This window comes from Oryx dammah, unplaced genomic scaffold (assembly GCF_014754425.2).
Source record: "Oryx dammah isolate SB20612 unplaced genomic scaffold, SCBI_Odam_1.1 HiC_scaffold_10, whole genome shotgun sequence".
Taxonomy (NCBI): Eukaryota; Metazoa; Chordata; class Mammalia; order Artiodactyla; family Bovidae; genus Oryx; species Oryx dammah.
In genome coordinates this window covers 17,019,611-17,090,633 of record NW_024070194.1, presented here as the reverse complement: position 1 = coordinate 17,090,633, position 71,023 = coordinate 17,019,611, and the positions used below count along the sequence as shown (strand labels likewise).

Genomic DNA, 71,023 nt, shown 5'->3' with positions numbered 1-71,023 from the left:
GTGGCCATCACAGTCTTTTCCTTTATAACGGCATTCACCTCGAAACCCACAAGTAGCAGCAGGCCCCAGCGGTCATTATTTCATTTGAAAAACTAATTGGAAGTTGAGAGAGCCCTCAGTCTTTGCTTTTGTGGGGACAGGCAGAGGAAAGAGATGAGCAGGTGGGTCTGGGGGATGGAGGGGGGTCGGGCTGGACACCATTCAGCAGCCGCCTCCTTTGTTCTGCTGCCCGGGCAGGTTCTCGGTGGCTAGCTCAGCTTGGTTGAAGTGGACTGCGGCCCTCAGAGGCCAGCCTTCTCCTCCGGAGGGGTCTTTTGTTCCCCATTGTGGGTATTGTCTGCTCCGTGGAGCCACCCGGGCTCCCTGCAGAGCCATTCCCACGCTTCACATTCTTTCTTGGAGGGTAAACTGGGGAGAGCAGGTGGTCTGAACGCTGTGAAACCCCAAGCTGGCTTTACGGTCCCGGTGTGGGAGATGGGCCCAGGGGTCCAGCACTGCGTGTATCAGGCCAGAAGAGGAAAGACAGATTGCTCACCTCCGAGTCCCCATCAACTCTAAGATGCTGTGAATATTTTCATGCTTTTAATCAAAACACACATCCCATCATCTAGACTTTTCACTTAAAAAAATTTTTATTTATTATTATTTTTAAATTTTATTTTTATTTATTTATTTTTTTGGCCGTGTGTGCCTTGGGGCATGCAGGATCCTAGTTCCCCGACCAAAGATGGAATCTGTGGCCCCTGCAATGAAAGCACAGATTCTTTAAAAAAAAAAATGTAGTTATTTAGTAGCGCTGAGTCTTAGTTGCGGGATGTGGGGTCTTAGTTGCAGGATGTGGGGCATATGAACTCTTGTTTGCAGCATGCCAGGATCTAGTTCTCTGATCAGGGATCAGACCCGGGCCCCCTGCATTGGAAGCATGGAGTCATTTGGTACAGTCCATCACTCTCTTCTTGAACTGCTTTCTGGAATTTCTCTCTTGTAGTTTTTCTGCTTTTTCTTTCTCAGTCTCCTTTGCTGGTTCCTCATCTTTCCTCCAGCCTTTAAATACGGAGTACCCTGGGGTAGTCCTTGCACTCTGCTATTCTGTTCTTCTTTCTTGGTGATCTAACTCACTCTCCTGACTTTATTTTTTTTTTAGGCTGCACCACACAGCTTATGAGATCTTAGTTCCCCAACTAGGGATTGAACCTGGGGCCCCAGCAGTGGAAGCACTGAGCCCTAACCATTGGACTTCCAGGGAATTCTCTTTTTTTTAAAAAGTTATTTTTATTTTTTTTAATTAAAAAATTAATTTTTAAAATTTAAATTAAATTTTAAAACAATTTTATTAAAGTGTAGTTGATTTACAATGTTGTGTTAATTTCTGCTGTACAGCAAATTGATTCCGTTATACATATATACTATTGTTCGTATTATTTTCCTTTTTTTTTAAACTTAGTATTATGTATTGAATTGTAGTCAATTAACAGTGTTGTGGTAGTTTCAGGTGAACAGCAAAGGGGCTCAGCCATACATGTACATGTATCCATTCTGCCCTAAACTCCCCATCCATCCAGGCTGTCACATAATTTTGAACAGAGTTCCATGTGCTGTATAGTAGGTTCTTGTTAAAAAATTTAAAAAACTTTTTTTTAATCTCTTGACTTTACAGACCACCTAAAAGGTGACAGCTATCCAGACCTCTCTCCTGGCTCCAGACCTGCACACCCAGGTGCCTACTCAGCCTCCCTACTGGGGCCTTTAAAGGGCATCTCAGACTCAACATGTCTAAACCCCAACTCCTAATTCTCCCCCCAACCTCCAAAGCTCCTAAATGGCAATTCCATACTTCCAGCTGCTCAGGCCTCAAACTTTGGAATTATTCTCAACTCCTCTCCAGTTCCCATACCTTATCTATCAGTTCTACCCTAAGAATGTGGCCAGCATTTGACTCTTTCTCAGAGTGGCAGTACATGCAAGTCGGATCATGTCATTCTTCTGCTTAAACTCTGCGGTGGCCCCCATCTCGCTGAGAGTGAGATCCTTTCAGTCCTTCCCATGGCCTCCAAGGACCTCCCCATGAGCTGGCCTCCCGCTCCCTCTTGGCCTCCCTTCCTCCACTCTCAGCCTCGCTGTGCCCTGGCTAGCCACACCAGCCTTCTGTGCCTCCTCCCTCCACACTCATGCCTAGGGGCCTTTGTGTTGGGTTTTCACTGTTTTGAGAATGTTCCTCACCCAGTCATCCTCCTCTGAGTCATTCTCCTCTAGCTGACTCTTGAGGGACTTTACTCAAATGTCCCTCATCAGAGAGGCCTTCCCTAACCACCCCACCACATACTCATTCATTATGGATAAATTATCCCCTCCAGTACTCCCATTGCCTTAATTTTTTGCTCCTTGCAATCACTACCATCTTACAAATTTTATATTTACTTGTTTTTTATTCTTTCCCCCATTAGAATATAAGCTCTATGCTAGACTTCCCCGGTGGTCCAGTGGTTAAGAATCCGCCCGGCAATGCAGGGTACACAGGTCTGACCCCCGGTTTGGGAAGATACCACATGCCTTGGAGCAACCAAGCTCATGTGGCCACAACCACACAAGCCTGTGCACACCCCGAGAGCCTGCGCTCTGTAACAAGAGAAGCCACTGTGATGAGAACCCACACACTGCAACCAAAGTAGCCCCCGCTCTTAGCAGCTAGGGAAAGACCGTGCAGCAGCGAAGACCCAGCACAGCCAAGAGGAAAGAAAGAAAGAACATAAGCTCTGTGTCAGCGGCTTTGGTTGCCTAGCACAGCACTTGGCACATAGTGGGATCTCTAGAAACGTTTGTTGAGTGAATAAAATGGCTCATAGGTGAGTGAGTCACCAGTGGAGGAAGGATGACTTGGCCCAGAGTGGTCGAATATGGCTAAGAGCCCAGTTCTGGGCTGGGTCCCCTAAAGTTGAATCCCAGCTCTCTCCTTGTTGGCAGTGACCACGGCAATTCACTTCACCCTTCTGTGCCTCGGTTCCTCGTCTGTGAAATGAGAATGACGCCAGTATCTCCTGTTAGGCTATGTAGGGAGTCTATGAGGTTCTACACGTGAAGCTGCCTGGCTGGCACTCTAGTGTTTGGTAAATGTTAGCTTTTAAAAAAATATATATATATATATATATCTTATAATACCACTTTGGGAAATGGAACTCTGTAAAACGTGAAAAAATTAGGCTGAAGATAAAAGAAAATTGAAATGCAGACCAGTATGGGGGAATTTTATTGTATTTATAAAGGAAAAACTAGGTCAGAAATTAAAAAGGATTAATGGATGCAGTTGTGTCTCAGCTGCAGGGAGCAGAAAATAGAGGCAGAATCTTCATCCTTGGGAATTCCTATTGCAAAAAAAAAGATAAAGCTTAGTCTGGGGGCACTGAAATCAAGGCAAGGTAGGACAGGGCACTTGGAATTAGGGTGACAGAGACTCCAGTGTTGAGACTGACCGACTCCCAAGATGACCTGTCTTAGCCCCAGCTCTCCCAGCCCACTCCTATTGAGAGCCTGGGCAGTCACTGGCCCTTGAAGAAGCCACTTCTAAGTCCCAAACAGGGTTAGATGAGGTCATTCTTTCCAGCACACACATTCACCACATCACTTACCATTTATCACAAATTAAATAATCCACTCTACAAGTACTTGTTTAATTTCTGTCTACTTCAGCGTGTTATGAATTCCATGAGAGCAGAGACCAAGACTGCACCGTCCACGGCTGTCCCCTCAGCCCAGAGCCTGGCCATATTTGGATGATTTTTTGTTTTTTAAGATTTGTTTTTATATGGACCATTTTAGAAGTCTTTACTGAATTTATTACAAGTTGCTTCTGTTTTATGTTTTCATTTTTTGGCCACAAGCTATACGGAATCTTATTTCCCAGACCAGGAATTGAACCCATGCCCTCTGCATTGGAAGGTGAAGTCTTAACCACTGGACCACCAGGGAAGTTCCTGGATGACTTTTAAGAGCTGGGAAGATGGAGAAATCTGCACTTGTTAATTTAGAGGACTGTTATATGGACATAAGGCGTGGTGGGTGTGAAAGGGTGCTAACTGCCAAATCCTTCTACTCTTAAGGTATTAATGTAAGAATTGTCCTGGTATTTGCAACAGTTGAGCTGGAGGGGGAACAGTTGCTGGAGCAACCTCTGGGGCCTTCCTGCTGCTCTAGGACTTTTCAGCTCTGTGAAGCTTTTAACCTGCAGGAACAAAGCCTGCATTCTTAGGATGTGGCCCTCCTTGGGGCCACTCTGCCCCACTGGGGCCTGGTGGGAGCCCTGAAGCAGGTGAATAGTCAGTCACCTAATCCCAGCGTGAGAGGCACGGGGCTAGGGTGGTATGGTGGGGGGAGGCATTATTCTTTAGGGACATTTATTTTTCTAAAAAATTCTATCCTCCAGGACCTTGGTGGTCACTGGAGCAAATCTGCTCCCCTCACAGAGGAGAGAACGGGGAAGATGATTTGCTGTGTGCAGACTTGGCTGCACGAGCAGACCTGAGGCTCAGGTGTCCATCCGGTCTCCGGAGCTAGTTCTCACCTCTGCTGTGCTCTGCCTGTCAGCCTGCTGCTGTTTGCATCTCCCCAGGACAATACTTGGCCAGATCTCTGAGCTCTTGTTGTCTAATCAGGCTGGGAAGAAGGCGAGGGGGCACGTGGAGAGCTCGGCTGGGAGCTGGATTTGCTTAATAGTTTGGGCTGGAGGTGTCTGGCAGAGTCACGCTGGGGCATGTTTGTGCTCACAGATCAAAACTCGGGCTCTAAAATACAGCACAGTTTCTGCAAACAGTCGTGTCGTTTTGAAGAAACGGAGTTCGTGTGAAGGGCTCTGGGGAAGAAAGGCAGGTCTTGGGCCTGCCTAGTCCCTGACTTGGGGCTAGCTACTTCTTTGCCTCAGTTTTCCTCTTCTGTAAAATGGGAAAACTCACTCCTGATCTTCCCTGACTCCTGCTAGGATTATGAGGGTCAGGGAGCTGGGGAGTGACTGTCATTCCCATCTCTCCCTCTCACAAGCACTGCTCACAGTCCTCTACCCAAGGGTGTTGGAGGGGCTGGTCTCCCTTTGATTTTACAGTTCGATGAACTTGGCAAGGGATCCAGGGCATGCATCTCAAACCAGGAGCATCAGAGTCCCTGGGACTCTCGTTCAAATTCAGATTCCTGGGTCCTACCCCAGGACTCATGAGTGAGGGACATTTCTGGACACAGACACTGAGGCTGGCCTCTGGCTACACACTGGAGATACAGGAGTGGATGAGAGCCAGTCTCCATCACACACGTCCCCCCTTCTTCTGGTTCTTGATGTTGGAGAGGAGGCGAGTCCTTTTCCTGGCTACCCTTGGGGACAGAAGCCTCTGCAGTCCCTCAATACACACATGTGCACACCTTCACAGTTGTGCACACACACATATTCCTACCTGCGCTCTTGCAGCAGGCTCACCAAGATGCTCTCCAATGCCATCTGCTGTTGGTCTGTCCACACGCTGTCCACCTGACGGCCAAGCCGTACCTTTGCTCCTTGTTCCTGGTTTCTCTCTCTGTTTGATTAGAAAAAGAGGAACAGCAGAAGTTGCTGTTTGAGTAGGAAGCGGAGGAGGCCTGGGAAAGGTCAGGGCAAAGGGAGCAGAGCTGGGGAGCATCCCTCGGCCCTATTGCAATATCTGGCATAGACTCTTGGACCCAGCTGAATTAGACTCAGCAACGTTTAAGCAGGCAGTGTGTATAGGAGTGAAGACTATAGGCTGTGAAGTACACATTTGCAAAATATCTTCCCACAGATGATTATTAAGTACAAAGGAGAAAATGTTAACAGAGGAGAAACCTGGCAGCCGTCGTGTTACACAAGTGATCAAAGTTACCATCACCAGTGGGACAAATAGACAACATGCGCCTCCCGACAGGATGCACCGAGAAGGACACAACATTACCTCTGTTGCATAATGTGAATCTATTCGTGAGGAAGCACCCGGCAAGCCCAATATGAGGGACATTCTATGAAGAACTGCCCTTTACTAATAAAAAATGTCTGTGTCATAAAGACTGAGGAACTGATCCAGACCAAAAGAAACTAAACGCCACCTGTGGCTGGATTGAGTCCTGGATGAGGAAGATCAGTCATTGTTACAGGGACTTCCCTGGTGGCCCAGTGGTTAAGAATCCGCCTTGCAACGTAGGTGACATGAGCTCAATCCCTGATGGGGGAACTAAGATCCTACATGCCGCAGAGCAGCTGAGCCCGAGCACCAGAGTTCCTAAGCCCGGGTGCCACAACCAGAGAGTCCACGTGGCACAATGAACGAGCCTGCGTGCTACACCTAAGACCTCATGCAGCCAAAAATATTTTAAAATTTTTATAAAGGACATTTTGGGACAACTAGTCAAATTTAAATATGGACTCTTAAGTGATAATTATACTGTGATTATATAAGAGAGTATCCTTTGATTAGCTATTAGGAGACACACAAAAGTACTTAAGGATAAAGGGTCATGATGATTATAATTCACTCTCAAATGGTTCAGCAAAACAATAATAATCATACCTGAGCTTGTGTACGTATGTCTAGACCTGTATCTAGGCATATATATATATATATATATATATATAGAGAGAGAGAGAGAGAGAGAGAGAGAGAGTGTGTGTGTGTGTGTGTGTGTGTGTATACATGCTCAGTCATGTCTGACTCTGCAACCCCATGGACTGTAGCCTGCCAGGCTCCTCTGTCCATGGGATTTTCCAGGCAAGAATAATGAAGTGGGTTGCCATTTCCTCCTCCAGGGAATCTTCCTGACCCGCGTCTTCTGCATTGCAGGCAGATTCTTTACCACTGAGTCGTCAGGGAAGCCCCAGATATGGAGTAAGCAAATATAGTAAAAAATATTAGGAATTGTTGACTCTTAGGGCAGGGCATGTTAAAGCCCTTTGTACTATTTCTGCAACTTCTCTGTAAGTTTGGAATTTTTTCAAAATGAAAATTAAAACATGTTCAGGCAGTGGAGTCAGGCTGATTGGATGCTAATTCTGCCACTCAGTGGTGTGTGTCATTTAGAAGCTATTAATGTAGCTTCTGTGTGATGAGGGTAAGAGGACACATCCTTTGTAAAGTTGTTGGAAAGAGCACATAAGAACCTGAGCATAATGGCTGACACTGCCGAGGGCTTGCTCTGCACTGTGCCAGGAGTATATTAATGAACCAGTGCAAAGTCTTTTTTCCCGGTAGAGTCAGTCAAGTGGTGACCACTGTCAGTGTTATTACTGGAGCCCAACTCAGGGACAAGCATCTATGCTCAATGATCATTTATTAGTTAAGGGTTAAGACGAGGTTCAACACTGGAGCCCTTCTGCCCTGGCAAGTCCAGAAGTGACAGCTGCTGTGCAAGCGAAGAAACCAGCCTTGGTTCCTCCAAATCGTGATGAACCGAGGGTGCAGGGAGAAGTCACGAGAACGCTGGCTCACCCCTGCTGCCTGTTCATGATATCCTGGAGTAGCTTGCGGGCAGACAGCTGGCTCAGAACCTTCCGGTAGCTGTTGGTGAAGATGGCATCTGCATACCGTGGGATCCTAGTAGAAGGAGTCAGAGGTCAAAGGGTGGGGTGGGAGGCCCAGGGGACTGTGCTCACTTGGTCTCTGTGAGGTCCTTCTGTCGCCTCTTGCCCTGCTCATCCCCAGAGAGGGCTGGAACCAGGGCTGGGTGGTGACCTCTCTGGGGCTCAGTCTCCCTCCCTCCCAGAAATGAGCAAGGGAGGCTGCCTGAGGAGCCAGCTGGGGACCAGCTCGATTCTGCATCCTCAAAGTGCCTCTCTTGCTTCTCTTGTCAGAACTGCTTACCTGAGAGGCTGGGAGGGCAGGGTACCATGGGAGCCGCTGCTGAGGGTGAGGGTCACGAGGAAGAACACCCAGAGCAGCATCCTTCACCCCTATGCTGGTACCTGGGAAATGACAGACAGGACGAAAAGGTCAGGCATAGCCACAGACACTGGGATGCCCTCTGCATCCAGCTCTGGCCCTTGGCCTAGCTCTGTGAGAGTTATGGTCCTTGTCTTTTGGAAGCTGTGGGGTAGGGAAGATGGAGCAGACTTGAAGTCTGACACACCTGGTTTCAAGTTCTGCCTCTGCCAGTCACAAACTCTGGCCTCATTTTCTCCATCTGTAAAATGGGCATGATAAGGCTATGCTGCTGACCTCACAGGGTTGAACACACAATGAAAGACAATGGTGAAACTACCACTTCCTATGGGGCATTCTACATGGGACTCAGGCCTCAGCAAGGAATAATATTATAATGTGTGTTAAATCACTTCAGTCGTGTCCGATATTTTGTGACCATATGGACTGTAGCCCACCAGGCTCCTCTGTCCGTGGGGATTCTTTAGGCAAGAAGACTGGAGTTGGGGAGGAGCAAACAGCTTCTCATATTTGCCTAAGTCTCCCCCTGCCCCAGTGTGGCACTGGCAGCATTAAGTGGGGCTGACAGCTCAGGCTCTGAGTTAGAAAAATCCGAGTTCACATCCAGGCTTGGTCATCACTAGCTGTGCATCCCAGGACTAGGGGCTTCTCCTTTCCAGACCTAGTTTCTCTATCCATAAAATGGACTTGATAACTGGACCTACTGCCTAGGGCCGTGTGAGCATGAACTGAGATGAGGCACCTGACGTGAGTGGTTGGCACGGGGGGTTTCTTCACGCACCTCTGCTCTGAGGACCTGCTCAGAGGGCAGGCTGTCTTGTTTTGTGTGGAGTTGGAGGGAAGGGAGAATGGCTGTGCCTCTTGCTCCAGAAATTTAGATTTTGCCCAAGAGTTTTAGCCCTGGAGGAGACCAGGGACCTCGGGAGCCAGGCGGCAGAACCATCTCGTGGATCATGTAACTGTCCTTAATGGGGGCCTGCTGACACCATGCTCGGCAATTAGGAAGAAGAGTCTACAGGGGACAGAGCTGCCTGTGCTAGGGCCATGCTCTGCTATCAACCTGGACCGCGGGGTGGAAACCGCTGGGCTCAGGGAGACTCAGTCACCTCAGGGTCAGGGCTTCCCATCTCCCAGGGGCATCCCTCTCAGCAGGATGTCCCCTCTAAGGGCATACGGACCCCTCCAGATGCTTGGCCAGCCCCAGAAAGGGCAAGAGACACCTCACGGCCCACCATCTCCCTGAGTGGCTCCATTTCCAGCAGGTCTTGCTCAGAAGGGATTTCCAGCAGGCAGGGCCAGCCTGGGAGGAATCCACTTCCATCCCTGGGCTCACTTCTCCTCTCAGGATATCACCCTCCTTCTCCCAGACACTGGGGTCTGGACTAAACCCGGGAGGCCTTGAGGTCCCAGGAAGCACCCCAGGGGACTGTTCACTGCTGCCTGAGACCCTTGCACCCCCAGAGCTGGAGGGAGCAGCCGTCCAGACCTCAGTAGTGAGCCCCTTCTTTGATGTGCTCCTCTCCATCCCCCTCCCCCCAACAGCCTATGGTCCAGTTTCAGCTCAAACACTGTGAGTGACAGGGAGCTGACTACCTGCAAGCCAGTGTGTCCTACTTCTAGGCAGCTTTTCCTGTTTGGAAGCTTTTCCCGGAGTGTCAAGTCCAAGTCCCCTTATCCTGCAAATACTTGTTAAGTTTTTGCCACTCTGGCAAGGATCAGGGCTAGAGAAAAGATGGGACCGTGGCCTCGCCTTTGACATCCACCGGCTCTGCCTCCCAGACCTTCTGTACCTTTAACCACACGATGAGCCCTTTAGATGCGTTTTGCACCTGATTTAGACCTTGGCTCCCCAGACCAAGGATCTTTAGCCTTCTGTCCTCAGCACACATTATCACACCCATCTCTCTTTTCCAGACCTGGTCCTCTGCTGGAGTCTCCTAAACAGGGAGATATTTCGGGGCAAAGGGGTCTCCTTGACATGACCACTACTTTTTCTGCCTCCCAGCTGCAGTCTGGGCTTTCTTGCCTTCTTTCCGGCTGCTCTTTCAATGACCTGAGCACATCCAGGCTCACAATCACCTCTCTCACCTCTCAGAAGCCCTTGGCATTCCACTCCCTCCAGGGCAAAGCCCAAATCCCTGTTTTTGGCGTAAGTGCCATCTCAGCCTCCCCAACCCTTGCCCCTTCTCCCAGGGCTGGCACAAGGGATTCCCAGCCCCTGGGCGCCCCTGGCCCTCACAGCCCACCCTCACACTCGCCCTCGGGAGCAGGTATCATGAGCTCTAGTTTTAGACAGCCAACGAAATGAACCCAGAGAAGGGCCTTTTTTCCATGGTCCTCCATCAAATTAGTTGCAGAGTGGGCACTTCAGAATGGGCCTCCCGCTCTGTGCGGCGGCCTCTCTGATACAATCCCCTATTCACAGGGCTCCCTATTCATGGGGACACTACAGAATTCATCCCCTGCACATGGAAAGCAGTTCTGAGAAGACCGAAAGTGTTTGCTCTTTGTTACCGAGTCTCTGGGGAGGAAACAAGGGGGACAAGCAGGAACACCTGCTTGGCTGGCCTGTCCCTGTGCACAGCAGGGGTTTGGGGAGCTGAAAATAACCTGAGATTGGCAGATTTGGGAGTCAAGTCACAGTAAAGCCAGTTACCCCAGGTCGTTTAGAGTGAAGCTGGGCAACCTCATAATCTGGTCAACCAAGAGGCACAACATTTGCCCAAAACCACATACCCCAGGGATGGGTCAAAACACCATTGTAACCTCTGACTAGTGAGAAGCTAATCCACGGGGTTACAAAATCCCACTGGACAAAGAGGGAAAATAACAAGAATCATCCAGTTTCTGGTATGATGAGGGTAGAGATTGTGCCGCTAGGAATAAAACAGTGGTTGTGGCAGACAGCTTCCACAGGGCCAGTCTAGGAAACTAGAATTCACTGAATTAAATCAAGCATGAGTCCAAGAACACCATCAACACTTCCTGGATGGCTCTGAAGGCATTTTAGGATTTATCAGCTGTCATTATGTTATCAGTTAGCTCTCCACCATGCTTACAAACTAATTCCATGATTAGATATATTTGAGGTCGTCTGGACTCAGGATAAATGGGCACTTAATCTACATTAGTTGGCACATTTTGCCAGACTTCATATCAGGAATGCTACAAGAATTCTGCAGACAAACAGAGGTAAGGTCTCAAGTACCAAACCAGCAAGGCCACTTTTGAACTTCTGGAAAAAAACACCATCTTTTACCTCTTTTAAATCTTCTGCTTTGTAATTTAAGAACCCTAAAGCACTGACGTCCTGATTCACTTTATAAACTGTTTCACTGCTAGTGTTCCAAGTCAAAGGAGATCTAAGTTATTCATGAAGAAGCATCTTGAATGGTCATTCAAAAGAACGACACCTCACCTTCTTCCAGAAAGGGTTCGAGGCGGCTTGTGATAAAAGATACAAATAATTTAGGATCATTGAAGTGTAGGTTGAGAGACAAATGTGGGGGTAATGGAGTACTCCAAGGGCAGATAATCGTGTCTAAAACCTAAAGTAAGGAGCGCAGCTACAATTGCGCAAGAAAGCAAAATGTTATCAATTTCCAGGCAATTATGTTGAATCGGTTCTGATTGATCAATGCGAGGTACTGATTTGCACAGCCACTTGGTTCCTTTCTGAAGAAAGAAAGTGTCAGTCGCTCAGTCGTGTCCAACTCTGTACAACCCCATGGACTGTAGCCCTCCAGGCTCCTCTGTCCATGGGGTTTTTCAGGTAAGAATACTGTAGTGGGTAGCCATTCCCTTCTCCAGGAGATCTTCCTGATCCAGGGATCAAACCTGGGTCTCCCACATTGCAGGCAGATTCTTCACCATCTGAGCCACCAGGGAAGATGTAGTCCATGGCAGAATCTCATGCTTGACAGGAGAATCTTGCCAGGTGACGCATTTGTCCTGGAAGCCCATTTGGCATACCCTTGAAAAAGCACAGAGACCTCATCTGCCCCTGACAGCCCACCTGGCACCTGTCTGCTGCCATTACCCCATGGACTGAGGGTCACGCATTTAAGACAACCTCAAAATGGTACCCACTGTACAAAGCATATTCCCAAGCCCCTAACAAGGGGCTTCAGATGTACTCACCAGTCCAGGGGCAGAGAGGATGGCAGTGGGCCTCTTGGACGTGGGGTCTCTGAGTTGGTGAGAAGCTCAATGTTCTCACCCTCATGCAGCCCAGCCCCCAGGGCCGCCCCCCGCTCCCCGCCCGCTCACCTCCGAGGTGGCAGGTCTCCCTCTGCACTGAGAGGTTGCTTCAGCTCCACGGGCCTCAGCGTCTGCTCCAGCGGCTGCGTGGTGCTCCCACCAATTATACCTTCATTTGCCTGGGCGTTGTTAGCGTCAGAGAGTCAATTACTCACAAGTCCGCCAAAGGATCATTTTTAGCATCACACTGACAAACCCTAATAGGGGAGAGAGGTTTTGCCCCTTGCAAGCGAAGATTCATATCGAACTTTATCTTGGAGAGAAAGGACAGAGCGAGAAGTTACATTATTCCCAGAGGAATCGTCTAATACTGCTCGTCTAATGATTGGAGTACTCCTAACAGTGAAACAGCCAAGGGTTAATTTACTCTCTAAGATTAAATGAGCCTTTTAAAAAGTTCACATAATCTTGTTTTGTCTGTGTGCAACTTTATTTCACTTGAGGACAGTCAACTTTACGGACGAAAGTGTTTTTTTCTCCCCTTAGTGAGGAGAGTTGTTTGCCATTTCCCTTGTCGCCCAATTATCAAAATATTCCTGTATTTGGCCTAACCTCTTGCGGTCATAGGCCGGTGTAGGCAGCTGGCCTGGGGAGCGTTGTTGTCTTGTGTCGAGGCGGCCAAAGTCGATAGCTGCCTCAGAGGGGTATGGAGTGAGAGGCAAGAAATGAGAAGTCTTGGGAGAATTGTACTTCTGGATTTCTCTAGCCGAAAGCTAAAAAATCCTCAAGAATGGCATGAACGCATGGGAGGCAGAAGCTGTGCTCTCCTACACGGCTGTTGTCGAGCAGTGGAAATAGCTCTGAGCTAAGCGTCCAGACACCTGCTGCCCTCCTGTGTCCGTCCATCACTGCCTCGGTGACCCTCTGCAGGTTACTGGTGCCCCCCAGGCCTCACTTTCTATACCATCAATTTCCTACTCGCATCCACAGCGAAAGAGCCAAGGACAGTAGTTTTCAAGCTTTTAAAAGAATTTAAACCAAGATCTTTCTTTGGAAATCTAGGGAAGTGCAGTATTTAAATCAGACTTTTTCAAACAGGGCTGATCTGGTTGAAGAGCAGGGAGTGGAGACTGCCTTTTAGGATACACTTCTACAGTTCACAGTTAGAATCTGTCATTTCTTTCTTAATTAGTTAATTGGCTATGTCTGGTCTTAATTGTGTCATGTGGGATCTTTCTTTGCAGCACACAGACTCTCTAGTCCTGGCATGCAGGGTTAGATGCTCAGTGGCATATGGGATCCTAGTTCTCTGACCAGGGATCGAACCCACGTCCCCTGGATTGCAAGGCGATTCCTACCCACTGGACCACCAGGGAAGTGCCAGAGCCAGTGGTTTCTGAAGGAACCTCTTAGCAGTGATACTTTGTGATCCTGCTTCTTAGCTTGCCCTGAACAAAGTTCTTGGCACAGCGCAAACATGCGATGTTCCCCAGAGAAGTGGGGACTGAGGGACCGTTCTCCTTGCAGGCCTGGACACAAAGCAGTCAGGTCAGGCCAGGTCCCCAGGGATTAAGGATGGACTGATGGGTCACAGCAGCAGGTGGCAGATGGAGGAGTTGCGAGCTCCTGGAGCAATGGGAGCTCACACAGTCAGGAGGTTATCTCAGCAAACATGAGGCGGGTACCATGGAGAGCTGGGCACCCTGAATGGTCACCAGACCAGTGTGCAGATACAGGACACGCAGAGTCGGCTGAAGAAACCATGGGGATCGAATTCAACCTCGGCGGAAGCTCTGTGACAGGGGCTGTGCTAAGGACTTTGTGCCTGATCTCAGTTTCCTCAACTGTAAAATGAGAATGATGAGGCTCAACTCATGAGGTTGTGGGGTGAGGATTACATGTGATAGTGGATAAGATACAGGCCTGGAATAGAATAAGTCTCATAAATGAGCTCTTACCACTACTATTTTTATTGCTGTTATAAACAAGGAAATGGGCACAGAGAGGGTGCCCACTTTCCAGCAGTCACACAGCAGGGCAGTGGCAGAGCCAGGACTCAAATATTTCTGACTTGCAAATTCATTGATCCATGATAAGCTAATATTCCATAGTCCACAAATTCTTTATTTAAGAGATCTTTGATTTATGTATATATTGAGAGACCCTTGGACTGCAAGGAGATCAAACCAGTCAATCCTAAAGGAAATCAGTCTTGAATATTTATTGGAAGGACTGATGCTGAAACTCCAATACTTTGGCCACCTGATGTGAAGAACTGACTCATTGGAAAAGACCCTGATGCTGCTGCTGCTAAGTTGCTTCAGTCATGTCTGACTCTGTGCGACCCCATAGACGGCAGCCCACCAGGCTCCCCTGTCCCTGGGATTCTCCAGGCAAGAACACTGGAGTGGGTTGCCATTTCCTTCTCCAATGCATGAAAGTGAAAAGTGAAAGGGAAGTCGCTCAGTCGTGTCTGACTCTTCGCGACCCCATGGACTGCAGCCCACCAGGCTCCTCCGTCCATGGGATTTCCCAGGCAAGAGTACTGGAGTGGGGTGCCATCACCTTCTCCAACCCTGATGCTGGGAAAGGTTGAAACTAGGAGGAGAAGGGGATGGTAGAGGATAGGATGGTTGGATGGCATCACTGACTTGATAGACATGAGTTTGAGCAAGCTCTAGGAGTTGGTGATGGACAGGGAAGCCTGGTATGCTGCAGTCAGTGGGGTAACAAAGAGTCGGACATGACTGAGTGAGTAAACTGATTTCTTTATACGGCTGCTCTGGGTCTTAGTTGTGGCGTGTGGGATCTAGTTCCCTGACCAGGGATTGAATCCAGGCCCCCTGCATTGGGAATGTGGAGTCTTAGCCTCTGGACCATCAGGGAAGTCCCCATAGTCCACCAATTCTTGTTCTCCTACCTTTTTTTAAAAAAAGAGCTTTAACTGCTTTATTGAAGTACAATTCATGTACCACACAAGTCACTTGTTTGCAGTCTCCATTTCAATGTTTTCATAAGTTTATTCAGTTGCGCCACCATCACCTCAGGCAAGTAGACCTGGAGATGGACACACCGCTAGATGTTCCAAGAACTGAGAAAAGGGAGAAGTCACAGTAAAGCTGGGAGAGCACTGGACAGGAGCAGAGAGAAGCCTAAAATGGGAGCAGGTGTTTGGCACACAAATGGATTTGGATTTGAAAATCAGTTCTGCCACTTGTAGGCTGTGTGATCCAGGTCTAGGTGTTTAATCACTCTGAGCCTTAGTTATCGAGGCCATACAAAGGGTGTGATAACCTCTGCCTTTCCAGGTTGTTATGAGCATCAGAAATATGTTTATAAAGTATCTGGTACTCTTGGTCAGTGTTAGCCATTACTGCAGTTCTTATGAATAGAGCTGAGCTCTGAAAAGCTGGGTGCCATCCTGGGTGATGAGCTTAATTTGCTGTAAATTTTCAAACCCATCAAGGAAGAGGATGGAGGGAGGAAGCCAGCATGAGCTTTGAGAGTGAGAGTTCAGCCCCCTCCACCAGTTCTGGCTGCCAGCCGCCTCGGAGAGGGGTGGGAACAGCCCGCTGGCCACCCAGCTCTCTTCCCAGGACGGGTTTTCACCCAGCGTTAATTAGCGATCATGCCTGTGTGTAGGGCTGGGGGCTTGAGCTGTGGAAAGAAAGCGCCCCAGAGAAAGGCTGGCTTTAAAAGGTTCCAAAAGGCTAGGGCAGTGAGGCTCCACCGAGATACAAGCCGTGCATTTGTGTTGCAAATTTTCAGTGTGTTGGAGCCAGCCATTCAAAGAGGGTGATGCTAGAGCCGCGGGGCATCGGGGTGGAGGACAGAGGAAGTCGACAAAGCGGGGCCTGTCAGAGGGCCTCAGACCCTGCTTTGTAAAAGCTGCTTTCACCCTCCCTGGATGATGGCAGGGTTCCCAGCCCGAGGTGACTGTGCAGGCATGGAAGGCCTGGACCCCAGACTCCCAGATTGCCATGACACCCCTGCCCCCACCCCCATCCTCCTCTCTGTGCCTGTTTTTACGGAGTCAACCTTGGCAGATGTCACAGAAGTGCTCCTGAGTGCCATGTCAAGGGGTTCAGGGTTAGCCTTGTTGGGTGGGCTCAGGCAAAGTCACGTGACCTCCCTGAGCCTCAGATTCCTCTTCTGTGAAATGGGGCCAATGGGGTCCTTTCTCCTACTTCATGTCCAGCTAAGCAGAAGGGCCTGTGACTGAAGGGTGATCCAATCACCATTAGACATTCATCTCTTTCTGGAAAATTCTGCATTTGGGAAGGTCATTAGAAGAGCTCTTTATAAGAGGTGACATTGATTATATTTAGCAAATCAATTAAGTGACTGTTGCTCAGAAACGTTACTGCCATTAGTATTTTATTTTAAAAGAATAACTTTGTTTTTTGGCTGTGCTGGGACTTTGCTGCCGTGCGGGCTTTTCTCTAGTTGCAGTGCACAGACTACTTACTCTCTAGTTGCAGTGTGCGGGTTTCTCATTACGGTGGCTTCTCTTGTTAGGGGGCATGTGCTCTAGGGTGGGCGGGCTTCAGTAGTTGATACTCCCAGGCTCTAGAGCACAGCCTCAGTAGTTGTGGTGCACGGGCTTAGTTGCTCGATGGCATGTAGGATCTTCCTGGATCAGGGATCGAACCTGAGTCTCCTGCATCTGGCAGGCGGATTCTTTACCACTGACCCACCAAGGAAGCCCTCCATGCTTACTTTAACCAGTCACCTTGCTTGCAATCTTTGGGCCAGCTCCAGGTCAGTTATTATGGCTGTGAACCATTGCGTCTGGGCTGGTAGACCCAAGGCAGCAGGAAGGCTGTTCCCAGAGGACCCTTTAGGCAAGCTTCCCGTGGTGAAGATCTATCCGACCACCCTTCAAAACATACTTTGGATCCCTTCTCTCCACGAAGCTTTCCCTACTCATCTTGCCTTGTGACTCACAAATTTTATATGTGGAAAAGTATCTTTCCTGAGACACTTGGGGTGTCTGGGACCAGGTGTGATTCATATCTGAGCCCCTCAAAGCATTTAATATCCTCTAGTTTTATTGAGATATAATTGAGATATAGAGCTTTCTGACAGAGAAGGCAATGGCACCCCACTCCAGTACTCTTGCCTGGAAAATCCCATGGACAGAGGAGCCTGGTCGGCTGCAGTCCATGGGGTCGCGAAGAGTCAGACACGACTGAGCGACTTCCCTTCCACTTTTCACTTTTCACTTTCATGCATTGGAGAAGGAAATGGCAACCCACTCCAGTGTTCTTGCCTGGAGAATCTCAGGGACGGTGGAGCCTGGTGGGCTGCCGTCTATGGGGTCACACAGAGTCGGACACGACTGAAGTGACTTAGCAGCAGCAGCAGCAGAGCTTTCTGATCAGGTCCCTAAACCAGTGGCATGGGCGGCCTGTTAGAAATGCAGAATCTTGGGCTCCACCCCAGACGACTGAATCAAAAACCAAATCCTGTTTGTTCCAGGATTCTAAAGGCATCCCACACCTAAGATGGTCTCTGAACATCCTGTGGTTTTCCCACCAGGAAGAGGGCTGTGACTGCAGGCAGCCAGGAGATGGCGCTGTTCCCCAGTCATTGACCATATCGAGCTCTGGGAAGAAAGCCAGAGGTCCTACAGCCAGTGCTTTGCTCCTTACGAAATCCCGGGAGCCCCAAAGGTCCAGGTCAATTACTTCCATCAGGCCATGCCCTCCTCAGCCCCTTGCGCCGCCCACCCCCTCATCTTTCTACCCAGGTCCTGCCCTGGGTTCTCAGCTATGTTTCCAGTTAGGAGAGGCTGTGTGATCCCCAACTCAGCCCCTGTCCCAGGGTCCCCAGGAAGAAGCACAAAGGAGAAAACAGCACTTGTAGCCTCCCTTCGGCCTGGCTCACCAGCAAGAACTTGGCCGGTGAGGATGAGGGCATCTCTTGGGAGGCCCCTTCTCCCTGGGAGTCAGAGTTGTTGCATCTTAGTGACAACAGGACCTGCAGACCCAGAGGGAGGAAGTTCCCAGTAATTCAGTGTCTACAGAAAAAACCCAAGGCCCGCCTGGGACTCCAGTTTCCAGTTCCCCATTTGATGTGGGAGACCTGTACCAGGGACCGGATTATGGCTTCACTTCCGTCTATGGTCAGAGAGCAGTTCAGGGAGCTTCATTAGCCATGGATGGGCAAACCTGGCCAAAGAGCCCTGACTCCAGACTGGAAGCCGAGCTGCTGGGGTTTCCCAGTGGGGCCAAAGCTTCTGGTCTGGCCACATCCTCCTGGCCTTTCCTGGCTCTGCATCATTTGGTCCCTGAACACATAGGCCACAGAGCAGAACGATCAGCTTCCACGCTCGGCCCCATTTTATTTTATTTCATTTTATTTGGAGGCTAATTACTTTACAATATTGTGGTGGTTTTTGCCATACATTGACATGAATCAGCCATGGGTGTACATATGTTCCCCATCTTGAACCCCCCTCCCACTTCCCTCCCCATCCCATCCCTCTGGGTCATCCCAGTGCACCAGCCCTGAGCACCCTGCCTCATGCATCGAACCTGGACTGGGGATCTATTTCACATATGATAATATACATGTTTCAGTGCTATTCTCTCAAATCGTACCACCCTTGCCTTCTCCCACAGAGTCCAAAAGTCTGTTCTTTACATCTGTGTCTCTTTTGCTGTCTTGCATATAGGGTTATCATTACCATCTTTCTAAATTCAATATATATGCGTTAATATACTGTATTGATGTTTTTCTTTCTGACTTTACTTCGCTCTGTATAATAGGCTCCAGTTTCATCCACCTCATTAGAACTGATTCAAATGCATTCTTTTTAATAGCTGAGTAATATTCCATTGTGTATACGTATCACAGCTTTCTTATCCATTTGTCTGCTGATGGACATCTAGGTTGCTTCCGTGTCCTGGCTATTGTAAACAATGCTGCGATGAACACTGGGGTACACGTGTTTCTTTCCATTCTGGTTTCCTCAGTGTGTATGCCCAGGAGTGGGATTGCTGGGTCATATGGCAGCTCTATTTCCAGTTTTTTAAGGAATCTCCACACTGTTCTCCATAGAGGCTGTACTAGTTTGCATTCCCACCATTGGCCCCATTCTTAAAGCTAGAATTCTCCTCTAATTGGGGAATCTATTCCTAATAGATGGCTGAGACCTGGCTTCTTGACTCTGGTCACTCTAGCCCCTGAGTCAGCCCCACCCACCACCACCTAATCACTTACTGGAATCTAGCTGCCCTGGTTGCAGCAGTGTAGCAATAATATCTCTCTCTTTTTTTTTAGATTATTTTTTATTTGGCTGCACTGGGTGTTAGTTGCTGCACGTGGGATCTAGTTCCCCAACCAGGATCGAACCTGGGCCCCCTGCACTGCAAGCGTGATGTGTACTGTGTGCTACTCATGTAACGTACATGATCTCGTTCAATAACCTCAAAGGGCAGAAGCACAAAGTGACCTCATTTTATGGTGGAAGAAACATGAGTATTGGAGCCACTGGGTAACTTGTCCGGGCTCACACAGACCATAAATGGAGAAGCCAGGGCTAGAAGTGGCACCTGTCTGCCACCAGACATGCCTCACTGCCCTCTACCCCAATCTCAGCATCTTTTTTTTTTTGGTTGTGCCACAGTGCTTGTGGGATCTTAGTTCCCCGACCAGGGATCAAATTCAGGCCCTCGTCAGTGAGTGTGGAGTTCTAATCACTGGATCGCCAGGGAATTCCCCCAGCCTCAACACCTGAAGGCTGATTTCTGCCTGCTCCTCACAACAGATATCAGGTTTCCCTTTGAGCAGTATCAGTAGGCTCTCTGTGGACCCTGTGAGGTGGAATGATAAATGTGATTAAGTGAGGATTTCCTGAGGCTGATGCCAGGAACGTTGTGATGGAAGATGGCCATGCACTCACCATCGTGACCGTGACATTTCTGATTAACATCAGAACTTTGGTCTGCCAATTTCAACCAGGGAACCTGGAACCAAAAGTCCTGGGTTCACATTGGACCCGATTTACACATCCTATCAGGTTAGAGACAGTCTCAGGCACACCCAGGCGTTTCAGAATACTAATCAACGATGAAAATTCATCATGAGTTTATTTGCATATTTCATCATTCATTTCAGGCTCTCATCTATCCTTTGATAATTCATCCATCAGACATCAATGTAATAGAACCTGCCGGGAGCTATGCATTATGTTTACGATCCAGGAGCCAAGAAGTAGTAAGATGCAATTCAAATTAATTAATATTTATCAAGTGCCTGCCGGGTGCTGTTCACTGTGTTGGGGGCTCTGGGCGTTCTGTGAAGTGACTTTGGCAGAGACTTCCTTCTAGCTGGGAAGGCAGGCAAACAGATCATTACATACCCTGTGATACACGCAGTCTGCAACAGAGGTGTGTGCCTAGTGCTAGAGGAGAGAATTGGATCCAACTGGAGTTTCAGCTTCAGCATCAGTCCTTCCAATGAATATTCAGAGTTGATTTCCTTTAGGATTGACTGGTTTGATCTCCTTGCTGTCCAAGGGAAAGAATCTTCTCCAACACCACAGTTTGAAGGCATCACTTCTTCGGCGCTCAGCCTTTTTTTTTATTGTCCATCTCTCACATCTGTACATGATTACTGAGAAGGTGACATTTAGGCTAGGCCTTGAAGAAAGGGGAAACATTAATATAGCATGAACAGAGGCCTGGAGGCATGATCCAGGCAAGCACTTTGGTGTGACCAGAGTGAAGGTCCTCAGCGTTTGTGTGCATCAGGCCTGGACCCCTCCAGATTCAGTTGTCTGGGGTAGGACCCAGGGTTCTGTGTTTCCCACCAAGGCCCCAGGTGATTCTGATGCTGGTGTGAGAGATGGCAGTCTGAGATGCCCAGGCCGAGGGCTTCCTTGGCAGCATATGCAGGGGATGACTCTGGAACAATATGTGCACAGGCCAGGCTGTGCAGGGTGTCAAATACCGAGCTCAGGAATTTGGAACTTTTCTCTTCTCAGCAGAGAGAGCCCCTGGAAGGCCTTCCAGTCCAAGAGTGCTGGTTTTGGATGGAAAGTTGTGCCAGCAGCCTGGAGCAGGGACTAGAAAGCAGAGGGGTCCCAGGGAAGGAGCCCAGGTGGGAGGCTTTTACAGCTGGCCAGGCCTGTGGGTCTGAGCAGAGGAGGTGGTGGGAGCCCCTGAGGTGGATTTGAGGGAGCTCTGGAAGATGGGAGTGTGGGGCTGAGGCAGACAGGATGGAGCGGGGAGGGGAGGAGGCGGAGGGGGAAGGGAGGAGGGGTGGGGAGCCTAGAGGGTGTTCAGATGCTTTGGGGGGGCAGACTAAGAGGAGGAGCAATGAGTTTCAATTTACATGTGTTGGGATTTTCAGACTCATGGCACCTCCACGAGGAAGCGGGGAACAGGCACTCAGATCCATCCTGGACCTCGATCTGGGCAGGGTGAGGATGGTGGGAAGGTTGGGTGTGAGGGTGGGGAGGGGAAATGGCAGGGGGGTGGGATGGAGAGCCAGCACAGAGAAGGCAGTAGGATGAGCCTCTGAAGAGCCAGGGCTTCCCTGGTAACTCGGTAAAGAATCCGCCTGCAGTGCGGGAGACCTGGGTTCGATCCCTGGGTTGGAAAGATCCCCTGGAGAAGGGAAAGGCTATCCGCTCCAGTATTCTGGCCTGGAGAATTCCATGGGCTATACAGTCTATGGGGTCGAAAAGAGTCGGACACGACTGAGCAACTTTCACTGAAGAGCCAAGGGGCTCTGGTGGGATCCTGGAGAAAAAGACACACTTTCAGGGCTGATGGAGGCAGATTTAGAAAAAGTGGAGGAAAAGAACAAATTAGAAAAATAGGCTGTTGGTTGATTGTTGATGTATTATCTCCACTCTGCAGATGGGGAAGTGAGAACTAAGACACTTAAATGGCTTGTCCTCGGTCCCTCTGCTCACGAGGGTGGAGCTGGGATTTTGAATCTAAGCCTCTTTGGCTCCAGCATCTATAGGCTCTCTTCTGGGCTGCAACCCCAGGAGGCAAATCCCACCCCCAGATAGGGAATATACAGATTCATAGATTGGGGGAGGGGAAGAGGCTGTAAATGAAACTAGAGAAAGCCAGTGGAGAGCTTTGTATGAAGGGAGCGGGTTTTTCTTTACCTCTCCCCCATAAGAATATTCTGAAGCAAATCCCAGACTTCATATCACATCATCCATAAATATTTCAGTCTATATCTCACTATGATAAGGACTCTTTCTTTAACATCGTCACAATACCGTTATCACACTTAAAGAAAAATCTAACTGTAATTCCTATTAACTGATATTGAGGGCAATTTGACAAGACCTCAGAATGTGCTTATCTTTAGCTGCTATTGTCACAGAACCATGATAAGGAATTTAAATTTTCCCAAGATAATTACAGTGAAGGCCGAACAGCGGATTGGAAATGCAGAAGATTTGAGAAGCTCCGGGGGTCCTGGAATGGAAATGTTATAAAAGAAAAAAAAAAGTCTGGAAAGGTTTGCAGAGTACAAAAGAAAAGAATCTTCTTCCCAACTTCCCTTTTCCTCACACAAGGACCTTTAGTCATAAATGTGAAATGGGAACCAGGTCTAAAGTGAAACGAAACAGATAAAAATAACACAATGAGTAGCTGCTAAGCGTAACAAGACAGATTCATGGGGCTGATTTCCCACTAAGGCTCTCCAGACCACTCACTTCGTAGATAAGGACTGTCTTGCAGCTGCTCTGAGGACATTCGCTTTCTGGGAGGTCCTGCGTATTATTTATTACTTAGAGCATCAGCTGGACACGACCCTTCCACTGGGCTTCAGGAAACCTGGTTTCTAGGTCCAGCTCCTCTACGAACTTGCTCTGTGATCTTGGCCAAGTGACTTCCCCTCTCTGAACTGATCTGCAACATGAGGGTGTTAGACCCCAAGAAGTTCCCTTTTAAGCTTTTAATTCTGTGATTCAGTGGATACCTAATGAAATGGCACTCATGCCCTGGAGTTTACAAAGCGTTACCGGGTATGAGGTTACCCGTGTCTGCAAAACGTGTGGGTAACCTAGATGAAGGATGCCATGCTTTTATCAGGTAGGTTCGTGCTCCAAAATCACCTGCGCTTGCTTTCGGTTGAGCCCGCGGAAGAGATCTGAAAGATGGCTCCATGTGAGCTCTTGGGAAAACCAGCGGTGGATGGAGACCAGATGGAAACTGCACGGAGCCATCCACAGATGGAACTGGTTGCCTGAGGCCCAGCAAGCAAATTGTAGAAATAAGTTTAAATGACAGCCCGATGGTTTTGGTATGGCAGGTAAAAGGGTTGATGCATGGCAACCAGGGATTGGAAGCTGAGAGGGAGCTACAGGGAAGGGGCCAGTGGGAAGCTGTCAGATCACGTTGCCATATGCTGCTGGGATTCTGGGCCTCGGCCTGGGGAGCTGCGTTCGAGCAGAATCTTAGGACCTGGGTTTGGTGGGGAGCCAGGGGAAGATACGTGAGAACATGAGCTGGAAAGGGCAGAAAGGTAGGGGAGAAACAAAACAGACCCTGTCTGGGGCCAGAAGAGCAGCCCTGTCCAGAACCCTGACCCACCCTGCTCCCCACCATTGTGCTGCGGAGAAGAGGATGCGCAGAGCTCAGCTCCAGCTGCCCTGTTTCTTTCCTTCAATTCCTCTAATTAGCTCTGCTCTTTCCTACAAAGAGCTCTTGCCAGAGCTGTGTCCTCTGCCTGGAAGGTGTCAACTTCCACGTAGACCTCAGCTCAAACCTGCCACCTCCAGAAAGCCCTCCTTGATCTCCCTAGCTAAGACAAACCACTTTGTCTTTAGGTCCTCACCACCGTTACATACTAAAAAAAAAAAAAAAAGCACTCTTCACTGTCTTCACTGTTTATAATGTCATGTATTTATGTGATCCTTTTTTATTTTTTGAATATTTATTCACTTACTCATAATGAAATTATGGTCTAAATATCTCCAATATATAGGAAATCAGAGGATACATTTATACAAAGTCGGCCTCTCAAGTATTCAAAGGTGCAAAAATGATAGTTTAGTATCTCAAATTACTGGTTTAGCAGACCAGCTCTCTCACTTCCACACATCAATATTTGATGCAAAAATGTTCTTTTGGCAAAACCTGTAATGCTAAGAGAAAGGACAAGGTGCAATTTCATAATATGAGCCTTTTTTAAAATCCAAACTTTGAAGTAACTTCAAGCTTTCAGAAAAATTCTAGGAATAATGTCAATACAAAGAACTTCTTCCCATATACTATGCCTCCATTCAACAATTGTCAGTATTTTCTCTCATTTGCTTTATCATTTTCTCTCTCTGTTTCTCTCTGAGTATGTATATATATATATATATATAATAGATTACATAGGTAATATATACAATCATAAATGTATAGATAATATATGATATATGATTATTTTTCTGAACTTCTTGAGATAAGTTGCAGATATCTTGCCCCTACCCTGAAATACTTAAGCATTATTTCCTGAGAACAAGATCATTCACTTACAAAACCACAGCACAATTAAACTGTCTGATTCTTTGAATAATGTCTGTCTTCTTTTACTTAAATGTAGGCTCCATAATGGCTGGGGCCACTCTTGCCCGCTGCCCACGTTTGCATCACCCGTCATAGCATCTGGCACACCTCTGGTGCTCTACAGATATTTGTTGAAAGTACAAGAAATCCTGAATTTGGAGGGACCTGTCACTAAAATTGCATTCTGCCCCAGCCGGGAGCTTTCTCACTCGGGAGGCTGTGTGCGCTAAATGGGGTTGGGTGTTTGGATTTGTCTGCCTGCTTCCATTTCTGTGGGGCATCAGAATCCCACTGTGGGAAATTACAGCCTGAAGATTTGGCTTCTGTCAGTTTCAAATCCTCTCCCACCAGCCCTGGCCCTAGCTCAGTCACAGTCTTGACTGGCAGCCCCCTTTCCTCGGGCCCCATGACACCTGTTGGCCATCACACCCAGTTAATTGGCCCCACGAGAGAGTTCTGGCAAAGGCAGCTGGTATGCCGGCCAATCTTCCCAGGCAATTGCTTGTATGAGGCATTGGCCTTGGCTTTAGAAACTGCCCTCGAAGGCCTTGGCCCACCAGGTGTTTTGGGCTACCTTACAACCCACGCTGGGTGTGGTAGTTCCTTAGTTAACAGAGGAGCTGATGGAGGGGATGGACATGCTCTACCCTGAAAAACTGAAGCATTATTTCCTGTTTCAGGGCGAGTGGGAGGTGGAGCCCAAAGCTCATGGAATCCTGAGTACAAGAGGCCTTTTGAGATGGTTAGGATGGTGGTCTCCAAGCCTCAGTTTCTGTACCTCCTGGGAACTTGTTAGAAATGCTCCACCTCATACCTATCGAATCTGAATTTCTTGGGATGGGTACAGCAATCTGTGTGTGTGTGTGTTTTAAATCATTCAGTTTCAGTTCAGTTCAGTTGCTCAGTCGTGTCCGACTCTTTGCAACCCCGTGAACTGCAGCACACCAGGCCTCCCTGTCCATCACCAGCTCCCGGAGTTCATTCAGACTCAAGTCCATCAAGTCGGTGATGCCATCCAGCCATCTCATCCTCTGTCATCCCGTTCTCCTCCTGCCCCCAATCCCTCCCAGCATCAGAGTCTTTTCCAATGAGTCAACTCTTCACATGAGGTGGCCAAAGTACTGGAGTTTCAGCTTCAGCATCATTCCTTCCAAAGAACACCCAGGACTGATCTCCTTAAATCATTATTATCTTTTAATTAAAAACAATTTTTTTCAGCTGCACTAGGTCTTCGTTGTGGTTTGCGGCTCTCTCATAGCGGCGCACGGGCTCTAGAGTGTGCAGGTTCCATAGTTGTGGCTCTCGGGTTCTTTAGCTGTGGTGCGCAGGCTCAGTTGCCCTGTGGCATCCAGGATCCCAGTTTCCTGACCAGGGATCGAACCCGTGTCCCCTGTATTGGAAGACGGATTCCCAACCACTGGACCATCAGGGAAGCCCCACAATCTGTGTTTTTGATCCCTGGGTTGGAAAGATCCCCTGGAGGAGGGCATGGCAACCCATTTCAGTATTCTTGCCTGGAGAATCTCCACGGACAGAGGAGTCGGGCTACAGTCCATGCGGTCTCAAAGAGTCGAACACGACCAAGTGACTAAGCACAGCACAGTGCACCAGGTGATTTGGCTACATGCTCAGGTTTGTGACCCTCTGCTCTATGCTGACCCCACCAGTTTTCAAGGGAGGACCTCAATCTTCAGGAAGGTCACCTTGACGCCTCCTCTCATGCAGGAATCTTCTCTGCTCATTGCAGCATATCTGCAGCTTGCTGGTGGGTTTTTTTTTTTTTTTAATGTTTTCAGAATCATAAATAAGCTTATCACAGGCTATTACATTACCATGGCAACCTGGCAGCTGGTTAGAAAGAAGCAGGTAGCACAGCTGCCTTGGGGTCTCAGTGGCACTAAAGTAATTGTGGATTTTTTCTCTGCCAGTCTCTGCCTGGCCTCTTTGTTTTTCTCCTCTTTTCCTCCTCCTTTCTTCTCTGTTCGGTCCTTATTCCTCTCTCGTCTCATTAGAAGCAACATGTGTTCTAATTGTTTTAGATTTTCCAAGGGCTGCCAAATCTAACCTCTCCTTTGAAACTAATAATAACACCATGAAATGGGCCGACATAAGCAGGGCTATTTTACTGCTTTTTTATACCCATCAAAATGCTGTATTAAAATGTTCTTGAATTGATTAATTTATATTTTGATAAGGTATCTGCATAGAGTACAAAATTCAAAAGGTACAAAATGGCACACACTAAGAGTAAGTCGTGGACTTCCCTGGTGGCCCAGCGGCTAAAAATCTGCCTGCTAATGTAGGGGACATGGGTTTGATCCCTGATCCAGGAAGATTCCACATGAGGTGGGGGCAACTAAGCCTGTGCCCTGTGATTAGTGAGCCTACATGTCCTAGAACCCGTGCTCTGCAACAAGAGAGGCCACCATGATGAGAAGTCCGCTCGCCTCAACTAGAGAAGGCTGTGTGCACCGACAAAGACCCAGTGCAGCCAAAAACATGAAATAATTTTTTAAAAAGAGTATGTCACCCCATGACTCACCAGGACCCAGATCTTAGTGATCCTTCTCTAGCATTTGGAGTTGCCTCGTGCTTTTTAATAGCTGCATATTCCATGGCTGTAGATGTACCATCACTTATTTAAGTGGTCCCCTGTTGATAGCCATTTGGGTTACTTCCAGTCTTTTGGTATTTTCATCCCCATTTTGAAGCCTGGGAACTCCATGATTCAGAGAAGGAAGTGTGGTCTGTGGAAACTCCCAAAGCAGTTGTGTGCATCTGCAGGCATTGCCTAGCTACTGAATCTAAGAAAAAAGGAAGAGTTGACTGACTCCTGAATTGCGGACAAGAAAGAGCTACCCAGAGACCTGATTTCTTTTCTTGCCCTGCTAGCATCTTACCTAGTTCAATTAAATTCTGCTAACATTGCCTGATGCCTGATATGTAATTAAATAATTGTTTGTAAAAGGGTTTCATATCTGTCTTCCCTGCTAGGTGATAATCTTTGTTAGGGCAGGACTGTGTTTTCTTCCCTACTGCATCTCTAGCAAGTATTATACTCCTAGCAAACACTGGGTGTATGCTCAACAAATAGTTGTTGAATGAATGAATGAATGGGCCAGGATTCTGTGTGGTTAAGACAAAGGGCTTGGAGGCCTGGGCTTGAATCCTGACTCTAACACTTATTAGCTATATAATTGAAGACCCATCACTCAGCATCTCTGTGCCTCAGTTTTCTTAGCTGTGAAATGGGAACACACTCTCCTGGTTGTTGGGGGGATCAAGTGAGTGATTGCAGATCAAGTATCCAACTCAAGGTCTGTGGAAAGTGAAGCTCAGCCATTTCTCTCAGCTTCTTCCAGGGTCACGTACGGCAGGGGAATTCTGGTGAGGGAAACAAAAAAATCTTCTAAGACAAAGTAATTTGAGCTGGGCCCTGGGGAGGAGTTAAGATTGCGGTTTGTGTGGCTTGGGCCAGATCTCTTTACTGAGTTCTTCCAACTACAAAATGGAGATAATACACCTAGCTTCTGGCTTCCTCTGGGGAGATGGTCCCACTTAAAGCCCCCGAGAAAGAAGATAGCGCAGAATTAAAAGGCACCATCATTATTCAGCTGGAAAAGTGCCTTCACAGAACAAGTGAACTGATCTCCACCAAATATGACTCTGCTCATGTTGTGCATAATTGAATATTTAGTGTGGATTTAACCTAGGGAGCCACCTATGCTGTTTGGTTAGAGTCAAGTTTTTCTTTTTAAAAAAATTTAAAAAATTTTGTATTGAGGTATAGCTGATTAACAAACAGTGTTGTGATAGTTTCAGGTGAGCATTGAAAGGACATTCATAAACATGTATCCATTCTCCCCCAAGGACTTCCCAGGTGGTGGTAGTGTAAAGAATCTGCCTGCCAATGTAGGAGACACAAGAGACATGGGTTTGATCCCTGGGTCAGGAAGATCCCTTGGAGGAGGAAATGACAACCTGTTCCAGTATTCTTGCCAGGAAAAACTCCAGGAACAGAGGAGCCTGGGGGCCTACGTACAGTCCATGGGGCTGCAAATAGTCAGATATGATGGAGCAACTAAACATACATTCTCTCCCAAATTCTGGTCCCATCCAGGCTGCTGCATAACATTGAGCAGAGTTCCATGTGCTATACAGCAGGTCCTTGTTAGTTATCCATTTTAAATATAACAGTGTGTACATGTCCATCCCAAACTCCCTAACTATCCCTTCCCCTCATTCTTCCCCATGGCAGCCATAATCTCCTTCATGAAGTCTGTGAGTCTGTTTTTGTTTTGTAATTAAGTTCATTTGTATCATTTCTTTTTATATTCCACACATAAGGGATGTCATGTGATATTTCTCTTTCTCTGCCTCACTTACTTCATTCAGTATGACTCTCTCTAGGCCCTTTCATGGTCCCACAAATGGCATTATTTCATTCTTTTTAATGCCTGAGTAATATTCCATTGCATATATGTACCAACGTATTGTTTATCCATTTCTCTGCTGATGGACATTTGGGTTGCTTCCATGTCTTGACTATTGTAAACAGTGCTGCAATGAACACTGGGGTGTGTGTATCTTTTGGGATCATGTTTTTCTCCAGATATATGCCCAGGAGTGGGACTGCAGGGTCATATGGTAGCTCCAGTTTTAGTTTTTTAAGGAACCTCCATTGTGTTCTCCATAGTGGCTGTACCAATCTACATTCCTTCCCAACAGTGTGGAGGGTTCCCATATGCTACCCAGCATTTCTTGTTTGTGGGCTTTTTGATGATAGCCATCCTGGCTGGTGTGAGGTGATATCTTATTGCAGTTTTGATTTGCATTTCTCTGATAATTAGCGATGCAGAACGTCTTTTCATGTGCCTAATTTAATGCAGCACTTCATAAAGGTGGAGGTAATTAGCACCATCCAGATGCTGGATTCCTGTGAAGTTTTTGCTGCTTCCACGGCTGAAGGATTTTTAAGGAGATGAAGCTCTGGATTCTTTCCAGAACTTCAGTACTCTGGAAGTATAAGCCCTGACTTGGCCTTTGCTTCAGCTGTAACCTCCTCCTGGAGATTGAATATCACCTACTCTAGGATGCCCTCCATGATCAGTGAAAGCAAAGTCTGATGCTTCTTCTGGGTTCTTACGTCATTCTGCACACACCTCTTTTGTAGAAACTCAAAATATCCTATTGTGTTAGTTTGTGTCTATGTCTGTCTCTCTCACCAGAGCCTAAGATCTTATTCCCAGTGTTTCCCTGACATATAGTTGGCTCTCAGTGAATGTCTGCTGGATAAAACTTTTCAGGTTTCAAAATTGTGGGGAACCTGGCGTCTCAAGAACAAGTTATAGCCTTTGGATTTTCCTGGGAAGGGCAAACCCTCTGTGGTGTTGATGTGTACTCTACCATCTGATGGAAGTTCTGTGTGAATATTTAATGAGCCCATGGGTGAACCTCTCCTCCTCTGAAGCAGACATGCTCCTGGAATATCCTAGAGCACAGTATTAGGGTCTGAGTTTACTGATGCTGAAGCTGGAGCTCCAATACTTTGGCCACCTGATGCGAGGAGCTGGCCTTGATGACCAATGACCATCATTGGAACAGACCTTGATGCTGGGAAAGACTGAAAACAAAAGAAGGCAGCAGAGGGTGAGATGGTTAGATAACATCACTAACTCAATGGACATGATGCTGAGCAAGCTCTGGGAGATAATGAAGGACAGGAAAGCCTGGCGTGCTGCAGTCCATGGGGCTGCAGAGAGTTGGACACAATTTAGTGACTGGACAACAGCAAACCATGGGTTTATAATTTTTTAATGAATTAATTTATTTTTTTGCTGTGCTGGGTCTTGATTGATGTGTGTGGGTCTTCTTTAGTTGCCATAATTGGGGTCTACTCTCTAGTTGCGATACATGAGCTTCTCATTACAGTGGCTTCTCTTTCGTGGAGCACAGGCTTAGCGGCTGTGGAGCATGGGCCCAGTTGCCCCACAGCATATGGAATCTTCCTGGACTAGAGATCAAATCCAGGTCCCCTGCACTGACAGGTGAGTCTTAACCACTAGACCACCAGGGAAGTCCACCATGGGTTTATAGACACTCAAGTGTGAAATCTAGCCTTTAGTTCAAGTTAACACCTTGTAGAAAGCAAGAGAACAGGCCATGAACTATCAAAGTTGGTTATCTGCTAGAAGGCTCCTAGAGGCCCAGAGAAAGAGTCTGATGAGCCTCCACTATTGTTTAGGCTCTGCTGGCTCCAAGATGAATGTGTCCCTTGCCTTTCTGGCACATAAAGTATGTCCTCCCCATTTGGAGGAAAATACATAAAATATGCCTCCTCACCAATGGATACATTCTGGATTGACCAAGATGCACCACACTCAGCATTCCTCATTTCTTGCTGGAGCCAAACCTAAGGGCAGAGAAGGAGTTAATGGAACACGGCAGGACTGAAGGTGCTCAGGCAGGAACCACCCAAGGCCAGGTGTGGGCAGGATACACCTGCTCCAAACAAGGCCCTAGCCTGGGGCCCTTCGAGCTGGCACTTCTGCGTTCAGGTTCAGAATCTGGAGTGGGGGCTTCTGACCGGTCGTGGTTAAGTTCAGCATCTTTGCTCCAGCAGGGACTGAGGAGAGGGTGTGTCCATCCCATCCATCTGCCGTAGTGAGGGGGGCCTGTCTCCTCCTACCTCTTGGGATTCCCACAAATGGGGGTTCAGATTTGGGGCAGCCCAAGAGACAAATAGCAGTTTTCCCCTGACTCTGTGAACTCCACATTCTCTTCTAGTACTCTTCAGAAGAGCTCCATGTCCTGCTCACTCAACAAACATTCATTTAAACCTACACGTACCCCAGGCAGGGTGCTAGGTGCTGGGAGGTAGGAGTGAACAAAGGAGATAGAGTTTATATCCTAGAGGGGGAGAGACTGATGAGAAACAAGCACAGAAGACAACTTGTGATAAATGCTATAAAGGAAATAGGCAGGAAGCTGTGATAGAAAGTAAAAGAGATCTACTTAGAGAAGTTTTGTAATCTATTCTCCAAAATGTAGTGGCTTAAAATATCCATCCATGATTTTGTGGGTCAGGAATCTGGGAAAGGCTGGGCCGAGAGGTTCACCTCTGCTCCAAGTGGGATCAGTTGAGGTATTTGGGGCTGAGGTGTCCCATTCCAAGATGGTTTCTTTTTCACTCACAACTTTGTAGTGAAAAATTGCAAATATACCAAAAAAAAAAAAAGTTGAAAGAATTGTATAGCACATGCTATGCCTACCACTTAGAGTCTACACTTAACATTCTACCATCTTTGCTTTATCACACATCTGGGACACACATTGAGCCACCTTCCTCATGAAGCCTTCCTGGATACCTCGTTCCCTGTTGATCCTTCCCTTCATCCTAGAGCACTCAAGCCTGGAATGCCCATCTGGCTTGAATAGCTTGGTTAGGTAGCTCAGCGGTTATGCACACCATCTCTGTGGAGCCTTGGGGAAGTTGCTTAACTTCTCCGGTCCTACTTTTCTTCACCTGTAGATGAGAATAATAATACCTGCCTTACAGGGAAGCTGCTGGGAGAATATTGATATATGTAAAGTGCTGGGCACCTGGTGAATACTCAGTAAATAGCAGCTATAATTAATCATTTCAAACTGACTCACCCCGTCATGTTCATCTAGTTTGGAAATGTTTCTCAGAGCAGACACCATGCGTTTTACAACTTTTTCTCTTTCATCGTGCAAGCAGTGTGCCTCGCAGAGATGGATAAGAATGAGCATGCCACAGAGTTCTCCACTGTGCTGTGGTGCTAATGAAGCCAGGCAGGGCACAGAGATGAGTAAGACTCAGCTGGATCCCTCCAGAAGCTTCCAGAGAGTAAGGAGGTAGCTGTGCTTCGAGCAGCCGTGCTGGGAATATTTCACATTTGGATACTGATACTAACAGGTTTCAAAGCACCTGCACATCTGTATTAGTTTGCTAGGGCTGCCATAATGCGGTACCACAAACTGGGTGGTTTCAACAAGAGATAATTATTTTCTCACAGTTGTGCCGGCTGCTGCTGCTGCTAAGTCACGTCAGTCGTGTCCGACTCTGTGCAACCCCATAGATGGCAGCCCAACAGGCTCCTCTGTCCCTGGGATTCTCCAGGCAAGAATACTGGAGTGGGATGCCATTTCCTTCTCCAATGCATGAAAGTGAAAGGTGAAAGTGAAGTCGCTCAGTCGTGTCCGACCCTCAGGGACCCCATGGACTGCAGCCTACCAGGCTCCTCCGTCCATGGGATTTTCCAAGCAAGAGTACTGGAGTGGGTTGCCACTGCCTTTTCCAGTTTTGCCAGCTAGGAATCAGAAATCAAGGATGAGGGCTGTGGGGAGGAATCCCCTCCACGTCTCTCCCATGGTTTCCGGTAGTTTTCTGGCAATCTTTGTCATTCCTAGGCTTGTAAAAGCATCACCCTGGTCTCTGCTTCCATCTTCACATGGCATTCTCCCTAAGTGTGTATGGTGTCCAAATTCTCCCTTTAATAAAGATATGAGTCATATTGGGTTAGGGTCCATCCTAATAACCTCAGTTTAATTTGATTACCTCTGCGAAGACCATGTCTCTGCATACGATCACATTCTGAAGTACTGGGGTTCATTCTCCACCAAATCATTTTTGGGGGACACAATTCAACATGTAAGACATCTCCGTTTCCTATGGCCCTCCTCATCCACACCCCACTGTGAGCCCCTCCAGGACAAACACCAAGTCTTATCTTAAATATCTGTACATTACTTTCTCTCTCTCTCTTTTTTTTTTTGGCCACGCTGTGTAGCTTGTGGGATCTTAGTTCCTCTACCAGGGATCGAACCTGGGCTCTGAAAGTGCTAGGTCCTAACCACTGGATCACCAGGGAATTCCCCTAAATATTTGTACCTTTCAGGCCTCAGCTTCCCCCCACTCTTTTATACGCCAAGCCTTTTCAACAGCCTTTCCACCTCCTACCATCCTTATGCCTCTTTTGCCTGGCAAATTCCTATCCATCCTTTGTTTCTTAGTTTAAATGTTACCTCCACAGAGAGACTTTTCCTGATCATCCTTTCTTGATTGCATTTCCCATGTTATTTATTCTCTCATAGTTTCCTCTTTCTTCCTTACATATCTCATGGTTAATAATATACATTTCTTTGCAATTGATTAATGAAGGTGTCAGATAACCCTTAACCTCTAAACACAGTGAGGGTAGGGACCGACCTACTCACTATTGCCTTCCTGATTCCATAATGTATGATTCAGAGTAGAAACTATAGATATCTGTTGAATGAATGAAGAAACAACACATTGTTGGATCCTCCATATCATCTCACACAGTAAGGGTGATAATGGATATTGAGTGAATTATAATCTTTTCTGTCTGTGTCCTCTAGGAGAAAGTGAACTCCTTGAGGGAAAGATCAGGTCTCATTCTTGTTTTTGAATCTCTGGCATCCCCCTCCTCCTCCTTGATCTTCTCTGTACTAGTTCTATAAGCTGAAAGCAAATTACCCTGGAATTTAGACTCTTAAAATCGTTTCTATAGGTCAGGAATTGAAGAGTGATTTTGCTGTTTTTAGCTCAAGGTCTCTCAATCATATTCAAGATTTTAGCCAGGGATGCAGTCATCTGAAGGCTCGGCTGGGGCTGGAGGATCCACTCCCAAGATGTCTCACACATATGGCTGGCAAGTTGGAGGTGGTTGTTGGCAAGAGACTCAGTTATCATTCATGCAAGCCTCTCCCCTGGGCTGCTTGAGTATCCTCATAATATGGATCCCTCATGAATGATGAAGAGAGCGCAAAGAGGAAGAACCATATCTTTTATGTCTTAATCTTGGAACTCATACTCCATGATTTCCATTATATCCTATTAACTATATCTGTTAGCCCTATTCTGTGTGAGAAGGGGCTATACAAGGGCATGGATCCCATGATTCAAGAATCATTCAGGTCCAAAGTGGAGGCTGATTACCATGTCCAACTAGAGTTCCCTTCCCGCCTCATTATTTGCCCAACCCGTACTCAGTCAGGAACTGTACTGCCATCCAAACACTTGTCACGTTATATGATAGTGTGTTCAAATTGTAAGCTTTGTGAGGGCAGAGACTCCATCTGTCTAGTTCAACAACCAGCACAAGCCATAGAGTAGGTACTTGGTGAATGTTTTGAATGAATTTTAATAATTTGGTTCTGTCTGAATTATAAAACTGTGCTTGTTTGTCTCCTTTCTGCATTGCAGGCTCCTAGCTCAGGGCCTCACATAGAATTAAGGCATCTATACAATGTAAATCAACTACAATGAAGCATCACCTCACAATGGTCAGAAGGACCATCTTTAAAAAGTCTACAAATAACAAATGCTGGAGAGGATGTGGAGAAGAGGGAACTTTCTTATACTGTTGGTGGGAATGTAAATTTGCTACAGTCACTATGGAGAAAAGTATGGAAATTCCTTAAAAAAACTAGAGTTACCAAATGATCTAGCAATCCCACTCCTGGGCATATATTCAAGAAAACTCTAATTCAAAAGGATACATGCACCCCAGTGTTCACAGCAGCACTACATAGCCAAGACATGGAAACCACCTGAGTGTCCATCAATTGATGAATGGATAAAGAAGATGAGGTATGTATATACAATGGAATGTTACTCAGTTATAAAAAGAAAAACATTGCCATTTGCAGCAATACGGATGGACCTAGAGATTGTTATACTAAGTGAAGTAAGTCAGAGAAAGCCAAATACCATGTGTGCTGTGCTTAGTTGCTCAGTTGTCTGACTCTCTGACCCCATAAACTGTGGCCCACCAGGCTCCTCTGTCCATGGGGATTCTCCAGGCAAGTATACTAGAGTGGGTTGCCATGCCCTCCTCCAGGGGAATCTTCCCAACCCAGGGACTGAACCCAGGTCTCCAGCACTGCAGGCAGATTCTTTACCATCTGAGCCACCAGGGAAGCCCAAATACCATGTGATCTCACCTCCATGTGGAATCTTTTAAAAAACGATACAAATGAACTTATTTATAAAACAGAAATAGACTCACAGACATAGAAATCAAATTATCGTTACCAAACAGGATGAGGGGAAGGGATAAATTAGGAGTCTGGGATTAACAGATACACTATGTGTAAAATGGGCTTCTCTACCCACTCCAGTGTTCTTGCCTGGAGAATCCCAGGGACGGTGGAGCCTGGTGGGCTGCCATCTATGGGGTCGCACAGAGTCGGACACGACTGAAGCAACTTAGCAGCAGCAGCAGCAGCAGAGGTTCAGTGGTAAAGAATCCACCTGTCAAAGCAGGAGATGAAGAAAATGCAGGCTTGATCCCTGGGTGGGGAGGATCCCCTGGAGAAGGAAAGGGCAACCCACTCCAGTATTCTTGCCTGGGAAATCCCATGGACAGAGGAGCCTGGCAGGCTACAGTCCATGGGGTCGCAAAAGAATCAGACATGGCTAAGCGACTCAACAACAACAACAAACATATAAAACAGATAAACAATAAGGGCCTACTGTATAGCACAGGGAATTACATTCAATATAACAACCTATAATGGAAAAGAATCTGAAAAAAAAATGTATTATATATAGCTGAATCACTTTGCTGTACAGCTAAAACTTACACACCACTACAAACACACCTAAACCTTACAAACTAGTTTGTAAATCAAACTTAAAAAAAATAATAATAATAAGACGTCTATAAACGTGTATAAATGTTTGCTGAAATGGGCTGTGATACAGCGCCTTAGAGAATCGAGGGAGCCTGGCTTTCCCTTCTGCAGGCCTCTCTCCAGCTCCAAACCACAGCGTTGGGACAAAAGACTAACAAAGCCCAGCAGCCTGGATCCGCCAACCCTAGCAACGCTGAGGGGAGGAACCGAGCCAGCTGGTTGCTTAGAAGCGTCACTTCCGGGCCCCAAGGTCGCAAGAAACCACTTCCGGGGGGTGCGGCGCGGCGGCGCGGGAGGTGAGTACCGAAGCTCCTGCGGTCGGTTCGGGCTTCGGGGCGGGGCGTAGTCGCTGAGGCTGTGGTACAGGAGTGGGGATTAGGCTCCGGCGCCGCTGCCCCTGTCCCGGAGGCGCTGTTCTGCTGGCCTGGGGACCGCTCCGTGTTTGGCGCAAATAACTTCCTGGGTCGCTTGTTCGGAAGTTACTTGCGGAGGGGAGTTTGACTCCCAGGAAGGCGGAGGGCCTTGCTTTGCTTGTGTCCAGCGCCTTAGCTCTGAGCTGGGACGAGACCCGGTGCTCATCACAGTTGTGACCTGGCCTTTCTTCCCAAGGGCGGAGCATTCGGAGGAACCAGAGCTCCGGAGTCAGTCTGGCTGGAGTTCAAATCCTTAGTGTACCGTATTACTCGGTAACTGTGGGCGAGCTCTGGTTGCTTCTCTGGTTCTCAGTTTTCTCCTCTGTAAAATGGGTGCATAGAGTTGATTGGAGGATTAAATGAGAAGGTGAATGCAGAAGGGTTAGTAAATGTACAATGCGTGTTTGCTGGTTTTTTTTTTTTTTTTTTTTTTTTTTGAGAGAAGTGAGAAATGAATCTGTGAAACCACACTTTTTCTTGTGGCAACCACACTTGCCACATCAGAATATTTTACAGGACATCGGCCCGTCTTTTTCAGCCTACTGACTGCCAGCTTTTACTGCTCTGGGAGATAGCTTATCTTTGCATAGGACAAAATTCGAATTCAGTTTTGAGCAGTTCTTGGGAATTTGTTGTAATGGGAGGGGTCTGTGTAAACAGCCCAGGGTAGTAATTCCTGACACTGATTTTCTATTACCCATTCTCTTCCAGTTGAAGTCTCAGAGCAGAATTTTAAAATCATTTCATTAGAAGCCAAGGATACCCTACCAAGATACTTGGAATCTGGGTTTTTCTGTGTTAGACAAGACTTAGTTTCTGTTTGCTAAGTCTGGACATCTATACATGTCTGCTGAAAGGGTTATTTATTTTGGAATGTTGACTTTTTAGAATAATTTTAGATTTTCAGAATTACTGTGAAGGTACTACAGTGAGTTCCCATATGTCCCCCCTACAATTTTCCCTATTTTTAACATTTTACATTAGTGTAATACTTATGTCACAATTAATGAACCAGTACTGGTAACTAACTGAAGTCTATGCGTTCTTCACATTTGCTCAGTTTTCTCTTTGCTCAGTCCTTTTTCTGTTCCAAGATCCCACGGTACTTTTAGTCGTGTCTTCTTAGGTTTCTAGGACTGTGGTAGTTTCTCAGACTTTTCTTGTAGATGCACTTGACAGTTTTGAGTATTACTGGTCAGATATCTTATAAAATGACTCTCATTTGGGATTTGTCTGATGTTTTTCTTATGATGACATTGGAGTTACAGGTTTGGGGGAGGAGGATCCCGGAGGTAAAGTGCCGTTCTCATCATCTCACAGGGTATATACTATCCTGTGTGTACCTCACACCATCACAGTAGGGTACATATTGTCAGTATACGTCATCACTGTTGATGTTAACCCAGATCACTAGCTTGAAGTAGTCAAGTTCTTCCACTGTAAAGTTACTCTCCTTCCACCATTTTTCCATATTGTACCCCTGGAAGGAAGGCATTATGCACAGCCCATCCTTAAGGAGTGTGGAGTTATACTTTACACTTTAAGACAGATTATTTACATAAATTATTTTAAATTCTCCTTGGGAAGTTTGTTTGCTTATTAAATAATAGCAGTATGGCTGTGAATAATTCTTTTCATACTTTGAATTATTTGTTTTGCTGTGCAGATTGTTCTGGCTTTGGCCATCGAAGTGGGTCTTATATCCCTTCGACATACCATGATCAGTGTGTTTTGTTTTTTTGAACAGTTTCTTACTTTCTGTTACAGGCTCATCTTATATATTTCCTGCTTTAGTCCTAGAGTTAACCATTTCTCTAAGGAGCCCCTGGTTCATATTATTGGAGAATCGTATTAGACACCAAGATCTGGGTGCTAGGTGTGCTTATTGCTACTGTTTGGGATGCCCGTGTTTCTAGGCCCTCTCAGTAAATGCGTAGCAAGAGATGTATGTGTGTAGACTAGCCTCTCCCCCACCCCTCTTTCTCTCTATATATATATCTGTCTGTATCTGTAATAATCTAAATATGACTTTTACTGATATCCACAACACTTATCCATCCACGTGGACCATCTAGCCTCCTCTGGCTTATCTATAACCTTCTACTCCCAACTGTAACAAACCTGGCTTCCACCATCTGCCATCCATTTACTCACTTGTGCAATTCCAGTGTGTGTGTATAGTCTCAGAATTGTTAACCTGTATCCCATGCGGAAAACATCGGTGCCCATGAACAGTTTCTCTTGCTTTTAGTCTTCTCGATTTCGTCTATTTCCACAGTTACTGAGGTCAGCACCTCATTCCCCCTACCACTTCCGTGAAATTACCTCATCCATTTGTAATATATTTCGACTCAGAATGTCACATTCTACATTCCTTCCTGGATACCTAAATGATTAAAAAAAAAAAAAATTTGTGTACATTAAAGTTTACTCTCTGTGGGTTTTGACAAATACTTTCTATCTTATATTCACCATTATAGTATCATACAGAATAATTTCACCTTCAGGTCTCATTGTTAATTTCTTTCTTTTAGATTTCATCCCAGAAATCCTGTTGGCTCTCTCTTTAAAATGTATCTATAACCTGAGAATTTACCGCCTCCATTGCTGCCTGGTGCAAATGTGTCTTCTTGACTAAAAGTTGTTGTTTAGTTGCTAAGTCGTGTCCGACTCTTTTGCGACTCCATGGACTGTAGCCTACCAGGCTTCTCTGTCTGTGGGATTTCCTAGGCTAGCATACTGGAGTGGATTGCCATTTCCTTCTCCAGCAGATCTTCCCTACTCAAGGACTGAACCTGGGACTCCTGCATTGCAGGTAAAGGACTCAGTTCTTTACCACTGAGCTGTCTGGGAAGCCCTTTGACTAGTATAGTGGCCTCTTAACTGGTCTCCCTATTTCAGATTCTTGTCCCTCTGCGATCTGTTCTCAATACAGCAACCACAGGGACCCTTTAAAAATGAGTCAGATAATGTTGTTTCTTTGCTAAGAACCTTCCAGTGGCTCCCCTTTGACCCAGAGTCCTACTGGCCTAACACAGCTGCTCACTTTATGCTCCTCTGATCATAAAGTTCATTTCTGCCTCAGACCTTATCCCTTGCTCTTCTCCGTCTTGGGGTACCTAACAGATGTTGAAATAACTTGTTCTTTTGCTTTCTTCTTTGCCTCTGCTGAAATGTCACCTTCTCAGGGTGGCCTTTCCCTGACCACCTCATATAAAATAGCACCCCATACCTCCCTCTCTATATTTTCTCATACTACTCACCGCCAACATTACATTATATCTTTATGCGTTTGGGTGCCTCTGATTGTATGGAAACTCTGTGGCAGGGACTCAGTAACTCTGTGTTCAGTGAGTGAATGTCTCAGACCACTGGTGTCTGACATTCACGGATGAGCCTCAAGGGGTCTGATGACCTTTTGACATTATTTTCCATGTTCGATAATAAATGGATCTGTGTGTGTGTGTTAGTTGCTCAGTCGTGTCCGACTCTTTGCCACCCCATGGACTGTAGCCCACCAGGCTCCTTTGTCCATGGGATTCTCCAGGCAAGAATACTGGAGTGGGTTGCCATTTCCTTCTCCAAAATAGGTCTGTATTTTTATTAAATTCCAGTGGGGGTACAAGTTTCCCCGTGTGTTAAAAACAAACAAACTTTGCTCTTAAGCAAGTCTGGATCACCACAGGGTTAGAGACATAGCAGGATGTTCAGCTTTGCCCTGATTCAGTGGGTGAGCCTATGTAAGCCCCATGCTTCTCAGCTCCCCCTCCTTGTTAAATGAGGCTGCTCTTTTAAAGATGGGAAACAATCATAGGTTTGATCAGTTACCAGGTATTTGTGTCAGTCCCTGGAACAAACTCAAAATGGACCCTGGGTCCCAGCTACCTCAGGAGCTTATAGTGGAACAATAAGAACATTAGACTGTGCGGTATTTCTCAAACAATAAGAAATGAATTTTGACCCAGAACGTGCATGCTGGAATGTAGATTGATATAACTGAAAAAAAAAAAAAGCTTCAAGATATAATGCTCACCCTGACTAATGTGATATTGTCTATTGTACTGGTTAATAAAATTTAAAAGTGCCAGCGGCAGCCCCCTTAATGGTTTCCATGGCTCACTAATGGGCCAAAACCTGCAGTTTGAGAACCATTGACCCCCAGGTAAGTTTCAGTCTTAAACCCACCAGCCAGTTTGAATCCTGACTTTGCTACTTGTCAGCCAAGTAATCCCCGGGTAGGCCACATAACCTCTTTGAGCCTCGGTTTCCTCATCCTCATTAGTAATACCCCCTGTCCATAATGGTTATGAATTGAATGAGTTAGACTGTAAAGGACTGCTCATCTGGCGAACAATCTGCCGTGACAGTGGAGGGGGTTGGGGAGCAAAGCTTATCACGGAGTCTGAGCGCTAAGAGCCTCTTCACTGGGAGCCGAAGGATGAGTAGCACTCTTGTGACTTCTGTAGTCAGGAAAGGAAAACCCAGAGATCCAAGCAAGCAGGCGAGGAAGTAAAGCACGGGTGCAGAGAAAACTAAACAGGAGTTCTAAAGCAGACACAAGATGTATAGAGCATTTTATATTTTCTAGAACTTTACTCGGAGAAGGCAGTGGCAACCCACTCCAGTACTCTTGCCTGGCAAATCCCATGGACGGAGGAGCCTGGTGGGCTACAGCCATCCTCTGGTTATACTTGTGCTGTCCAGTCTGGGAGTCCTCTAACCACATGTGACGATTTATAAATTAATTGAAGTTAAAATGAAAAATTCAGTTGCTCAATCCTCCTTTAAGTGCTTACTAGCCACATGTGGCTACCATATTGGAGAGCAGAAGTATAGAACATTTCAGTCATTGCAGAAAGTTCTCCTGGGCAACATTTCATTAGACTATAAAAGTTTTATGAAGAGAGCAGATAGGGCATGGATTTTTCTTTTAGATTATATTAATTTTTTCAATAAGATTCTCCCCTGAATTAAAACGTATGGCCCCTTCACTTTTAATAGCAACTGTTTACATTTTCTTATGGCCTCTTTTGATCTTTAGCCAGTGAAATCACAATTTATACATGGTTGCAGTGATAGTGTTTATGTAATTGTTTTCTTTTTTCATGTAATATAAATTTGCAAAGACTTTCCGCTGGCCTGATAGCAACATCTGTATTTGCTATTTAAGCCAAGGGGCAATATGCCATGATGTACCATAATTGGGTTAACGGCTTCTTTATTGTTGGACACTTGAGTTGCTTCCTGGTTTTCAGTATTATGAATAGCACTGCCATGAACTCTTTTTTTGTACCTGAAGCCTTTTTCTTCTTTTGAATTGTTTCCTTACTGTAAATTCTAGGAAGTGAGTTACTCAGTCAAAGGATATAATAATCACTTTTATGACTCTTGTTAGGTATTGCCTAATTGCTATTTAAAAAAAAAACCCTAAATGCATTACAGCTTTGAATGCATTATTGTTGTCTGGCTCCTGAGAACATCAAGTCTCTAGATTGGTCCAAAGTGTAGCTAATTGGCAATAGAAGCAGAGTCTGCCCCTAGCCTGACTCTTGGCCCCATGTTTTTATTGTATTGGAAATATTCTTAACAAGGTTGCTGTTAGTAACACTAATAAATCTAAATATTGATAAGCCCCATAGGCTGTGTTACAGCCTTAAAGGTAAAGTTTAGGGCCAAGGACATTTTTAAAAAGTGTGTATTTATGAGGTGTAACTGAAGAAATGAGAGAATGTCTTCATGCCTTGCTGTACACACGGCGTGAGGATGCAGTGCGCTGCCTGGCTGGACATTTCCTCTAGCGAAGCTGTTCTTGCAGCAGCCTTGGAATTCACTTCAGAGCCAGTGTCTGAGCCACTACAAACAATGTGCTGAGGGTCTGAGCGTCATACCTTGTATTTGACCAAAAATGGTATTCCTGGGCTTGAGGCTCCACCTGATTCACCACCCTGGGATCCAGATGATGTTGGGTTCTTTCCAGAAGTCAGATCTTTTCTGGGAGGATAAGATCTGCCAGCTCTGAGGGTTTGGGGGAGGGGGAGTGAACCTCAGACTTTGAAAACCATTCCCAAGGGAGACAGGAGTGGTGTGGAACAATGGCCACCTTGTCGGCACAGTCACATGACCTTCCTAAGAGACTAGGTTAAAAGGTAGACCATGTGTATTTGCATAAGCCCCCCAGTCTATTCACTTCAAAGACCATTTTCGTCATCCTTTAGTCACTCCGCATTCATGTTGGAAAAATGTTGCAGAGCAATGAAGTGTCAGAGCCAAAGTGGAGGAAGCTTTTCGGGCAAATGCAGAGCCATACACAGGGGTATAATGCAGGCCATGGGTTTAGTTTTCTAGTAGCCATATTTAAAAAGTAAGAAGAAATAGGTACAGTTTTTTGTGTGTGGTAAAGTATCCGTAGCATAAAATTTATCATTTTAACCACTTCTAAGTGTACAGTGTTAACCATCACCACTATCTCCAGAACTATTTCATGATGCCAGACTGCAACTCTGCACCCATTAAACAGTGACCATTACTCCATTCCCCCTCCTCAGGTCCCTGTAACCTTGTACTCTAGTTTCTGTCTCTATGAGTTCGCCTTGCCTAGGTACCTAGCAAGTGGAATCATACAATATTGTCCTTTTGCGTCTGGCTTACTTCACTTACTGTGTTTTCACGATTCATTCATGTAGTAGCACGTGTCAGAATTTTATTCATCTCAGTATTTAATAGCCGAGTAAACATATGTGTGGGTGTATATGTATAATATACCACATTTCGTTTATCAGCTTATCTGTTGATTGATACATGGTTATTTCTATCTTCTCACTATTGTGTATAGTGTAGCTGTGAACGTTGGTGTACAAGTATCTGAATCCATGCTTTCAATTCTATTGGGTATATATACTTAGGAGTGGAATTGCTGGATCATATGATAATTTTAGGTTTGTTTTTTAGAATCTGCCAAACTGTTTTCCAGTTTGTCTTTCACTCTCTTGATAATGCCCTTTGACGCACAAAAATATTCAATTCTGATGAAGTCCAGTTTATTTTTTCTTTTGTTGCCTGTGGTTTGGCACCTAAGAAGTCATTGCCAAATCCAATGTCATAAAGATTCCTCCTGTGTTTTCTTTAATAAGTTTAATAGTTTTAGCTCTTAAGTTTAGTTCTTTGAAACATCTTGGGTTAACTTCCGTTCATTCTTCTGCAGGTGGATATCTAGTTTTCCTAGCACTGTTTGTTAACAAAACTATCCTTCCCCAAAGCGGTCAGAGTGGGAGAGGGCATTCTTGGCAGAGTATGCAATTTGGGTAAAGGCCCAGGATTTGAAAGAGCTCAGTGCTCTTGGAGAATTACAGGCAGGTCTTTCAGCTTGACCAGGGTGTTAGGATTGGGGAGTCTGGTGAAAAGAGGGTCTGGAGAGGTGGATTGAGACTGGACCTGCCACCGCTGACCACCACTGCCCCTGTTGTCCGTGTCCCCCGCATCTCTTATTTGGATTACTGATAGTAGCCTCCTCACGGGTCTCCCCATGTCCACTCTTGCCCCTCTTAAAATGTTTAAGTCAGATCATGTCACTTTTCTGCTCAAAACCCTTCTGTGGCTTACATTTGACTTCATAAAATCAGAGTGTCAGGGTGCTTCCAGGTCAGTCCCTCTCCTCTCTATCTTACCTCCTCCTTCTCCCTCCTGCACTCGTCTCTGGCCATTTTGGACTCATATCCCTGAGCAGGGGCCTCTACATTTGCTTTTCTCTCTGCTTGGGCTGCACTTCCCAGAGATGCCGCCCTGCCTCACTCTCACGCTTCCCGTCTCCGCCACGTCGTTCCTGTCTTGTCTGCAGAAAGGCCTTTCCTGTCACTCTATACAAAATAAAATGATGCCCTTCTGAAGCTTTTTTTCAAAACAGTGACCACTAGCTGGCATGTTCCATCTGGATGAGTTCTTTGTCTTCCTCTGTCCTTCTGTCCTTAGAGGTCGGCCTCGAGAGAAAAGAAGACTGTTTTGCTCAGTCTTCAGTGCTTGGTGTTCAATAAGTATTTGTTGAATGAATGACTGGATGTATGAGTGAACAAGTAAAGAAAACCTGAAACAGAGCAGACTTTCAGCAAATGTATGTTGATTTGAGATTTTTGTTGAAGTGTTTGCATTTATTTATTTTCTGTAACTTCATATTTGGAAAAGATTTAAAACATACAAGAAAATTGAAAGAATAGTTTGGTGGCTCTCCGCATATCCTCCATTTAGATTCAAGAGCTGTTAACATTTCACCACAGTTGCTTTACATATTCTTGCATGTATATGGGCGTGTTTGTGTAAGTGGAACCGTTTAAACCTCATTGGAAACGTGACATTAACTCTTTGAATTTAGAAGTTGGCTCTGGAGAGCGGTGAGTCGGAGGGGACCTCAGGCAGCAGGCAGCTGGGGCCATGGCTTCCGACCTGGACTTCTCCCCTCCCGAGGTGCCTGAGCCCACGTTCCTGGAGAACCTGCTGCGGTATGGACTCTTCCTGGGGGCCATCTTCCAGCTCATCTGCGTGCTGGCCATCATCATCCCCGTTCCCAAGTCCCATGAGGCGGTGAGTCCTTCTCCATGAGCCTCGGCTCCTCAGGCTGGGTTCTGGGTCCTAAAGATTACAGACTTCACAGCCATGAAGACTAGCAGGGATTATGTGGGGCTTGATTGGTTTAAAGTGTCTCCACATTCCCACCTGGTGGCACTGGGCCACGTGGTTCATACCTTATTTGTTTGCATGTGTGTGAAACAGATTTTTATTTAGTACCTACTTACTATGTGTCAGACTCTGCTGAAAGATGTGCTGTCTGCCCTCAAGGAACTTCTAGTCTTTGGGAGAAGGGCAGATATGAAACAAATACACATGTTTCCCTGTGAAGTACAGGGTACTGAGAAGGTGTGTAACAGGGGGAGGACCTGAACTTACAGTCCTCCCCCAGGGAGAAGAAACTGCATGTGTAAGGACCCAAGGAATGAAGGAATGGGCTCACCCCTGAATGCAGGTGACTGTGGCCAGAGCACAGAGGGGACGTGATGAGAGGTACAGCAAGAAGAGTGGGGGTGGGGGCCCAGGGGTTTTAAAGAAGAAAGTGATGTAATCAGATTGACTTTCTTGTTATTTTGGCTTTTATTCATTTGGTCTGTTTATTCTGTAGCTCTGCAGCCTCCTTCCTCCACCCTTCCTTCACTTTTCTCGTGACATTGATGATTTGTTGGAGAAGGTAGGTCATCATCCCCCACATCCGGGATTTGGCTGATTGCTTCCGCGTGGTGTCATTGACATGTTCAACTTGTCCCTTGTATTTTTTGTCAATGAGAAATGCAGTCTAGAGGCTTGATTCAATTCAGATCCAGTTATTTGGTGAGAACACCTCATAGCTAGTGCTGTGAGTGTCTTGTTCTTTGAAATCAATAGGCACTTAGTGTCTGTTTGTCATATAGAGATTCTAAGACATCCGTGGGTTCAGGTGGTTATAGCTGATCCCTCTGTTATAAAATCTTCATCCCTCTTTCACCTAAATGGTTTTAGCATCTTTTGATCATTACTTAGAGCCATTCTTTCCTTCTGCATTTTATTAGCTGGAATTCTTCAGTGAAGAAGATCTTTTCATCATGCCTATATAATTAGTCTGAAATGCTGTTCATAGTAAAAGGCAGGATAAATGCTTGATTCTTTCCCTCTATTAGTTTTCAGAGTTGTGAGTTTGGACTCTAGCAACCTCCAATCTTGACCAATAAAGCTTTGATTTTCAATGGGAACCCCATCCAGTTATGTGAAAGACTGTCTACCAAGGGAACCCATTAGAGACTCATTGCCTAGGGTTTTACTGGGGACAGATCACATAAGCACCCTCTGCCTAACACAAACCAAAATTCCAGACTTCCAGCAGGAAGGCAGGTTTTCAACATAAACCATATTGTTTCCACAGACAGGTTAGGCATAGTGAGCCATTCTTATCAGTTCTGGGAATTGTGGGAACCACCCGAAATCCAGTTTCCCAAATGTCAGCCAAGGGCCAGCTTTGCAAGTTGGGTTTTCTAAGGACAGCAGTTTACTTATTTTTTTAATGTAAACTTTGTTTAGCACACCTGAAACATACTTATTATAGCTTTCAAATAACTATGTTATTTTTCTCTATTAACAGTAAGATTTAGAATGAAATTCATGATTTATGTTTTCTTTCTGGGCCCCAAAATATGTCCCAGTAGGGATGTATATATATATATTCAGAGTACTGTGTTTAGAAGCCTTTTCTTCACATTGTATACTCCCACCATGACATAACATTGATTTGCTTCATTTTGTTTTTTACTTTTAGAGGTTTTTTTCCCTTTTGATTTAGTTTAAAAATTATGTAACACTTTTATATTACAAACTTTCCCAAAGTCAAAACTATGTAACAGGATGCAGTTACAGAAATTTCCTTGAATCTGTGTATCTCCCACCCTTTCCCCTTCCTCCCCTGGTAGGCACCCATTTTTATTTGATTCATCCCCCTTTTGTTTCTTTTTTTCTGAAGATGTATGCACATGGGTATGTGTGTGTGATATTTCTTGCTTTATTATTTTCTCCCTTTGATGTACAAACGATACTAAACACAGTTTTACGTGTTTCCTTATTTAACAGTAAGTATATTCTGGAGATTATCTGTCTGGGGAAGGAGCATGCTGGGTTCAGTTTTTAACAAAGGCCTTTAAAATGTCCAGGTGATTACATCAAGTAGGCAGTTGTATCTACTGGTCTGTATGAGGAGGAGGGTCTGTCTTTGCGACCCCATGGACAGTAGCCTGCACCAAGCTCCTCCATCCATGGGATTTTCTAGGCAAGAGTACTGGGGTGGGTTGCCGTTCCCTTCTCCAGGGAATCTTCCCGACCCGGGGATTGAACCCACGTCTCCCGCACTGTAGACAGACGCTTTACCATCTGAGCCACCAGGGAAGTCCCTTCACTTCACTTCACTTCAAGATATAATTACGGAGAAGGCAATGGCAACCCACTCCAGTACTCTTGCCTGGAAAATCCCACGGACGGAGGAGCCTAGTAGGCTGCGGTCCATGGGGTTGTTAGGAGTCGGACAGGACTGAGCGGCTTCACTTTCATGCATTGGAGAAGGAAATGGCAACCCACTCCAGTATTCTTGCCTGGAGAGTCCCAGGGACGGAGGAGCCTGGTGGGCTGCTGTCTATGGGGTCGCATAGAGTCGGACACGACTGAAGTGACTTATCAGCAAGATGTAATTAAAGCCATGAGAGAGGATGAGGTCTCTTAGGAGGGAATGTGGAGCAGAGGCAGGAGCTAGATGGGCCTCTGGGTGAACAGGTTGTTTCTCCCCTCTGGACAGCTACTCCAAAACAGCAGGAGAGAGAAGGGCTGAGCCTGCCCAAATAAGAGATAAAAGACCGCATATTTCTCATTCTCAAAGTCAAGGAGACCTTCTCAGCTACACATGCCCAGAAAGGCTCCTTGGAGGTAACGAGAAGAGATGTCAGCTTGTAGTAAGTGATGTCAGCTTACCCATAGGCCCCTTCGCTAGAATCCATCTTGGCCAAGAGATGTGTGGGCACACATGGAAGGGCCCTGAAATATAATGATGCCAAGTACAGACTCAGAACCAGGCAAAGTAAGATTATTGGCTGAAGGAAAACCTGGAAGAAATGCCCCATAAAAGTGATTATAATAAAAACACCATGTGGGTGAAATTCTCTGAGCCCACCTGTGTGTCTGTCCATACTTACTCTTTTTTCTCCTAATAAACACTTTACTTGTTTCACTTTCAGTCTTCCCAGCACCATTTATTGAAGACATTGTCTTTTCACCACTATATATTCTTGTCTTTTCCGTTGTAAATTAATTGACCATAAGAGCATGGGTTTATTTCTGAGCTCTGTTCTGTTCCATTGATCTGTGTGTCATTACAGTACTGATTTGATTACTGTAGCTTTATATAGTCTGAAGTCAGAGTGCATAATTCCTCCAGCTCTGTTCTTCTTTCTCAAGGTTGTTTTGGCTATTTGGGGTCTTATGTGTTGCCATACAAGTTTTAAAATTATTTGCTCTAGTTCTGTGGAAAATGCCCTTGGTATTTTGACAGGATTTCATTGATTCTGTAGATTGCCTTGGGTAGTATGATCATTTTAACAATATTGATTGTTCCAATCCAAGAGTATGGGATTTCTTTCCATCAGTTTGTGTCATCTTCCATCTCTTTTGTCAGTGTCTTATAGTTTTCCAAGTACAGGTCTTTTACCTCCTTAGGTATTAATAGGTTTATTCCTAGGTACTTTATTCTTTTTGACATGATGGTAAATGGGATTGTTTCCTTAATTCTCTTTCTGATAGTTCATTGTTGATGATTAGAAATACAACAGATTTCTGTATCACTAATGAGCTCTTGGAGATCTCTGGTGGCCTCTTTAGGATTTTCTATGTATGGTAGACAGTATCATCTGCAGACAGGGAAATTTTACTTCTTTTCTAATTTGGATTCCTTTTATTTCTTTTTCTTATCTGATTGCTGTGGCTAGGACTTCCAATGTTGTGTTGGATTAAAGTGGTGAGAGGAGGCATCCTTGTCTTTTTCTTGATCTTAGAGGAAATGCTTTCAGCTTTTCACCATTGAGTATGACATTAGCTGTGTGTTTGTCATATATGGCCTTTATTGTAGTGAAGTATGTCCTCTCTGTGCCTACTTTCTAGAAAGTTTTTATCATGAATGAATGTTGAATTTTGTTAAAAGCTTTTTCTGCATCTATTGGGTTTCTGCTCATATGGTTTTTATTCTTCAGTTTGTTAATATGGTATATCATCTTGATTGATCTGTGGATTTTGAAAAATCCTTGCCTCTCTGGGATAATCTCTCTTAATCATGGTGTATGAACCTTTTAATATACTGTTGGATTTGGTTTGCTAATACTTTGTTGAGGATTTTTGCATCACTGTGTTCATCAGTGTTATTACATTTTAATTTTCTTTATTTGTGATATCTTTGAGTTTGGTATCAGCAACCTCATCTTTTTTTAAAAATTAGAATATAATTGCTTTACCATGTTGTGTTAGTTTCTGCTGTACAACATTGTGCACCAGCCATATGTACACGTGTGTCTGCTCACTGTTGAGCCTCCCTCCCCTCCATCTCACCCCTCTAGATCATCACAGCGCACGGGGCCGACCTCCTGCTGCAGCAGCTCCCCACCAGCTCTGCTTCACTCATGGGAGTATGTGTATGTCCAGCCACTCTCTCAGTCCATCCCACCACCTTCCCTCCCTCTCCTCCCCACATACACAAGTCCATTCGCTATGTCAGCGTCTCTACTCCTGTCCTGCAGATAGATTCATCAGTACCGTTTTTCTAGATTATGTATATATGCCTTAATATATGGTATTTGTTTTTCTCTTTCTGACTTCCTTTACTCTGTAACAACCTCATGTTTAAAAATACACATGTGGTACAAAACATCTCATTTTCTTTTATCTTCAAGTTTAGGGGAGTAAGGAACACAAATGAATTGTCTTTGTAACAGAAGGTTCCTGTGTTACATTTTTTGTTTGTTTGTTTTTTGGTTTTTCAGTGGATCAGTAGCAAAAAATATAGTACCATTAACTTGACTTTTTATTAATGCGTCATGCCCGAAAACAGTCCTCAGTTATGCAGGGATTCCATTGCTAGCTTTCCTCTGCATGCCCCCATAAGGCAGGCTTTTCCCAAACTCTTAAGTAAATGGAAAGGAAACACCAAATTCTGTGTGTATAAACAGTTTTACAAGAGAGAATGAGTGCTAAGACTGTGGTTAGAGATTGTGCTCAGCTGCTAGCTGTGACTGGAATTTGGATAGGAAGGGAAAAAGAAAGGGGTTTTAACTTGGGGCTGGGGCGCTCTTGTGGAGGAAAGGAGCCTGTGAGAGTGGGGACAGCTGTGGGGACTCTAGGCAGCTTGAGAGCAGGAGTGAAGTACCTGGAAGCGGAAGGTGACAAGGGGGTGGGAGGGGATGAATGAGGGGTGGGGCCCCAGAGAGCAGTCTTGCTCTCTCAGCCACATTGCCTAGGGGAAAATCATGCCTCTTGCTTAGCCTATAGAAGCAAGGTTTATTAGTGGCCTTTTGGGTCAGAAGATAATATTTTTGGCTCTAGATGATGGGAAAGGCTTTGAAAGGCAAAAGAATGTCTTTCCTGTTGTTCTAGTAAGCCGATTTTCTGCAACTAGTTTATGACTTCAGTATTTCAATACTTAGCAGATTATTTGAAAGCTCTTTTGGGGGTAATCAGGGAAGGAAAATAGGAACACAGAGAAATGCTTCCCACCCCACCCCCTTTCTTTTCTATAGTAGGAGCGAGAACTAATTTGTAAAATTAAAACCAAAGCCGCTAGAATCCTAAGCCAGATGAGAACATTTTCTCATTGACACCTCTTTAAAGTAAGACCCGAGAAAACAAACATTTGTTTGAGCCTGCTTGAGGCCTGGGCCACATTTAATCCAAGCATTTTCTGGTAGGCCAGGTTCTAAAATCTAAGAAGGTAGATCCTTGTACTGTTTCTGTCAGTTCCAGAATACAGCTGTGTTTCACCTCTCATGCTCGGTCTGATTGTTTGTATGGCAGCCATGGTGGAAAGGATTCTGGGGCTGCTTTTAGGCTTCAGAGTAAAGAAATTATTTGTTGATGTCTGCCTTGAGCAAGGGACTGGCGAGCGTTATCGTGAATTGCCTTTCCTTGGTCTGATCCGTGATTCTCTTATCTGGCTGTTTCCACCTGGGGAATTTTCAAAGGCCTTGGCTGCACCCATGGAGATTCTGGTTCAGTTGTTCTCTGAAGCCTTGGATCAGAAGTTTCCTCAAGTGCCCAGGTGATTCTGTTACGCAGCCACTGGTCCTTAGACTGCTTCCCTGAAGCACAAACCAATTTGGGGCACAGGAGGTGTTCAGTTCTGTGTGTGTCAAGTTTGTAATAACAGATGACATCCAAGTGGGAAGGGAAAAGCTGGCAAGAAGTTGGGGATGGAGACCTGGGGATTCTTTTAACCAACATAGTATTACTTCTCAAAACCCTAAGAATGAGTTGCTAAGCCTTTCCAGAGAAATGAAGATTCAGGGAAGGCCTGGACTTGAGGCATGCCTGCCTTGCTTGAGGCAGTTCTTGTGCAGTGTAGAGATACTGAAAAGATATGGGTGGTCTCCCTGAGCAGGGATGCAACTGGGCCTCTGGAAGGGGTGGGACCCCATCACTCACATCCCCTCTGCTCCCCTCCTGTGCGCCTCCTGTCTCTCACTTCTCTTGCCCTCCTTCCTCTGCTCGCTGTCCCTGTGATAAGATAAAACATGGCCACTAACAGATTCCCAAGTGTCTGCCCAGAATGTTGATCCTGTCCATCCTGGGCAAGCAGGTATTGACTTTTTGTTCAGTGACTCATGTCGTAGGTAATAATAGTTCGTTCATCTGCTAGTCACAAACTCTCCTAGTAGTTTAAATACTGACTGTTCTCAGGTCTTCATATGCTTATGTTGCATGTGCCTAGCCAGCCGCCAGCCCCTCGGCAGGTGCCTTCACTCCCACCCTGCCATCTTTGCGGGCTTGCCTCAGTCTCTTCTGTTAATGGGGACTCTTTCAGTTGAAAACTCAGAAACTCAACTCCAGCAGTTTCCTTAGAGGCTGTAGGGGACTCTTTAGGTGGTCCAGTGGCTCAGACTCCACGCTCCCAATGTAGGGAGCTTGGGAAGATCCCACATGCCGCACCTATGGAAAATCCCACACGTGGCAACAAAGGTCCCCATGCCATCATTAAGACCCGGTAGAGCCAAATAAATAAGTAAAAAAGTTTTTGAGGAGGATGGAAAGAGACTGGATTGGCTTTCAGAACTGGGAATTTCGAGGCACAGCCGGATCCAGAAGCCGGAAGGCTGTCAGGGCTCCCTTTGTCTCTCCATCTCCTGCCTCCCCGCCAGTGTTGGCTTCATTCTTAGGGCCTTGCACACGTCAGCAGAATGGCTGCAGCAGCCCCAGTCTGTGTCCTCAACTGCCCATGCTTTATAAGCAAAGAAAGCCATTTCTCTGCCTCTGCTTGCTTTCCTGATCTCATGGAAGGCCTCTGCCTGGCCCTGGCCTGGCCACGTATCTGTACTTTGCTTCATAGGTGGGAAGGGGCATTGGGTACCATTTCTGGCCAGGCCATGTTTAACTGGCTGTGGCTGTGGTCACAGTGACTGAGAGCCCCCCAGAATCACATAGGACAAGGAAAGAGCATGGCCTTGATGGCGGCGGGTTGGGGTGGGGGGCAAACAAAGACAACTGGTGCCCAGCACTGTGATCCAGAGGAGGAGAGCTCACCAGAATTGATGGCAGGAGTGGCATTCCATGAGATGCCCATGTAGACTTCACTGTCAACCAGGAAGCCCCGAGATGGATGGAGCCTTCCTTTGGTAGTGGCGCCATGGCCTGGAAGTTCCCATTGGGATATCCAGCCTGGAGGTCTTGATTTGATTTGATTTTATCTTGGCCATGCTGTGTAGCAAACTGGATCTTAGGTACTCAGCCAGGGATCGAACCCGTGCCCCCACCATCAGAAGCTCAAAGTCTTAACCACTGGACTCCCAGAGAAGTCCCAGGTCTTGATTTTAAACTCAGCCCCCGATTGCCAGTGAAGGCTGCCGTAGTAAATTATTAACTTGGGCAAGGTGTATACCTATTCTCAACACCTCAGAAGGTAGTCTCACAGAACCACCTCTGCAGTTCTGCCCTGTGTTTTTTTAAGCTTGGGGTCGGGGGTTGCAGTTGAATTGGGCAGCAGGGTGTTTTTTACTTAATGAGCTGTTCTCAAGAGATTGCCACGCAGTGGGTAGGGCAAAGGTCTAAACACGGTCTTGAGATGCTCACCAACTCATGGCAGAGACGGCCGGATGTGCATGAAGCCACAGACCAGCTGGTGGGCGGGGCTGCAGGGGTGCTGAATCGTGTCTGGGTAAGCTGCATGGGCCATTCTTGCTAATCATAGCTCTCCTCATCTGCCAAGCACGTCCTGGACTCTGTCTGTTCGCCTGTAGAACTCACATGAACAGCTTCCCCTGCTTGATTTCGGCTGGTCCTGTCCTCCGCTCAAGGCCAGTGCTAGTCCCAGCCTGCAAGGTGTCCCAGCCGCCACCTTGCCCAGGGCCTCAGGCAAGAGCACACAGCAGGGCAGGCTGGAGCTTCAGCCCCAGTGCCTTCCCCTCTCCAAGCCCATGCCCTGAACTAGAAAAGGAGGGCATTCACGCCCGACCCATGTAGTTCTTTTTTTATATATAATTTTTTTTAAGATTAGAGTATAAGTGCTTTACAGTGTTGTGTTCCTCTGTACAGAAAGTCGGTCAGCCATACGTATACATATATCCCCTCTTTTTGGATTTCCTTCCTGTTTAGGTCACCATAGCGCACTGAGTGGGATTCCCTGGTGGCTCAGACAGTAAAGAATCAGCCTGCAAAGCAGGAGACTTGGGTTCAGTCCTTGGGTGGGGAAGATCTAGAGGAGGGCACGGCAGCCCACTCCAGTATTCTTGCCTGGAGAATCCCACGGACAGAGGAGCCTGGCGGGCTGCAGCCATGGGGTTGCAAAGAGTCAGACACCACTGAGTGACTAAGCACAGCACAGAGCGTTGAGAAGAGTTCCCTGAGCTATACAGTAGGTTCTCATTAGTTATCGATTTTATACGTGATCGTGTATATATGTCTGTCCCACACCGTCCTTGAGGATCGGGTGAGATAAGACCCATGGGGCTGCCTGCGCACAGTACAGGGTCTCCTTTGCCAGGATCATTTCAGAGGAGAGAAGAGCTTCAGCCTTTGTAGAATGACATTTTGTCCTGATTTATTGGACTCAGTCCACCCTGAACTGTATAATGGAAATTATAAAAATTCTGTGTGCTCTCCCTGCTGGAAGAGATTGGATGCACTGTGGCACAGATTCGATTATTTGAAGCTGATGAATAGCAGCAATTTCCTGGCCTCATAAGTGGCTGTGGAGCTGCTTCATTATTGATGAGGCCTGTGTCACGGAGGACGCCTCCGCAGACCCAGGAACTCCCCAGGTGGAGGGGTTCTTTCACTCCCTAACGTGAGATTGCGGGGGGAAACTTGCTGCAGAGGAGGCGCGACTGAAAGGTGGGGCTGTCGTGTTCGGAGTCTGCCGTCTGCCTGGCTTGTACCAGCAACGCGCATTTGAAGAGAAATGAAAAGTCAGCCATTTATTCGGAGTCATTCTTGCCAGCTAAGAATTTGGAACTTGCTCTGTGTGGCTAGAACCCCCAGCAGCCGAATCACATGTGTAACAGCTGCCTTCGTTCCCTCCCCTTTTCGGGGAAGGGGCTCTTCCCCACTGGCTGAGTCGCTAAGTCTTGGTGAAGCCTGTAAAATGGGGCGCCCAGGGATGGGCTCACCAGGGTGATGGGAGGCTCAGCGGCTGGTGTTTGTGAGGCAGTCACGTGGCACACGTCAGGAAGTGCGTCTCTTCTTGGTTCCCCTGTGCTGCCTGACCCAGAACCCGCGTGCACTGGGCGCAGACGGATGGGTTATGGGTGCCGAGCACCTGTGCAGAGCGGGAAAGACAGCGCATCTGGGAGTTGTTGGCTGGCCGGTCGCCCAGAAGTGACAGAGTGGGCTGCGTGAGGGGGCGTGCCCGGGGACAGGGCCAAAGCTGCAGTTGGAACAGCTCTGGAGGCCACTCGGGGGTTCTTGAAATCTGCCTTATACGAAGAGGGAACCAGCAACACGTTTAAAACAGAAAACAGGCTGGTCAGGATGGTTGTTTTAGGAGAACAGACTGAAAGCAGTGTGGCGGATGGTGAGGAAAACCTTGGGGTGGGCAGGCAGGAGACCGGGGCATTGGGGTCGGCAGTGCAGGGGTCGTCTGAGCCGGCTCAGTAGTGTGTCCAGAGGGGACCGGGCAGAGCTGAGAGCTCTGTGGAAAGCCGAATGGACTGGCTATGGTGACAGATTGGATGTGGGGGCATGCAGGGAATGGCGAGAACTCAGAAATGGCTCAGTGGTTTGTAGCTTGGGGGATTGGGAGCGTGACAGTGCTAGAACCTGAGCTGGAGAAGAGAGGAGGAGGCCTGGGGTGAGAGGAGACAGACAAGGCGCTCGGATGACTCAAGGACTGTGTCCACGCACCCGTGGAGAGCTGCTCTCAACTGTGGGAGCAAAGCCTGACTCGAGGAGTGCTAAACCGCTTTCCTGACTCCTGCCGCAAGCAGAGGGTCCTGAGCCACCCATCGGCAGGGTCCTGAACAAGCTGTTTTTGTCAGTCCACCGTCATCCAGATTCGGCTAAACAGAAAGTAGATTCACAGTTCACTCCGATTCATGATCTCCATCAGCCCAAGGCCCCTAGGAAACCCGAAAGAGGCTATATACCATACATTGTAGGTTCATCCTGGCCTTGCTGCTTACCAGCGGAGGCAGGTCACATAACCTCTCCGAATGTCTCTTCTTTAAAATGGGGCACATTATGGCCTTTTGTGAGGGAAAAATAAGACATGTCCAGACCGTAGAACATGGAGCCTGGCATGTTGTAAATATTAGCAGCTGTTGTGGCTCTTACTGTTGCTGTTCTTATTGATGGCTATGTCTAGATGTTGACTTAGGGTGCATATATTGGGTTTAAAAATCTGCTGTGTCCTCTGTCCCTATGCAGAAAGTGAGGCCTAGTCTTTTTAAATTAATTTACTTACATTATTTTTTGGCTGTGGTGGGCTTCACCGCTGTGTGCGAGCTTTCTTTGGTTGCGGTGAGCAGGACCTGCTCTTCGTTTGGGCTTCCCTCGTTGCAGAGCACAGGCTCTAGGGCGTGTGGGCTTCAGTAGTTGTAGGTGCACAGGCTTCCTTCCTTTACCGCACGTGGGATCTTCCTGAAGGAGGGATCGAACCCACGCCCCCTGCGTTGGCAGGCGGATTCTTACCGACTGAGCCACTCAGGGAAGCCCCAGATCTAGTCTTAAGTGCTGTATTTTCATGATGATAAAGCAAGAGAGAAGTTCCCATGGTTATGGGAGATCTTGTGTGTTCTTTGATTTCATTCATTCTTTCAGGAGCAGTTGAAGCCATCTAAGGGGCTCCCAGGCTAGAGGGGAGACCCTCATGAGCACTGCGTTGTTGAGGTTCCTGGGTGCTTGGGGCGTCAGGGCGGAGGAGAGCATGCACCTGCAGAAGAAGAGTGGAGGGAGAAGGCTAGGAGGGAGCAGCGGTGTGTTCCTGGGGGCCAAACCATGGGGGGAGCTTTGCTGGGTGGCCAAGGAGAGAGGGGTGCTCCTCTTGCTTAGGGCTAAGCAGTGGAAGCCCTGGGGCCTGGCCTGATATGGGGGATGGAGGAGAGGCTGGAGAGGTGGCCTCTTTAGCTGCCATCCCAGAACATAAGACTGTGGATGATGGAAGCCACTGGAAGGTTTAAGGTGGAAAGGGTCTGCATTTTAGAAAAATTCTTTTGGCAGGTACACAAGTCATGGCATAAAGAATTAGGGCCTTTGATGCTCAAGACGGTGGCCGAGTCAAGGTGGAGGAGGTCAAGTCAGGAGGATTTGGTGACTGTTGGACGGAGGGGAGCAAAGGGACGGAGGAGTCGCTGGGACTCTGGTTGTTCTGCCTACGGGAGGGGGTGGGGTGGAGGAGGAAGGCCAGGTCGGCTGCAGAGGGGCCATGCTCTGTCTGCGGCACTTGAGCTGGAGGTGCCTGGGAGGTGCCCGTTCCACTCTGGGCCAGGAGAGAGATCTGGGAGGTGACAGACAGGATGAGGTGCCAGAGAAGGTCTGTGGAGTAAAGGAAGCACGAGGGATGACAGCTGGGTGTCCTCGTCTCTGGGTTCTGAACCGGCCCCACTAAAATCAGAGGAGACCCCAGCTTTGAACTGAGAGTGGGGCTCTATCCCTGGAGATCCTGGCAGGCCTGGCAAGTCCCTTGTGCAGAAACCTTTTTGTTTAATCAGATCTTGTTTGCTCAGGCACGCAGGGACTGACTGGTTTCCACTGGCCATACAGGTACTGGACTGGGGACTGTTTCCGGTTCCCAAAGTCTCCAGAGGTGCTGTGCTTGTGAGGTTGGCCTTAAACCATGGCCCTCCTGCTGGCTCTGCAGCTGCCAGCCTGTGCACTTGACACAGTGTCTCCTCTGAGGTTTTGTTCTCTTTGTGTTTTTAATGGGGTAGCTTCCCCCCCGCCTTTTCTCCTTCCTTCCTTCTTCCCTTCCACCCTCCCTCCTTCTCTTTCATAAACAGCATCCCTGCAAGGGGACTGGTTGAGCTCAATCAGAGCTCTGGCCAGCCAGGGCCCTGCCCCCTGGTTATCTAGGGAGGATCACCCATGGGTGCTTGGAACTGGGCTGGGCCTTTACGCCTGGTTTCCCTGCTGGCAGGCGAGCAGGGTGGAGAGCTAGTGAAGGCTGATAAGAAGGAGCTGGCGCACCTTTGGACTGGGCTTAGGTGGGGACCGCCCGTCTGCAGCCCCAGTACAGCCTCTTCTGTCTGAGGGAAGCTCGAGGCTGGGGCCAGAAGCTGACAGTGAGCAGAGAAGGACCAAGAGTGAAGCGAGCTGGGAGCTGGCCAGTTAGACACGAAGAAATGCTCTTCTAGAAACACCGTGCTCCCTCCTTGTCTTCTGAGTCTGCTTTTTGTTCTCCCATTTTTAAACGAAGAACACAAGTACTGAAAACGTTTCTTTACTACAGTGCTGGGGCCCGTGGAGTGGCGGGAGCCAGGGCGGGGGCGGGCGCCACTGAATGAAGGGACAGCCACTGCTCAGCCCATTTCTTCGATGAGGCCAGTGTCACCGGATGTTTAAAGTCTTGAAGAAAAGCAAGGACTCCACGTTGAATGGGAAATCTCCCAACTGGCTCGAATCCCTAAAAATAAACACTGCAGGCCAAGTGAGGTCTGCCTCTGGGCCCGACCAGGCCTGCGGACCGTGGCTCGTGTTCTCTGTGCTATATGGGAACTCTAGCATCCTTCCTGGCTGAGTTTATCACCAGGGAGGAGGAGACTCCCGACAGGACAGGGCCCACTCCAGAGTCTCCTCTGACATGAGCCTGTGAGGCTGGGGCAGGCCAGTTCCCCTCCCTAGAGTCCACTTTCTTTATCAGCCCCGTGAAGGCCAGGGCTGGCTTTGTGGTTTTAAACCTTTTTTCAGCAGCAGAATCTTTGTTTAAACCAGATCTCACAGGGAACAAATCACAGTGTACATGACAGATGAAAACCAGAGCTGCCCCGGACATAGGGAGAGGCTGGAATTGTGCCCTGAGGCTGCCCTCTGCCCTTTCCCACAGGGCACCCCTGCCAGGCGCCGCAGAACCTTGAAGCGGCTGCGCTCTCCACCCTTCCCTGTCCCTGCCTCTGCGGCTTGAATGGGAGGAGGGGGTGGCAGGGCCGGAAGGAGGGCAAGCCGCCCAAAGTCTGCCCACCGCCGCCTCCCCAGCCGTGCTCTGCCCGGGCCCTGCTCGCTGTGCCTCACGGCCACCGGCTGCATTGGCGTTTCCCGGGTTCTCCCCGAGCACATCAACCCTGCAAGGTGCGCACCACTGTTTCCATCCCTCAGACGGGTGCGCCGAGATGCGGAAAGGGGAAGGGAGTTGCCCACAGGTCACTTGGCTGGAACTGGAGGAGCCTCGGTGCCCCCCAGGCCTGTGAGACTCCAAAGGCCGCCCCTCCCCTTGGGCCTCCTCCCTTATCCTTCGCCTGCTCCCCGGGGACAGTCCTGGAACACACGGCTCCCAGGTCCCTGTGGTGATGGTTTGATCTCTGGTTTCTCTGCTTCCGTTTGCAGAGTCTTTTCAGACGTGGTCCCATTTTGCTGGTGTCAGGCTTGATTTGTCTAAGTGGGACTTTCCTCTTTCTCACCACACAGGAGGCAGAGCCATCTGAGCCCCGAAGTGCGGAGGTGACGAGGAAACCCAAGGCCACTGCTCCTTCTGCAAACAAGAGACCCAAGAAGGAGGCCAAGAAGAAGCGATAGAAGAGGCGGCCTGCGCAGCCTGGCACGAGGGCCTTGAGGGCAGCCCTCCTGGGGCACAAGGTCTCAGGTGGCTGGGATGCCCTGTGGCCACAGAGATCTGGACAATCATGACAGTGCCCGGGCCCCAGAGTGCAGACCAGCACTACTTCTTCCTTCCGCCTTCCTGAGGGGTTCGGGCCAAGGGGGCTGAAATACCCTGTGAACAGAGACTGTCCTGGAGGCCTCTTGAAAAGTTGGGTCACCTCACAGAGTTCCATTTTCTCAATCCCCGCGTCACCCACCTTGTAGGTTTACACTACGCTTTAGCGTCCTTATCTGCTGCTGCAAGCACCACGCTCTGCCGTTATCCATACCCCGCAGATCAGATCCCCTGCTAATCAGCCACCTTTGTCTCTGCTTGTGCAGAGGGAGCCAGGCCAGACCTCCCCTGTTTGTTTAGGTCAAGGCGCCAAGGCCATTAGCACAGTGGTCCCACTGGTGCAGCAACCAGGCCTTAAAGAGGCCTGGTCCTCCTCCGGCCGATGGAAGGGATTTGGCTTGAATGAGTGTGTGTTCTTGAGCCCAGACTTCCTGAACATCTCACATAGGGGGTAAGGGCAAGGACTTGTCAGTCGCAGACGAACCTCTCTCCAGCCCATCACAGCACATTGAGGGTGTAGCTTTTTGCTTCTGTCTGTATCCCCTCCTCTCCCTCCAGTTCCTTCAACCCCTGACCACAGTCATTTGGGGAAGTAAAGTTCAATGAATGGCCCCGCACTCTGAGCCTCCTGTGTGTTGTCTGTGCTGAGTGGGAGCCTGGTCCCTGCCCTGGAGGGTAAGGCAGGGCACACCCCTGGAAAAGAAGGTGGCCTGAGTGGGGTCTGGTCAGAGCAGATCTGGAATGAGTTTCAGGATGGGTCCAGCCAACTGCTTCATGTAGCCCTTAGTCACTGTCACTGGAAACGCTATGAACATCCACGTGTGTGTTAGAGTTTCCGTGGGCCAGGTCCCACTCCGTCCCCAGATCCGGCTGCCTGAGGAGGACACCACTTATCTTCAGAGTGGCTTGAGGAGAACCCACTCAGAGGCCTCACGTGGCTTGGGGTGGGTCACACAGTTCTAGTCACGTGCCCTGAATCAGCCGCCAGGGAGAATCTTGACTGTGGTACCTCCGAATGCCCGGCTGGTTTACAGTTTGCCAAACATTCTCCCAAAGGTCACAGCTGAGGAGGAGGAGCTTAAGGGATGAGCGCGCGTCCTCTCCCTTTCCGAGATGGGAGACTGAAGTCCCAATGACTCGTGAGTGCCAGGACTTGAACTTGGACCCAGTCCTTGGCCCCTTTCCTGATATTTAACAGCTCTTCAGTGAGTGTCAGCAGGTGGGTGCTGTGATGGCCAGTCTTCTGCGAGGGCCCAGGAGGATCCCAGCACCCCAAGTCTCACGGGACAGAAGCGTCTGCACAACCAAGCACTGGACGCAGCCACATCCCAGGGGAAGGGGCTTCTGCTGAGTGTGTTCTCAGACGTTTATTGAGGGTCTGACACCTCACGCCACGCTAGGCCGGGTGATGCCCAAACGAAGCTTCCGAGAAGCCCAGTGGGAGACTGAGACGTGTACACAGGCTGAGTGTGGAGAGCTGTCCAGTGGGGAGCGGTGGGAGCTGGGTGGGGCCCCCCAGCTCAGCTGTGGGGGGCAGCACAGCCACGTGGCAGAGGGGAATAACTGAGCTGAGTCTTAAAAGCCCAACTGGAGCTGAGACCAGAGGGAAATGATGCTGGGAGAGCAGGGGTCAGACCTCTTGAGCAGATCCGTCCAGCTGCCTGGAGGGGAGACAGCTCTGGAATCGCAGGGCTGCCTCGGTAGGTCCAGCTCCCAGAAACTGTCTCCCGTAGAGGCTGTTTGCCAGAGAACAGTCTTCTGCTCCACCATCCTTGCTCCGCACTCACTGTGGACAGTGTTGGCGGGATTTGGCACTCTTGAGGCTTGCAGGACCCCGCCCTGGCCTGGTTTTCTTCCTACGTCACTGGTTCCTCCTCAGCAAAGGGACCCAGGTCTCAGTCCTTGATGGCTCTGCCTGCACTTCCTGGGGGATCTCATCCAGGCTCATGGCTTTAAATACCAACATGCCGATATCTTGCCAACAGATCCCTCCAGACCCCTCGCCCAAACTCCAGACTCATAAATCTGACTTTCTACTCAGGTATCTCCCTCTGGATACCCAACAGGTATCTCAAAGTCCTGACACCAGCAGCCCCAGGCCTGACTTTTTGTGGTCTTCCCATCTTGGAAAGCATCTCAATCCTTTCAGTTGTTGATCCTTGACTCCCCTCTTTCCATGACACCTCACTTTTGATTCTTAAGTGGTTCCTTGCAACTTGACCTTCAAAATCCAGATTTAGACCCATCTCACTGCTTCCCTCTACTGCCATGGTCCAGCTGGCATCATCTCATGGATATTGCAGCCACCTGCAATATCCCGCAGACTCTCCAGTGGAGAGTCTGTTCTCGACACAGCAGCCAGAAGCATCCCGTTAAAACCCATAAGGTCATGTCCCTCACCTGCTCCCAGCTTATTTGGGTAAAGGTCACAGTCCTCGCTGGGGCCCAGAAGGATCTGCAAGAGCCCTTGAAGCTTCTTCCCCTCTCTGACTTCAAGAGAGCCCACTCCCCTCCATCTTCACCGGTCTCCATCTTCCTCAGACATGCCTGGCAAGCCCTGCCTCAGGGCCTTTGCACTTGCTCTTCTCTAGATACTATGCCTCATATGGTAGACAGAACGGCTCCCTTGAAGATGTCCCCATCCTAATCCCTAGGACCTGTGACTATGTCACCTTACATGGCAAAAAGGACTTTGCAGGTGTGATTAAGGATTTTGAAATGGGGAGAGTATTTTGAATTATCCAGGTGAGCCCAATATAATCACAAGGGTCTATATATATATATATGTACACACATACATATGTGTGTATATGTGTATACATGTGTATACATATATACATACCTGTATATATACGTGTGTGTATATACACATATGTAAAATTTCAGTGCTGGGCCTTCACTGCTGCTCAGGCTTTCTCCAGCTGCACGAGTGGGGTCTGCACTTCACTGCAGTGCTCAGGCTTCTCGCTACAGTGGCTTCTCTTGTGAAGCACAGGCTCTAGGTTCCTGGGCTTCAGCAGCTGTGGCTCTTGCACTCTAGAGCACAGGCTCAGTAGTTGTGTCACACGGCTTAATTGCTCCACAGCATGTGGGATCTTCCTGCATCAGGGATCGAGCTGTGTCTCCTGCACTGACGGGCAGATTCTCTACCACTGAGCTACCAGTGAAGCCCCACAAGGGTCTTTATAAGGAAAAGAGGGAGGTAGGAAATGTCAAAGAGAAGAAGATGTGATGACGGGTGGATGCTGGAATGATGCAGGTCTGTGAGCCAAGGGATGCGGGCAGCTTCTAGAAGCTCACAAAGGCAAGGTACAGATTCTCCCTGGAGCCTCTGGAAGGAACACAGCTCCCCCAACACCTTGATTTCAGCCCCATGAGACCCATTTTGAACTAACTCAAGAAATGTAAAATACTACATTTGTGTTGTTTTGAGCCACTAAGTTTGTGTTAACTCGTTATAGCAGCAAGAAGAGATGAAAACACCTCACTGCCCTCAGAACATTGCTCAGGGAAACCTCTGGCCCCCCAATTAAAAAATTCTAATGTTTCCCCCAAACTTCCTATCCACACCCTTTATTTATCTTTTCCTCTTTAGTATGGGTCAGGAAGAGCCCCTGGAGAAGGAAATGACAACCGACCCTAGTATTCTTGCCTGGAGAATTCCAGGGACAGAGGAGCCTGGTGGGCTACAGCCCAGGGGGTCAAAAATGACTGAACAACTGAGCACGCACGCACCCACATGCAACATACTATGTATTTTACTTACTTTGTCTATTTACTGTCTTATACCTCAATTGGAGTGTGAACTCCAAGAAGAAAGGAATTTTATTCTTGCTTGGAGATGAATCCCCGAGGCCTACAAGAGTGCCTGGCAGGTAGCAGGCGCTCATTAAACGTCTGTAGCACGGGTGATGGTAGAAGCAGGTGGTCTGCCCTGACAGCACAGCCTGGCGAGTAAACGGTGCCTCTAAACCCTCCCTGTGCCCAAACACTGCATGCCTGATACCGGTCCATCTCAAACAACCCCATGAGCCCGGTAGCATTAGCAGCCCCATCTTACAGATGAGAACATGGAGATGCCTGCACTTGAACTCAGGCAGGCTGACTCTAGGGCCCATTCTCTGGGTCATGCTGCCATTTCCTCCCTGAAATTCTCAAGCAAGCAGGGGATACTCTGGGAGAGAAAAGGTTGGGACCAGGTGCTGGGGAACTTTACTACGCCAAGGACTTAATCACTCGTAGTAAGTTTATGCTCATTAATGAGGAAAAGACGGCAGGGTGAAGTGTTGGGTTTTTAAAAAAATTTTATTGAGGTAAAAGTCATGTAACATAAAATTAACCATTTTAGGGACTTCCCTTGTGGTCCAGTGGCTAAGACTGCACTCCCAATGCAGAAGGCTCGGGTTCTATCTCTGGTCAGGGAACTAGATCCCACATGCCGCAACTAAGACCTGGTGCAAAGAAAAAAAAATGTGTAAGTGTTCAGTTCAGTGACATTTATTACATTTACTGTGTTGTATAACCACCATCTCCATCTAGTTGCAAACCATTTTTGTCACCCCAAGAGAAAAGCCCACAGCCATTAAACAATTTCTCCGGTTCTCCTCTTCTCACGATCTCAGGCAACCACCTACTTGCTATCCGTCTAAAGGCAGATTTACCCTTTCTGGATACTTGGCATAGATGGAATCACACACTGGGTGACCGTTTATGTCTGCTGTCTTTCGCTTAGCCCGATATTTCTGAGGTTCATCGATGCTGCAGCATGTATCAGCACTTCATTCCTTTTCATAGCTGGATAAAAAGCAACTTGACTGAGATTTTGGAGCCACTGTTGCATTTTGAATCTAGACCCCATGGAGATGTAGCTGTGTGGTGTTAGGCAAAGAAATTCATATCTTTGGACCTAGCTGGTTCTGTGGATAAGAATCTGCCTGCAAATTCGGGAGACATGGGTTTGATCCCCGGTCCAGGAAGATTCCACGTGCCATGGAGCAACTAAAGCCTGTGAGCCACAACCACTGAGCCTGCACTCCAGGGCCCGTGAGCTGCAACCACTGAGGCCCGTGCACCTAGAACCTGTGCTCCGTAAGAGAAGCCACAGCAATGAGAAAACCCATGCACCGCAAGGAAGACTAGCCCCTGGTCACCGCAACTAGAGAAAGCCCGTGTGTGGCAAGAAGACCTAGTGCAGCCAAAAATAAATAAAAGAAATCCATACCTGATGTTTAGAGACCACCGAATATGGATCATGTAACAACCTTGTGGGGTTATTGTAAAAATACACATACTGTGTATAAATACATGTACCGTGTACTGCTGGAGCAGAGTAGGCAGTTCATAAATGGCAGCAGTGAGCATGATTACTCAATCAAGGACAAATTTATCATTAAAACATTCTGGGAACTTCCCTGGTGGTCCAGTGGTTGACTCCCTGCTTCCTGTCCAAAAATATCATTGACACTACCAACAAGCAACAAAAAGGGAAAAAAGTATCAAAAATCTTTTGTACTACAAAAGAAACAACAAAACGAGGAGGCAACTGGGAAACTGGGTCTAAAAAGATTTTCATGTCCTCTGTCTGATAATGAATCAATATCCAAAATATGTAAGGAAAGCCTACAACTCAGTAACAAAACACAAGTAATCCAATTAGAAAATAAGCAGAAGATCTGAATAGACATTTTTACACACACACAATATATATATATATATATATATATATATATATATATATATATACAAATGGCCAACAGGTACATGAATGCTCAACATGGCTAATCATTGAAGTGAAGTGAAGTCGCTCAGTCGTGTCTGACTCCTTGCGACCCCGTGGACTGAAGCCTACCATGCTCCTCTGTCCATGGGATTTTGCAGGCAATAGAACTGGAGTGGATTGCTGAAATGCAAATTAAAATCACTGTGAGATATTTCTTTACATCTTTTAGTTTGCCTATTATCAAAAATAGATAAATAGGGTTGGCTAGGATGTGGAGAAAAGTGAACCCTTGTGCACTATTGATGGGGATGTAAATTGGTACAGTCACTGTGTGAAATAGTATGAGCTTCCTTAAAAAATTAAAAATAGCACTTGTTTAGCAGCTAAGTTGTCTCTGACTCTTTGTGACCCCATGGACTGTAGCCCGCCAAGCTCCTCTGTCCCTAGGATTTCCCAGGCAAGAATACTGGAGTCGGTTGCCATTTCCTTCTCCAGGGGATCGTCATGACTCAGGGATTGAATCTGCATTGCAGGCAGATTCTTTACCACAAGCTACCTGGGAAACCTCAAAATAATACTACAATGAAAAAAAAAAAAAGACTCTGCACTTGAACTGTAGGGGCAGGGATTTAATCCCTGGTCGAGAAACTAAAAATCACGCATGCTACACGGTGCAGAAAAAAAAAAAAAAAAATCTGACGTCAAGTCAGCCATGATCTTGTCCCCCAATTCATTCAAGAAAAGCAAGTCCTTAGCTCCCCAGGCCTGGGAAACCCAAGTCAGTGGAGGGGTTCCAGGGCTGAGCTTATGCTTGATTTTGTATTTGTAGAGCTCTTTACATTTTCAGTAGATTTGGTCATCAGTTTTCCCCTTCTTATTTGTTCATCAGTCCTTCTAATCATAGAGGGTGAAAGCTACACGGCAGCAAAGGGGAGAGGAACTACCTTGGAAAATCTGCTAAGTAAGCACATGACAGGAATTCACTAGTCATGGGGAAATGCAAATTAAAACCATGATGTGATACCAGAATGACCAAAATCCATAAGACTGACCACACCAAATGTTGGTGAGGGTTTGAAGTGACTAGAATGCTCATACATCACTGATGGAAATGTGAAACGATACAATCCCTTTAGAAGGTCATTTGGGAGTTTCTTTCAAAGGCGCAACATACATCTACCCGATGATCCAACATTCCACTCCCAGGTACCTACCGAAGAGAAATGAAAATATCTGTCCATGAAAGTCTTCTACTAAATTCTAACGAGATTTATAGCAGCTTTCCTTATCATAGGCAAAAACGGGGACTAGCCCAGAGGCTCATCACCAGTACAGTGAAAAAGCTGTACAGCATTTATTTGATAAAATACTACACGCCATAAAGGAAGCCTCCTACTCACACAGTAATAGGAATGACCCTCAAAACTGTCACGGTGAAGAAGCTAAAAATCCCCACAAACACACAGATACAATATATACTGCCTAGTTCTATTTGTATGGGATTGTAAATCAGATGAAACTAACCTGTGGTAATAGAAATCAGATCTGGTTTTTTTCCCCCACGGGGAGAAGGGCTGCCTAGGAAGGGGCACGAGAAAACTTTCTGCAGTGATTGAAATGTTCTTTATCTTGCTATGCAATCATCAAAGTTGAATGCTGAAGATCTGAGCATTTCACTATGTGTAAACCACACCTTCATAAAAAAAAAAGAAAATTCATATGGGCCAAACACTAAGCTATGCGCTTTGTATACATCATGTTATTTAACCTGGCAGCAAATCCCATGGGTAGATGTTATTGTCTCTGCTTTACAGATGAGACGGTTGAGGCTCAGAAAAGTTAAGCAACTTTCCTCAGGACACACAGCTAGAAAAAGGAGATTAGAATCCAGGTAGTGTGATTTCAAAGCCCATGACTCAGGGGTCCTCTCTTTTCACTCTACCCATTCTCTTCCCTATGATTTCACAGTTGGGGAAACTTGAGTCCCCATGAGGAGACTTAGCTTCTTGGCCTCAGAGTCAAATTAGAAGCCATATCTCTGGAAATTTCTTACTGTTATCACACAACCTCACTTGGGCAAAGAGGTCAAGTTCACTCCCACTTCTGCCCAGTCGTAGCATGGGAGTGAGAAGTACAATTAAAAAAAATTCAGTATTGTTGCCTGGAAAATCTCACGAACAGAGGAGCCTAGCAGGCTACAGTCCATGAGATCGCAAGAGCCGGACACGACTTAGTGGCTAAACCACCGCCATTGTTGTAATCTGTTGGTCGGTACTTATTAAGCGTTTCTGCGATGTGAGCTTTTAATTCTGACAGTTTGGAGTTACTTTTAATCCTTAAAGTCTGTGTTTCTAGAGACAAAGGTCTTTTAAATGTTTGCTTTTTATTACAATTTTAAAACACTTTCATGTCAATTTTTATTAGGAATACCATTTCTTTGAAGTATTTGAGTTTGAATCATGAGACTATGCATTCTTAATAAAGATCATTTATAACCCCCCCAATTTTTTTTTATTGAGGTAAAAGTCACATAATGTAACACATACTGTTTTCACCATATTTAAGTGCATAGTTCAGGGCACTAAGTACATTTACACTGTATGACTCTCATCGCCATCTATTTCCAGGATTTTTCACCTTCCTAAACTGAAATTCTGTCCCCATTAACCACTAACTCCCCATCTCCCCTCCCACCCCCTACCCTGACCCCTGGCATTTACCAACGTACAAAAAGTACCATTTTTTAAAGAGTTGAATATAACAGTTGTATTATGAGAGACGCAAACTCAGGGCATAGATATCCAGTGACTTCGAAATAAGAGATGGGGTTATCCATCTGTCCCTGCACCGCTGGAGCAGTTCCGGTGGTTTTCTGTGAATGGTGGAAGCTCACCGTTCAAGTTCACTGCAATTAAACCATGCTTCCCCCTAGATTCCCCCAACCAGACTCACCTGTTACCTCCCTCCATGTCTTCTTGAGTTACAAGATGTCCAAACCATCCAGCAAGCTCTCCTTTGCTTAATTTAAGTGGAGCAAGCAAGATAAGTTGCTGATCTTCCTTTTGACCATCAGAGTTCTGGAATGGATTAGTGCCAGGAACAACAAAAGCAGCCATCCAATCAGTCAGCCTTCACAGTGCCTGTTGTCAGGTTCAGTCCACCATGCTGTTTAAAAAGCAGCGTTGTCCTTGGTGTTCACTGAGGATGCCACCTTGCATTTTGGGACAGTTTGGCTCAAACCATGATAGTTTCCTTTCCTCAAAGCCTGAATCTCTGGGAGAAAAAAAAATGTATATGTATATATATATATCTCCCAATTCTGTCTCTGTCTGCTAAAGAGAAACTTAATCTTAACATTTCTTTGTCTCCTGTTTCACAGTTGCAGAATGTATTTCATGGTCTGTCTTTTCTCTGGAACTGGCAAGTGGTGTTGTGATGAATCACCCTGCTCCTTAGGAATGTTTTGCTCCAAGAGCTCAAGGGGGTACAACAAGATGATAAACAGCCTCTGGAATGATCCCTCCTCCCCTGCCGTGGCGCCTGGCGTCTGTGAGTTCACAGAACTGGACTGTGACTGAGCTTCCAGAGGTTGCTGCATCTAGCCCAGTTTTGCAGATGAGGAAACCTAGGCTTTAGCATTTCTGGGAGGAGAGCCATGGAACAGGGCCAGGACCATCTGAGCGTGATTCACGTTATGCCCAAGGACTGTGTCTTTGTCGCTCTGAGCTTCAGCTTCCTCCCCTGGAGCATGAGCACGAGAAGCCGGATGTCCCTTTCAATTTCCTATCTTTCAGGGCCTCTGTGCCTCTGCACGTCCACTTGGTAGGGACGCTAAACCTGAAATGTGGTACTCTGCCTGGGAGCCAGAGAAGGATCAAAGTCCATGGCCCTTCACAAGGCACCGCCGGTTCGGTTCAGATGAGATCCGTTCAACAAACACACCCACACCTCAGCTCTGTGCAGACCCTGAGCTGGGCACTGCTGTGGATCAGATGTGGCCTCTGCCATCAATCTGTGGAGCCAAGTGGACACGCAGACAATCGGATAGACAATCAGATAGGCAAGTCTGGTGATGTTATACCTGAGGGGCTTTGGGAATGCAAGGGAAGTTCCTCATCCAGCCTGGAAGAGAATCAGGGAAAGCTTCCAGGAGGAGGTGACAAGGCCAGAGGATTAGCATCTGGTGGCAATGAGGAAGGAGGGGTTGACCAATGGAATGAGGTGTTGGGCAAGACCCTTCCCTATCCTGGGCCTAAAACTCCCCGGAGCACACTTCCAGGGGGATGGCTAACTCAGCTGAGAGCTGTGGTCACTCTGGACTTTCTGAAGTGGGGAAAGTGTTTGCTAGCTTGTTTCTTTTTTTTTTTTTAATTAAATTTTTTGGAATATAGTTGCTTTAGAATGTGTTAGTTTTTACTGTACAGCAAAGTGTATCAGTCATGCATATACATATATCCCATTCAGGTCACCACAGTATACTAAGTAGAGTTCCCTGTGCTATAGAATAGGTTCTCATGTAGCCTACCCAGCTCCTCCCCAGCTCCTCCCTCCATGGGATTCTCCAGGCAAGAGTACTGGAGTGGGTTGCCATTTCCTTCTCCCAACCCAGGGATTGAACCCAGGTCTCCCGCATTGCAGGCAGACGCTTTAACCTCTGAGCCACCCGGGAAGCCCAGGTTCTCCCCACTCATCTGTTTTATACATAGTATCAATAGTATGCAGGTGTCAATCCCAATCTCCCGACTCCTCCCCCATTGCCCGACTCCTCCCCCATCGCCCCACTTCCTCTTGATGTTAAGTTTCTGAGCGTGGAGGGCGCCTAGTCCAGCAGCCAGGCAAGGCTTCTTGTTCTGGCATTTGAGCACCCTGGTCCCCTACGGGCCCACAGTCCCCGGGAAGCACCAGGGTGCCCCACAGACCTCTTGGCTCTGACAAAGCCCTGGTTTGTTGGGAATACCAGGGGTTGAGAGAGGTGACAGTGAGTCATCTGCCTCCCCTAACCCCACACCCTGCCCTCCGTCCCCTGAAGAAAATCTGCGGGCAGGAGGGAGCGCTCCATGCTAACACAGGACTGTGGCACCACCGGCTGGACCATATCAGAAAGGAAGTTATTCTGAAGTGTCCATCCCTCTGGCAAATGGCGGGCGTCCCTGCCCCCAGATGGGCAGGGTGGCAGCCCAGGACCCTCAGCCCCTGTTAGCTGCCCCCGTCTCTCTCCTGCTCTCCCCAGCCAGACTTAGATGGTGGAAAATGTGAGGCCACTTTCTCTGTCCTCCTCTCCCCTTCCCGTTCCTTCCGGACCTCTTGTGATCCAGCTCCCAGCTCCTACTCCTCTGCATCCATGCTGTGTCTCCATCCCCTGGACACTCTGTCATCCCAACCTTCTCTCAGGTAACCTCTGGCAACATCAGGATGACCCAGAAGAACCACCTTCTGGGAAGCCCAGGATT

At 47.2% G+C, this 71,023-nt stretch overlaps 2 protein-coding genes across 3 annotated transcripts; one reads left to right on the top strand and one right to left on the bottom strand.

Annotated features, from left to right (window-relative positions):
- Positions 1–3,210: 3,210 nt before the first annotated feature.
- On the bottom strand, positions 3,211–7,921 carry GHRH (growth hormone releasing hormone). The gene is made up of 4 exons (XM_040247352.1): positions 7,842–7,921; positions 7,470–7,574; positions 5,433–5,552; positions 3,211–3,359 (listed from the first exon to the last, which is right to left on the bottom strand). The coding sequence occupies exons 1-4, from the start codon at positions 7,919–7,921 to the stop codon at positions 3,344–3,346; spliced, it is 321 nt and encodes a 106-aa protein (XP_040103286.1). The 3' UTR covers positions 3,211–3,343.
- A 28,648-nt stretch (positions 7,922–36,569) lies between these two features.
- MANBAL (mannosidase beta like) lies at positions 36,570–60,471 on the top strand. Of its 2 annotated transcripts, none has more exons than XM_040247350.1 (3): positions 36,570–36,636; positions 45,116–45,324; positions 59,608–60,471. In XM_040247350.1, exons 2-3 carry the CDS (start codon positions 45,175–45,177, stop codon positions 59,713–59,715), a joined length of 258 nt encoding a protein of 85 aa, XP_040103284.1. In that variant the 5' UTR covers positions 36,570–36,636; positions 45,116–45,174; the 3' UTR covers positions 59,716–60,471. The 2 variants fall into 2 exon arrangements, with proteins under 2 accessions (XP_040103284.1, XP_040103285.1); XM_040247351.1 differs by lacking the exon at positions 36,570–36,636 and adding an exon at positions 39,291–39,568.
- The last annotated feature ends 10,552 nt before the right edge of the window (positions 60,472–71,023 follow it).

Coding starts and splice junctions, on each gene's coding strand:
- GHRH (XM_040247352.1), bottom strand. CDS start 7,921: ATGCTGCTCTGGGTGTTCTTCCTCGTGACCCTCACCCTCAGCAGCGGC. Junction 7,575..7,841: donor CTGCCCTCCCAGCCTCTCAG/GTAAGCAGTTCT, acceptor TCCTTCTACTAG/GATCCCACGGTATGCAGATG. Junction 5,553..7,469: donor ATCATGAACAGGCAGCAGGG/GTGAGCCAGCGT, acceptor CTAATCAAACAG/AGAGAGAAACCAGGAACAAG.
- MANBAL (XM_040247350.1), top strand. CDS start 45,175: ATGGCTTCCGACCTGGACTTCTCCCCTCCCGAGGTGCCTGAGCCCACG. Junction 45,325..59,607: donor TTCCCAAGTCCCATGAGGCG/GTGAGTCCTTCT, acceptor CTCACCACACAG/GAGGCAGAGCCATCTGAGCC.